This window comes from Etheostoma cragini, chromosome 1 (assembly GCF_013103735.1).
Source record: "Etheostoma cragini isolate CJK2018 chromosome 1, CSU_Ecrag_1.0, whole genome shotgun sequence".
Taxonomy (NCBI): domain Eukaryota; kingdom Metazoa; phylum Chordata; class Actinopteri; order Perciformes; family Percidae; genus Etheostoma; species Etheostoma cragini.
In genome coordinates, this window is record NC_048407.1 from 12,467,514 (window position 1) to 12,539,255 (window position 71,742).

At 40.1% G+C, this 71,742-nt stretch overlaps 4 protein-coding genes across 7 annotated transcripts in view; 2 read left to right on the forward strand and 2 right to left on the reverse strand.

The window, feature by feature from the left end:
• scg3 (secretogranin III) overlaps positions 1-12,254 on the forward strand; it is a 14,541-nt gene extending 2,287 nt beyond the window's left edge. Inside the window, exons 5-13 of one of the 3 annotated variants that reach the window (XR_004656469.1) lie at positions 903-1,046; positions 1,393-1,551; positions 1,639-1,873; positions 2,216-2,332; positions 6,111-6,194; positions 6,839-6,949; positions 7,997-8,086; positions 10,472-10,647; positions 11,537-12,254. Coding sequence is in view for 2 of the 3 variants with exons in the window: in XM_034870523.1 (XP_034726414.1) it covers positions 903-1,046; positions 1,393-1,551; positions 1,639-1,873; positions 2,216-2,332; positions 6,111-6,194; positions 6,839-6,949; positions 7,997-8,086; positions 10,472-10,590 (1,059 nt within the window). In the remaining variant the exon portion in view is untranslated. Of the gene's footprint in view, positions 1-902; positions 1,047-1,392; positions 1,552-1,638; positions 1,874-2,215; positions 2,333-6,110; positions 6,195-6,838; positions 6,950-7,996; positions 8,087-10,471; positions 10,654-11,536 lie in introns of those variants that run through there. The other 2 variants (XM_034870598.1, XM_034870523.1) reach the window with 2 other exon arrangements.
• A 113-nt stretch (positions 12,255-12,367) lies between these two features.
• lysmd2 (LysM, putative peptidoglycan-binding, domain containing 2) lies at positions 12,368-18,097 on the reverse strand. Of its 2 annotated transcripts, XM_034870913.1 has the most exons (4): positions 17,621-18,094; positions 16,794-17,012; positions 16,666-16,763; positions 12,368-13,119 (listed from the first exon to the last, which is right to left on the reverse strand). In XM_034870913.1, exons 1-4 carry the CDS (start codon positions 17,864-17,866, stop codon positions 13,071-13,073), a joined length of 612 nt encoding a protein of 203 aa, XP_034726804.1. In that variant the 5' UTR covers positions 17,867-18,094; the 3' UTR covers positions 12,368-13,070. The 2 variants fall into 2 exon arrangements, with proteins under 2 accessions (XP_034726804.1, XP_034726715.1); XM_034870824.1 differs by having other exon boundaries at positions 16,666-17,012; positions 17,621-18,097.
• A 9,111-nt stretch (positions 18,098-27,208) lies between these two features.
• tmod2 (tropomodulin 2) lies at positions 27,209-45,681 on the reverse strand. The gene is made up of 10 exons (XM_034870722.1): positions 45,515-45,681; positions 37,725-37,945; positions 36,562-36,718; positions 31,472-31,594; positions 30,368-30,442; positions 30,152-30,282; positions 29,961-30,068; positions 29,724-29,867; positions 29,163-29,307; positions 27,209-28,135 (listed from the first exon to the last, which is right to left on the reverse strand). Exons 2-10 carry the CDS (start codon positions 37,848-37,850, stop codon positions 28,104-28,106), a joined length of 1,041 nt encoding a protein of 346 aa, XP_034726613.1. The 5' UTR covers positions 37,851-37,945; positions 45,515-45,681; the 3' UTR covers positions 27,209-28,103.
• A 1,396-nt stretch (positions 45,682-47,077) lies between these two features.
• Positions 47,078-57,479, forward strand: leo1 (LEO1 homolog, Paf1/RNA polymerase II complex component). Its single transcript, XM_034875779.1, has 14 exons — positions 47,078-47,283; positions 48,485-48,639; positions 50,738-51,027; positions 51,296-51,498; positions 51,856-51,960; positions 52,131-52,225; positions 52,509-52,657; positions 52,900-52,984; positions 53,129-53,223; positions 53,331-53,465; positions 55,782-55,917; positions 56,419-56,611; positions 56,743-56,840; positions 57,135-57,479. Exons 1-14 carry the CDS (start codon positions 47,226-47,228, stop codon positions 57,279-57,281), a joined length of 1,944 nt encoding a protein of 647 aa, XP_034731670.1. The 5' UTR covers positions 47,078-47,225; the 3' UTR covers positions 57,282-57,479.
• The last annotated feature ends 14,263 nt before the right edge of the window (positions 57,480-71,742 follow it).

The window sequence follows — 71,742 nt, forward strand, 5'->3', positions numbered from 1 at the left end:
TCACTGGCAGGCTACCTGGCAGACATTTTAAGAAAGAGTAGGCAGAGAAAAGAAGTGCATGTGATGGGGATAAGCAGAGTCAGATAGAACGAGTCAAAGACAGAACACGTGCATGCAAGACAGAAATATGATCCTCTCCCTTTTAGACACTGCCGTAGTCAAAGCTCATACTGGACTACTGTACCAGCTTCTTCTCTTCCCATGACACCTTTTCCCAGATACACCAGTGATATCTACATAGATTCTGAGTCTCAATAGATTTCATCGGCTCAGCACACATTTTGCTGTATACGCATGCAATTTGATATCCAGTCCAATTATCAGCATAAAAGCAAAGTCTCGGAGGTGAGGTGACTCAGACACAAAGCGCTGAGTGTTACACTTTCATACAATTCATGTGGTCGGCCCAGCAATGACAAGCAGCTCGTCAGGTTACGCTACATCTAAATTTGGCAAGCGCTGTCTGTATTTCATCTTCTTATTTGGTGGAGTGAGACAGAAATAGGCCCTGTGTTTGAAGTTAAAATACATCACTGATGATTCAATCCACCACTATGGACAAAAGTATTCTGCCACTGTGTATTTTTATTGTGCGTGGTTGTTGGTAAGTAGCAGGGTTACTGTTATGTAAGAGTTAAGCTCTAACAATTGCACGTGTCTTACTCAGTAATGGGGATATAGATACAGTATGTTGAATAAAAGGACAAGAGAGGGAAAATAATGTATTACTGATTTTAGTTTTCCACCTAATGAGAGAGAGAGACTTAACATCTAGGTCAAGGTTTAACATTGCAGAGAAATAGATGAAGAATTAAAGCAGAAACACCTGCTTCATATCTGCACACAGCTATTAGGCTTGTTTAGTAAGTTACAAATGATAACATATGTGTTGTCTCCTCTCAGATGACACAGAAAGTTTCCGTCAGGTCGACGGGACTTCACTGACAGCAGAAGACATCGTCCAGAAGATCGCAAACAAGATCTACGAGGAGGATGACAGAGGGGTGTTCGACAGGATTGTCTCCAAACTGCTGAAACTGGGGCTGGTAGGTTGTGAGATTGTATGCCATTCGATGTGACACAGCGTGCAGCATGACATTTACTCAACAGGAAATTTCTCTCTCTGTGCTCCCTGTTCCCCCGAGGGAGGAAGAGATGTGTAAATTGTCTTTGGTTTTGCTTGGCTGTAAATTACTTTTTTGACACTAACTGAGTAGTTTGGTGGTCTCCAAATTTCTCCCTGAGATGGTTCTCTCAGTGATAGTGATCAATATGTGATACAAATGGGTTTCTAACCCGTACAGGACATGCTGTTCTTTTCTCTTCCACATCTTATGACACATTTGTTGTTGCACACAATTGTTCTCAGTCTTTCTCTTAATCCATCTGTAGATCACAGACAGTCAGGCAGACACTCTGGAGTACCAGGTGGCCGAGGCTCTCCAGGATCTCATCACCAAAAACGCCAAGAACAATGAGATTGACGACGTTGAGAGTAACGACGAAGAAACCAGGGGAGAGCAGGAAGACCAGGGCTCAGACACAAACAAGGTAAAAACTTGTAAAGAAGTGGTATTGATGATAATGATAACAATAAGGGTGAGAACACTGACAACAAAAAAACTCTGGGTTTTCCAGGACACATGGGAGCCACCCAGTCGTCGCTACAACAAAGATGAGGACGACGATGAAGAAAATGATGATGAGATTGAGGATGAGGTGGATAGGGATGCAGAGGAAGAAGGAGGTGACAAAGCCACCAAGACTTGGGACAAAGATGCTGAGGAGGGCAACGAGGTGAGACCCGAAGACGGGCTCCAGGACCTGCAATACTTCCCCAACTTCTACCGTCTGCTCAGCAGCCTCGACTCGGGTAAAAACACAAACACACCGCGGGGTCGCTGTGCCACTTTAGATCACAATCACAAAAATCATTTCTTCACAGCATCCTTCATTTAAAGATAGAAGTTCCCTGGACCAGAGCTGTTGTTGTCATGGTGACAATGTTCTCAATGAGTCAATTTTTGTTTTGTCCGCCTTTGTTTCCCCGCACATCTTCTTAGGAAATGCGGATGAAACACACACATCAATTATTTACAGACCCATCCTCATGACCCCCACTGCCAAACACCATGTGGTAACATTTACATCACGGTAACCAATTGCCATTAACAGGACATTGATGTTAGATTTGTTCTCTGGTTTGCTGTTGCAGATCAAGACACTCAGGAGAGAGAGACATTGATCACCATCATGAAGACGCTGATCGACTTTGTGAAGATGATGGTGAAGTACGGCACCATCACGCCTGAGGAGGGAGTGTCTTATCTGGGTAAGAAAAAACACAATGGGCCCAGATAGCTCAGATGGTAGCGCTGGCGCCCATATATAGAGGATTACTCCTTGATGCAGCGGGCCGGGGTTCGACTCCAACCTGTGGCCCTTTGCTGCATGTCCTTCCCCCTCTCTCTCGCATTCATGTCTTCTTCTGTCTTGTCAAATAAAGGCCTAAAATGCCCCAAAGAATAATCTAAATAACAGAAATAACACAATACCAGCATTGTTTATCCATCTAGTCTGGTACAGGCAGTGCCAGAATTTGAGGCATAGAATCATATAAGAAGGGCCCCAGACATTGAAGATCTCACTCGCTTTTGTTAAATAATATTGTATTTACGTAAGGCTGGGTGATAATTTGATTATATTGCATCGTTCATTGCCCTTGGATATAGCAGTTTAAGATCCAAGGAAAATGTCCCATTAAGGCTACTACTGTTATTTCTTTAAATATAATATTTTCTTCAAATTATTGTACATCCAACCATGTCGTGATCATATGATCACATAATGTTATTGTTTTGTAAAATGGTGTTATGTAATAACTCCTAGCAAATGTTAAAGCCATAGCGCTTTAGTTTCTGTCTCCTCCAAGAAGAATTCTAAGTAATGACAACAAAACTGATGATGAAACGAGCTTTCAATGATCACGCTTCACCCCCACCCCTCCTTCACACAGGTGCTAGTAGCCAAGGAGCACTAAAAAAACATGATGGACTCTTCAGAAGAGGAAATTATCTTCGCTCAATTTTCTGTGCGCAAATGTTGCCGGATGATACCAGACGGGTTTTGTGGAGCTGATGGTCGTAATTAGATTTGTATCAACTAATTTCTCATTTTGTATTGGCTTGAATATAATGAGCATTCATTAATATAAAAAAAGTTACGCACTAAAGTTTTAACTAAACTAACAAAAAGCGTTTTTTTGCAAAGTGTTTTTTCTGATGTAATGCATAACAGCACAACACAGTTGATTGCTTTCACCAGTCTTATTTTGTTTGATTTTGCATTTATTTGCTGTATTGCGTCATGTATTATTAGGCCTACTTAATAATATTCATAATAATGTGTTATCGATTCAAACCATGTTGAAAAGCTGTTTGTAGGCTTATATGTGGCTTAAATGTGGATGGAAGGTTTAACATCTAAGTATCCATATATTGCTCAGCTGACTAATGCACATGCATTTCTCTGTCTCTGTGTGTCATATACTGGATGTGTGTTTTTCCTTGTGGTCTATGTGTGTTCAGCCGAGCTAATGTTCCCTATCAGCCGGTGTAGTGGAGTGTGAAACCTACACAGGAAGATTAATGTCAGGGGCGCCCTATGTAACCAGGCTAGCGTTTCTGGCTGGCCATCACATCAGTAGCCAGTGGAAAGGTCAGCCACCTGTAAGGGACAGCTGTCATCACTCTGCGTGAGCCTCAGGAAACCCAAAACCCAACATCTCTCTCTCTCTCTCTCTCTCTCTCTGTCTCTCTCTCTCTCTCTCTCTCTCCCTTTCCCCTGCTTAGATCAAATGATATAAAACAGAAAAGATGATGGGCTATTTCAAACATGGGAGAGGGTTTAGTTGTACTTTAAAATCAGCTCGGCAGATTATTGTCATCATGGCTTAATGTGTCAATAACTTTCCAAAATGATGTTTAAATTGTGAAAAATGCCCATCAAATGTTTCCAGAAGCCCTATGTGATGACTTCAAATTGCTTGTTTTTTAATCCAACAAACCAAAACGGAAAGAAATTCAATTTACAGTGTTATAACACATTAAAAAGAAGCCAATCCTCACATTTGAGAAGCTTACAACAAATAATGTTTGGTATTTTTGGTTCATAAATGACTTTAACAATCAATCAAAAACTATTGAAAAATCAATTTCTTAACTAGTGTTTTATCACTAGTCTTAACACAGATTGTACATGTAATTTGTAGCTAACCAGAAAAGGTTTACAATGTGATAATCTTACTATAAGACCCACGATCAAGTATTCTAACTGAGGCTGACCCTATGTGGGGTGTAGAAGGATGAATCAGTACTCTTTCAGATGAACCTTGTACAGCTTGGTGTCTCTTACAGCGGGAGAACAAATGACCACTGTTGACGTCAAACACCAGAACAAAACAAGCATATACCATTGCAAAAGATGTGGGTTTCCTAGGCAACCCCCCTGGCTTCATGTGGTTGTGAAGAGATAATAGGATGGAATTCCGCCATTACCTAGCAACGAGTTAATTTCCCCCTTCCCTACTTCCACCCCCAACTGGCTGTGATACTCCGATGAGTCACCCAGGTACAACTGAATACACACAGGGCTGTCAATCAACGCTAATCGGCTGAAACAGGCCCCATGATAGATAGAGAAAGAGGGGGGGAGGAAGGGAGGTGGTTTGTGTGTGTGTGTGTGTGTGTGTGTTTTTTTGAGTGTGGGCAGAGGAAGAGGATGAAATAATGGGCTTCCACTGTGCTACAGGTGGGAGGAAGCAGCTTGAATACATAGAAAGTGCAAGTGAGATGCTTAGATAATAAGAAATAAAAGGAGGCTGCAGTGAACACAGTTGAGAAAGGAAATTGCGGAGCTCCTTGATGCTTAGTTACGGTGCTGAAATCAAGCCTTTCAGTTTCTCTTATCTCTTTATTGTCCTTTTGTCCTAACATCCAGATATCTAATATCCTGTCACAATGCAAAAGTTCCTTAATATCTAGACCCAATGCAGAAAAGCGTTCCTCTTCTCTAATTTGTAATCAAGTGTTCTCTTTTTTGACTTTGCACAGAAGTCAGATCTAAATTTCCAGTTTCCAAAGATATGTTATAATGCCGATTGTTAACACCCACCAGTTGAAGACGTGCTCCTTAGAAACTTTACTTCAAGTCCCCATATTTAGCATTTATAAGCCCTAGTGTTCAAATTTAATAAATTGCTTCAAACAAACAATAATGTAGTTGTAACCAAATGTAAGTGTCCTTTAAGAAGTGTATGAACAGATAATCAATAATAAAAGTTGCATTTATATAAAATATGTCTTTATAGGAGAATTTACTGAAATACATTCAACATTAATGAACACTTATCCTTATAGCTGCCTACAACTACATTGTAGTGTGCGATTATTCATGTGTTAAATGTTGAAATACTGCTTACAAATGCTAAATAGGGGCAATTAAAGTAAAGTGTTTCAAGGAATATGAAATAGCAGATGGAATTTCAGCTGAACATTGGGATATGTGTATCTACAGAACATCTGCTTTCTCTAATTTTAACCTAATGTTAATCCAGAGAGGATCAGTTAACACTTAACTTCAGTATCATATGATCTGTTTGGGTCATTCCCTGGCTGGTTTGGGGTCTTTTATATTTTCTTATTATGTTGTGAAAGCGTAACCCACTGTTATATTAGGGGTAACACAAAGATTACAATTTCACTAACTCCCAAATTAAATGTGGTTTTTGGATTGATTCTGGATAAGTCATCCCTGTGACGTCTGTTCTTAAATTGTATTTTCCTTTCCAATATTTAGTCTACTGCAGAACTAAATCCTTGAATATCACAGTGAAAAAGAACAAGGACATCACTGCCGTCATACTCCTGAACTTACTTTTCATTAATTAGATGAAACCCTTTTCTAATCATAATCACTTGCTGAGTCACACAGGAACAGCGTGGGACTTTCATACAGTTAGGAGGTATTCAATTGTTGTCCTTAGAGTGAACAGATATCACAATGCTGATCAAATCTAAAGTAAATGTTTGGCCTGTGTCATCCACCTGCAGAGAACCTGGATGCCATGATAGCCATGCAGACCAAGAACAAGCTGGGCAAGGCTCTCGGGCCTCCTGACTTCACTGGACCCAACGGTAAAAAAACTCAAAAGTTATTCTCCAGTACGTCACATCAGGGAAATCACATCATTTTATCTGACATGGTCAAAGTTAATTAGTAGCTTACGTTGTCTGTGGAGCTACATAGACCTACAAAAGTATGAGACAAAACCAGGATGAAACTTAGATATAGGTTTTGGGGGTTTACATTTACCTTTAGTGGAATAGTTTGGCATTTGGGGAAATACGCTTATTTGCTTTCTTGTGAAGAGTTAAATGAGAAGGTCAATAGCACTTTTGAATCTGTCTGTTAAATATAAAACCAATTACCTTTGCTTGATGATTGAAAAGGGGGAGAAACTACCAGCCTTATTTAGTCCAAAGATAACAAAATCTCAACAAAAAACCTTATTTTATCTTGTATGTTTAATTTTTTCAGTAACGTAAATGTACGGGGGGTCTCCAGGAAGTCACTCCCCATATCCCTCCTTATTACAGCAGTTTGTTGCTTTTACATTTCAGTTTTCAGTAACAAACAATAATCAACATGTTAATTAGTCTCTGCCAGATCAACATTCCCTGAACAATATTATAATATAAAAATAATAACATGTTTGCGTTAAGAGCCTTTATCAGCAACTGAGCCACACCAAGCTTCATGTACTGATTCTTTGCTGTAGGAAAAAACTTGGATGAGGATGACAACACGAAGGCTGAGGCCGCAAAGATGCAGAAGGAGTATGAGAACCTGAAAGACTCAACCAAGGAGGAGCAGCCATCAAGTGAAACCAGTCAGTCCACCGACCAATCCCGATGACCAGAGGAAACACGAATAGCTTTTTGTTTAGTGATTTGATGATTTGCTAAAATAATTTGATAACCTTTTGCCATTTTGCCCCTCTACAATTATGAACTAAGATGTTTAATTTGCATTATGATAAATATTGTTTTGTGCCAAATAAATGCAGAATTCTCAAATATAGCAGATTCCCATCACATACGTTCAATGAAGCAAAACACTGTCTTTACTCTACCTTAGTGAAAGGTCTGCAAAATGAGTTTGAATGCAATGGCCGAGACCATTTCCGACTATTGGTTTTTTAAGCCAGCGGGGCTGACAGGAAGTAAACAGCACCGTGTAGTCCAGGCCAATCGTTAAGTCCCTGCTTTTCCCTGAACTAGGCCAGTCCGATAACACTCACAGGAAAGCTGGTCCCAGCTGCCGTTATTATCTGTTCCTGTACACTTTAGCCTACTGTACCCACTCATCAGTCTAATCTACATGAACACACAGGCGGACATGCATAAAAAAAAGAAAAGCAAACAAAACATGGAGCAGGATCACCACCAGGAAATTTGTTTCAGAAACAAAAGGACATAAATTCTGAGCAATGTCAACTAAACGCTGTGTTATCTCTATGTAAACAGTACCGAGTGGCATTTTATGATATTCATGGAAAAACTAGAGGCATGGGTTATAATCCAACTTTAATTTGTGGTTAGGTAATAGTCTGATCTTGATTGGTGGTAAATATCAATTTAAATCTCAAACTGTAGATATTATGCACTTGCTCTAGCAATAACACAATAAAAAAAGGAAAAAGAGTCGGTTTTACTGCTAATTTATTATGAAAGAAAAATCCTGACTGTCATCCTGCTCCCATTGCCACAGAAATTTCAAAGTTAAAGCGTAAAGTCTTGCTTCAAGTTAAATAATTGATAAGTTAGTACTATCTTACACTTTGGTGTCCTAAGGGAAATTCACTAATTTTTTTATTTTTTTATAGATTAAAGAGAAAGATTTTCATGTCCCATTTTCTTTATTTTCTCCTTACCAGATCAGCCCGGCAAGTCAGAGACCTATCTGGAGGCCATCAGGAAGAACATTGAGTGGTTGAAGAAACACAACAAAGAAGAAGGCAAAGAGGGTGAGACACACTCCCTTACTAGAAGATTTCTGTTTTTTAACCAGTTGGTCTAAACTGGTCGATCTTGTCCAATCTATGCTGAGTTTTAAGAGCCACAAGAAAACATCCTCATTTGCCAGCTCTCATCTCCACACTAAACTATGGTGGGTCACTAAGACAGGTCTGAGGCGACGCACTGAAGAACAGACACTTTGAGGCATCTTTTGTTAGCCTCAATTTGCAATTAAAATGAGTGTGGGATACCAAGATAGATGCTTCCCTCCAGTCCAGATCTCATGAATATGGATCATTCTTGATGAGTCTGTCCTAATTACTCGTAATGCAGCCTTCTTGTTGAGAGACAAAGGTCTATTAATTTATTCCCTCCTATCTGATCCTCTGAACTTGTATGGTGTGTGTGTGTGTGTGTGTGCGTGTGTGTGTGTGTGTGTGTGTGTGTGTGTTTGTGTGAGTGTGTGTGTGTGTGTGTGGGTGAAAAGATGTAGTTGTAGATATTGAACCAGCACTTTAATCCCAACACAAAAAAGCCATGAAAAGGCAGTCACGTCTTAGTCATCAATGCCTCATGTCTCTGGATTTATAGTGCTGGTGAGTGTGCCTTTATATTTACTGCCTCACTCTGTCAGTGTACATAAAGTGCCAGCATGTGACCAAAAAACTGAACGAATCTGCAGGAGAAGCCTGCTGTTGAGCTCCCCACAGTGTAAAATCAATGCCCAGTGATGCTTAATTAAGCAGCAGAGAATGAAAAGTTAATGAGTTTTCACTATTCAGGCCATCCGTCCACTGTTGATCATATCAGCAGGACATCTCAGACATGAAAAAAAAAATCTTGTTTAGTGGCCTGGTCTAATCTGCGCCAGTCAGTTTGGTTGTTTTTGAGCCACAAGTGAGTTAATGAAAAAAAATTAAAGCATGGCCTAGATTCTTGTGAGCATCTTAAAAAAAAATAGGGCTGACAATGAGCTCATAGTGCTGCAGAGTCCGGAGCAGAGAGGCCGAAGCAGCAGGGAAGTTTTGTCTGCTGCTCATCTCCAACGTGGCTTTATATAGGACACTTCATTAGTATTCTGGTGAGTGAAGTGGTTGTCGGGGGCAACCAGGGGCCTCCCCGCCTTCCTGTCAGTGATCTGGGCAGAGGACACAGACAGACAGATAATGGTGTCAGAACACACACAGCGTAACCCCATAATCACCCAATATTCTGCTAGTTGGCCTGGAATTCACAACTGCAGTACCACCTCATCCTTGTTCTCTCTGTATTTTTCCACCTTCTCTTTTCAGAGAACGTACAGCTGGAGAACAAAAGCCCTTTCAACCTAAAAGCAGTGTCAGAGTAATAGAGTAGGCGACAGGCCACTTAATATGTTTACTCTACCAGAAGCACCCATTTGGACAATCTCAGAGTACTCTCTGTGTGCGTTCAATTGCAGGCCTATGTGTGTGTGGGTGTGTGTGTGTGTGTGTGTGTGTCCTAACTACGACAGTGAAGCCACACAAAAAAATAAATTAGCTTTTAAAATCATAGTCAACTCTAGGACAATTAATTAATATTTGTGAGTGCGTGCGTTGTGTGCGTTGTGTGCGTTGTGTGCTTGGGAAACCTACACACTACACAGATTAGCCACAGGAGCAGATGGACGTGGTTTTGGCGGGGCGAGAAGCCGCGCGGTCCTTCGGCTAATCCTTCACACACGGCCATGTTTGTCATCTGCAAAGCAACTGTATCTTGAGGCTACGCAATCAAGTGCTGCTGTTAGAAATGCCATTAGGACGTTGTTGTGGGACTTCTTGGCTGTCCTCTGTCCTTCTGCCCATCCTCCCCCTTCATTCACAGTCAGTTAGAGCAGGGAGAAGCGGTACAGAAACAGCTGTTTGCTTGCTCCCTGAACCTCATTTGCTACCGTGATGGATGATGCAGAGTTAGGCTGTGTTTATCTCTAAATATAGCCCCATCCAGCGGAGGCCTTATGGTGCTTTGTTAAACACCAATGTCCCGTCAACAGCAAGGTGAATACAAATGGTGCTTCAAAAAAAGGAAATGTATTCTTTTTAAAGGTGTGTCAAGTTTTAGTTTAGTATTTGAGGGAACTTGTTTTGTTGGACTTACTACCTGAAACTGTTTTACAATGAATTTATTGAAAGAAGTATAATTTGGCAGTCATGTTTTTCTCAATTCCATCTCTGGGCCGTCTTATTATGTATGTGGTATCTTCTTAAACACCCAGACAAACATGCTAACTCTGACCTTAATCCTCATTGATAAGGAACCACAGTACCAGATTATGGCATGTTTGGGTGTGCTGTTTTAAGAGGTTTAATTGCTGATCTTTCTCTTGGAATCTCAGGTTATAACCCCATCCTGTGTTTTGCTTTTCTTTCCAGATTATGACCTGTCCAAGCTGAAGGACTTCATGGACCAGCAGGTTGACTCCTACATTGAGAAGGGCATCATTGCCAAGGATGAGGGAGACACCATCAAGAGGATCTACAGCAGCCTGTAACCCCATCACCCATCCTCCCACCAACCTCTGGCCTAAAACGCAGGACTGAATCCGACAACATCTTAGGGAGCCCCCCTGGGGTCAGCTGGGAAAAAAACTTAAATTGTGCGCACGGATTCATAATCTGTGCTCGAGTTTTATTAACATGAGCAAAGTTAGAAATATATTCACAGATACGAACTTCTGGCCTCAATTAGCAAAATGATATTAAATCACAAATGACTTTAATCTTTCCTAACGTTGTAAGGTCAACAATGAGCTACAAACTAATATTAGGAGCGTCAATAAACTACAACACTGACACAAAAATATCTATTAATTTAAAGATTAAATTAAATTATTAATTTAAATTAAATTAAACTTATTTTTTTAACAGTAAGTGCTGTAGTACAACTAGGAGGAGACAACTTTTAATTGAGGAGAATTAGTGTCCCAGAAGTTTGAATCTGTGAATATCTTTCCTACTTTGCTCACGTTTATAAAACAGAGAGCACGGATTATGAATCTGTGTGTAGTTTATTAACCCCTTGTGTTGTCCCCCCGGGTCAAAAACGGACAAAGATTTGACATTTTCGTCCCTTTTTCAGACTTTTTTTTTAGTTTTCACTAACACCACCTTCCTTTCAGTAGTTTTACACTACTTTTTGGAATTCATTGTCAATAACCCTCATTTATATGGAATTATACCTAATATTTTGAATTATTTTGACTAATAGTGAAGATCAGAGGAACATATGAGTTTAGTGAGAAATAAAAGTGATCAATTGTATTTGCAAAGAGCATTGTAAGGAATCTAATCCATTTTTTGTGGTTAAAAAGAAACCCATATTTCAGATAATTTTTTTAACGGATCAAATTTGACCCGAGGACAACAGGAGGGTTAAACCGAGGGAACTGATTTGTATTCTGTGCGCATGGTTTAGTTTTTTAGCCTCAGGGGGGCTCCGTAACATCTAAAACAAACCCTGACTACATAGTTATTTCCCATGGCATGGTAAAGTATGTACTGTGTATTCAAAATTACCTGCTCAGGGGAACTTGTTTACCCTCTCAGACATTCCTAAAATGTACCAAGAGAAGGATTTAATAATGCTATTAACAAAACAGTTTAACAATTCCTTACAGCTTTACCTAACTGATTATATTTGCACGCCAAGATCACAGAGTAATAATTACTAGAATATTATTGAAAGAGAAATCAAAGTATTTTATGTAACCAACTCACACATTCAAGGAAATGCTACCATTTACTCCAACCTGACTCCTGTGGGAAATGAATGAATGAGTATGATGCTGTAGCTTTGGCAGTAACTACTGTTTCCAATACATTTTTTGCAACAAAATGCACATTTATCAAATCATATTCATTCTATGTAACATGTCTTAGTCTATGTGTAAGATCTTTAAGTATTCTTGCTTTTTATTTTACCAAAAATATATTGTATTGTGTATCGTGTCAGTACCCTCCGTACTCATGTTATGTTCTGCTGTAATTTTTCTGGGGCCCACTAGGGGGACACGGTTGTATAGTCAATTCTCTCTGCATGTCTGAGTTCAACATTTCCATCTACATATGTAGAGACTCAAGATAAGTATTTTTAAATGTAAATATTTGTGATTTTTTCCTAAAGTTCAAACGCAATTAAAACATTGCCTTTTCTTTATATTTGGACTTAAATGTGACAATGAAGCGGCACTGGGAGAAAAAACACCAATAACTGACATCCACATGTTCACAAGAACCTGTCTGGTCATGTAAACACCTGAGAGCTTCACGTCTGGTTAAAGGACATATTTATTCTCCTCAAATAAAACCAATAGAATTTAAAAGCACATAACACAGCTGTTACAGACACTTCACACACATAAATAAAACATTCACACTTCAAAAATAGAACAGTCCCTTCTTTTTCCAGAAGAAAAAGCTTCTAATAGGCAAATGGAACTTGTTCAAAGGCTTGAGTCCATCCACCACTTCTGTTTGGGGTGTGCTGAAACAAGGTAAACACTGATGAGGAACGCCTGAATATACTTCCCAATGATACTATTCTAGGTGGCAAGTCTAACAAGCTTATCCTTCTGGAACTGCTTAGCGCTGTTTGTGTTTGTGTGTGTGTGTGTGTGTGTGTGTGTGTGTGTGTGCGTGTAAATGTGCAGCAGGTGGGTTCTTCACAGCAGCTTTAGAAGCATATGATGAGTTGAGCCGTGTGCTCAGATGCTATGTAACAGTATCAGACGCGCCTCCAAGTAGAACAAAACAAAAACAATCATACATCTTAATAATTGCATATCAATAAATAAAAAGGCAAACATGACAGTTTGGTTCAACATGGTTTGGTAAAAGGTAAAGAGGAAATAAAAGCATTGTGTGTGTGTGTGTGTGTGTGTGTGTGTGTGTGTGTGTGTGTGTGTGTGTGTGTGTGTGTGTGTGTGTGTGTGTGTGTGTGTGTGTGTGCGCGTGCAGTAAACGAACTGGTCCTTTATATCTCCTGATATGACGTTGTTGGGGTTGTGTAGTCCTCATTGTTCCTGCGAATGAGAAAAAGATAGATAACTTTTAATGACTGGAAGTTTTCCAAGGTGGAAAAACACTTTTGAATATAATTGCACACACACGTCTTCCTTAATTCCCTTCCTGTGCTAAACTGGTCACAGTGTCTAGGCGAGCGCCAGGTGTGTGAATAATGGATGAGGGGAACCAAACAGCCGTATTGTTCTCCGTCAACGCTGAAGGGTCATTTGGCCTCCCAGTACTACACGCCGATATCTAGAGCCCAGTGGTGAAGTTTAACTTTAGCTGGTAACTGGCCACTCTTACAAAAGCTACTTCAGAAATGCAAGCTGTCCCAAATTCCTTAATTTAAAAGAAGTTGTTTTTTCTTTAGGCTACTGTATATGTATAAACTATTGACAAGGTTGAGGAAAACAGTTGCAAGTGATCACAGTGTATCAGGGAAAGAAATCCAGAACGATCAATCAATAGAAGATGGAGAGAAAGGTTTGACTTTGCAGGAGGACACTGAAGAGAGGAGATAGCACAGTAAGTGTAGGAGGCTAACAGAATCGTGCTTCATCCTGCTGGATAACAGCATTAAGGCCCTGATTACATGTACATGGTTATTTTGACAAACTGAGACATTTACACGCAAACGGAGAATTTGCCTCTGAAAATGAGCCTTTCTAAAAAACTCTGGCCAGAGTGAAGATTTTGGAAAAGTTTGCATGTAAACGGAGACGAGCGGAGATTTAGGCAGCCGAGGAAGTGAGGAAGAGAAGAGAGAGGGAGTTTTTTTTTGCAGTTGGTGCTATTTTTAGGATTCTGATTGGCTAACGTGGGCTTGAGCTTCTCGTTACACTGCCACCTACAGGTTTGCAATGCTTTTGACGGCATATATATATATATATATATATATATGAGAATGAGTAAATTAATTTTTAAAACCGGAGAGGTTAAAATGTCTGTTTATGAAAATACGTGGCATGTGACCGTAGTCTAAGGGCCCATTGATGTTTGTTCTTGAAAACAGATTATAATAGATTCATTTCTTGTAGGGATCTGGTGGTGAGAAACCTGTCTAATTCCATCTAATTTATACAAAAATTATGCAATTGACCTCGTCTTTCAGCTAGTGTGTCTCTCAACAGGATATCTCTTGAGTTGAATTCTGGGTGCAGTTTGGATCTGGAAATTCTGGCGTCTCAAAATGACCCGCTTGAGATGAAGCTGGCAAACTCAAAGTCTTGTTTTAATTACTTTTAATTCATTTTATTGCACGGATCTGTCTAATATATTGGGTCTTCTTTGGTGACATACTGTATGTTATATAATATATTACATACATTTCATTTACACAACTTACCAGTAACTTTCTTTTAAAACATATTTCACTATATTATTCTACTATAAACGTGTTGTGACTCCTAACATGTTTTCTAACTTGCATATTAACAGTTACTAGGTGTACGGTGTGTTTGTGTTTTACACACCTTCCTTTCTTTTTTATCCTTTATAATCCTGGTGTAACTCCTGGTTTTTTTTTTAAAGTGATAGGCCTATACTTTTAAGAAATAAAGTTATAAAATGTTTACCACAAATATAAGTGACAAGAAGGATGTCTGATTGTATATGCATGCCAATATCACAGAGTAATAATTACTAAAATATTTTTTAAAGAGAAGTTAAAGTATTTGAAACACGTTGCAGGACTGCCCGGTATTGACCGAGATTATGGAGTAATGTGGCCACATTTTCAGGGTAAAAAGATCTTCATATTGTCAATCCATATAGTGATATAGTTACGGTTTAAACTATGTAGAAAGAAAGATTTTTTTTTAATTAGAATTAGGTTTTGGGCATTTTTAGGAATTTATTTATATGGGACAGCTGAAGACATGAAAGTAGAGAGAGGGGGAATGACATGCAGCAAAGGGCCGCAGGTCGGAGTCGAACCCGCGGCCACTGCATCGAGGACTAAACCTCTGAATGTGGACGCACGCTCTAACAAGTGAGCTACCCTGATGCCCAGATACAAGGTCTTCTAAAGGAACTGTTGCGACCAGGCATTTACTCCCTTTAGCCTGAGAGGTTTGTGGTTTGAAGCCCAACAGGCATGCGGTCTGTGTTTGCTCCTGGATTGTGTGTGTCTCTGTTTGTCCAAACACACAACAGTCCCGCAGCCAACCTTTGATGTTGCTGGAGTCAGAGACAGGCCTTTAACACAAAGCTCGGCTTCGCCTCAGCTGGTAGGTAAACATTTAAAGAGAAATTAAATACGTGCAGATTTACTCAAGGCTCGTGCCTTCGTGAGCACAAACCACATGTGTAGAGCTACTGGCACATCGTGACTAAATAGGTTAGGAAATGTGTTGGGTCACATGATAAAAAATACTTGCTACAATATTATCTCACACGGACAGATAGTATGTACAAAATTCAGTTGAAGTTCACATTACAGTCGTAGTTAAAAGTTTAAGTTAGTTATTACATTTTTACGTAGAAATAAGAAAATATTATAATGTAAAATATATTGCCTTGACAATATCTTCAGGCTCTTTCACATCATTATCATAATGGACACCCCAATTAAGAAAAATCTATTTGACAGGATGTAGGAAAACATTGAACACCCTAATTGATTCTGTGGTTGAATGATATGGGTGTGATAGGGTACGAACTGTTTAGTAGATGAATGGGTTTGGACCCTCCTTATTCTTTCAGGATAAATTAGAGATCTATAAGAGTTCGAAAACATGGTTTCATACTTGCAGTGATAACAGAAATCAGAGCTAAGTGACAGTTAATGCCAGTGCAACCGCCAAACCGGTCTGGTAAGGTTAACCTGAAGCCAACCGGAAGGAAATGAACATAATGGCTGCTACAGGAGCACCTGCATCCACTGTAGTATGAACAAAGCACTTTTACAGAGCCTGAAGTGGAAAAACTATTTGTCTGTAGAAGACACTAGCTGCAGCAGTGTGACTCAGTCCAGACTAAAGCGACAGTCCCGACAACTGTCTATGAATGGGGGTGTGACAGGCATCCCCTACTACCTCACTTACTACTGAACAGACGTGTGAGCGCTCTCTAGACACGCTCAGGCCTGATTCAGCAAGCCCAAACTTCTGCTGATTATTTCACTGTTGCATAACGTGGCACCTGACTAGTACAGCAGGTCGGCAAAACCCTGATTCATATCTTTGATCCTCATTCTGTGAGAAGATTGGCACTTCCCAGTCTCTGTTCCTGCTGACTAGGACTTCTGACAATCACCTCCAGAAGTATTTCTGTACACTGGGACTAAAGATGATCTTTAGACCCAGTGTAAGTCCAGGGGGTGTGAAACAACCGTCAGCCACTCACACCCACAATAAACATCCTCTGATTGGACGTCTGACTGGACCATTAGGGAAGAACAGGTCCAGGTCACATTTGGACATATTCATATTTTAATTTAGTCGAATTGTGAAAGTGAATTAGTGGCAATGAGCGTTCACAGCCTGGTCTGAATTTAAAAGAGTGTACTTGACAATAGGCAGAAAGAAGCTGGGGTTTGGTTGGGGGGGTTACCATCTCACCTTACTTCCTCTTCTTTCAGCCTGCGTGCTGCCTGTTTTGATTGTTTAATTTGCAAGTCCAGTCTGTGTAAGAAGTCTTTGGCTGACAGCTCCTCTGGCTGGGGGCGTTTGGAGTTCTCCGGGGGCGGGGGCGGGGATGGGGCTGGCGAGGGTCCCTCGATATCCTGCAACATAACACAAGGTGTATCTGCCTCCTGGCAAGCTGCTTCACTGTCCCCATCAGGAGACTCCAGAGACAGTCCGTTAAATATGTAGCGCTTCTCCGACAACACGGGGATGTTGAGGCTATTCTTCAGAAAGATGCAGTCATTGCTGAACAGCTTGTTGGCTCTCTTGATTTGCTCCATCTGTCATATCAGGGTCACAGCAAAAAATACAGTGTTAAAATAGTATAATTTCTATAACTAAGTTACCAACTAACTTGTTTTGATGAGAACCAAATCATCGTATAACAACCAATCTGTAGATATGTGGTGTCACTGATGTAAATATATGGGTTAACTTGTCCACATGACAGAATAGGTCCAATAGACGAACAGGTGTAGTCAATAAAACGTGTTATAGACATGAACAGAAAGAGCAACGCTGTCTTTCTACTTCCTTAACAGACTAGACTCCAAAGCCAGATCAAAGAGAGAACGCACACGTCGTTATGTTTTTACATTTTAGTTAAAACTTAACAAAAAGGCATTCACGCGGACAGCTACGTATTCTCTTCCCATTTTTAACCGCTGTCATCACTACGGCAACAACAGACGCAATTAATGGTCGCCAGTTAACATGGTCTCTCGTTAATTTAAGTCCTAAAACTCCTCCGGTAGCCCCCCTTAAATAGAAAAACGAGCAGTCCCTTAAGTTAGTACGGACACAGATTTTATATTCCATCAGATGTTCTTGTTAAGGTGAACATTAGAGCAAGTAAACTAACATTGCAGTGGTTGTGTGGCAACCTTACCGTAACACCATATTTGAGAGCAATCCCTTGTAGGGTATCACTGTCTGTAACCCGATGCTCTATGTATTTCTCCCCCAGAGAAGCCGTGACGCTAGCTGTGCTCCCGTACGAGCGGATCTTGGTCCGGGCCAGGCTCTGGGACAGTTCGCTTTCTGACTCGGACCCGGACCTGGACCGAGGGAAAATGGGTTGGCCAAACCGTCCTCCTCCATCCCGAATCGGCAGGACGGGCGAAAACTCCGCCATCTTCTCTTGAATAAATAAAGAACCCGCCTGTCGCCTCTGTTTGTCTTAACGCTCTAGCTAGTTGACTCGCTGCAGTACAGTAAACCGCTGGTTCAGGCGGCTGGGAGATTCCCATCCCCGGTCATATTCCGCATGTTAACCCAGGAGATACGAGACATGTTTGGGGACCACTTCCTCACGGGTAGCTTTTGTCATAGACCCGTTTACGTTGTCGTAAAAACGTCAAGGAGGAAGAACCAGAAAAGAGGTTTCCGTTTACACTTTCAAAATAATACATACATTTAATAATACACACCTTTGTTGAAATGTTTTCGAGTATGTAAATAGCTCTAAAGGACAAGTATTTTGAGTGAAATTGAGTAAATTAAAATGTAAGTCTTCCTTTACCTGAATAAATAAAAACGTTAATGCTAGTTAATTGTCGAGTTTTCCAATAGAGTTTTTGATAAAATAATAAAAGACCAGTTGCTGACCTCCGGCAACTTCCTGTTAACGTTAGTGAACTGTCGTCAACAAAAAGATTTTTTTTCAGTTCATTCAGATTACAAATATACAAACAAACAAGGCAGTAGAAAAACAAAACCAATTTCAAAAAATAGACTTTTGCCCCTCGGGTCGAACAAGTCATAACATAAAAGCATATATATAGCAAATTAACATTCGTCGTCAACAAAATAGTAGTTGTCACTTAGTAACATTAGCTCAACAAAAAGGAAAAAGGAGACGTTAAAATGGATCACGATTAATGATAATATATAGGCATTTCCTGGCATAACGTTAGCATGCTCCAGACCCGAGTTATATAAGCCAAGATAGCTAATGCTTATCTCCTTTCAGCCATTGTCTACCCATGTCCTGAAGTTGGCAACTAACGTGAGATACACCTTTTAAGAATTTAGTCATAAAAAAACTGAAATTACACAAACTATAATCTAATAGTCTGCCATTCCTGAGAAAGCAGACATTCATCAGACTGCAATGCTATGTCAAAATGCAGCTCATGTGCAGAGTAGGGACACAAAAAGTTGCTGTTGTAGTCACCTTTAAATGCATTTAGTGATACCTATTTAACTAATTTTAAATTTAATCTAAGTCACAATGTACACTGAAATGTGACATTAGGGCAACATCAGCATTATTACCTTATATTAATGCTGCATATTGTAGATGAGCCCTAAGTTTAAATCTGATAAGAGTTTTATTGTTTCAGTTTATATTGTGCTTGTATTGTGTATTTAACTAAATTAAGTTAACACAAATCAATTATTGCTCACTAAGACAAAGCTGGTCCAGGAGTAAGGACTTAGAGTTATGACTTTTATCAGATAGCTAGGCCTTGCTGTTTATTGCATTGACATGGTAAAACAGCAATAAAATAGTGCGTCATTAGATGGCTTTAATATAAGGTCTTAAGATCCAAGACCGAGCTGGTTATTATTTTACCTCACCTTTCCTTGTGCGCCACATAATGAAGTAAGACTGGAGAGTTGTTTCACGTTGTGTGGAAACATTCAGCAAGTCTCTGTGACCTTTACATGTGACATCTGGAGCTAATGCTGTTAAGTGCAGGATCACTTTGGATGGCCTCTGTGAGAGGAACCTCGTTAACTGTCCCATGAACAGCCCTGCAAAAAAAATCATGTGTTTATGATTATTACCACATATTGAAGTTTTACAAAAATATAAAGGATTTTCCCAAGATGGGGTATCAGTTTCATAAAGTTAAATGAAGAACTCACTGTGTATACACTAAACAGAATTGTTTGGATTCCTTGCAATCATATAAGATTAGTTGCACAACCAAAACATTCACCTTTGTTATTAGAATGAACAGGAAAATTTAACTGATGTAGTTACATTAAAATCAACATCAATTATGTACAAAATATATTGTACTATTCCAATCTACAGTGTACTAAATGAGGGTTTTGATTTCATTTCTTGGAAAAATGTTTCTTTTGCTTTCATTTGAAGTCCATACATCCTTTAAAATCATGTTTTGACCCTAATGATGCTTGGAGTACATATGTACAAGTTTATTTTTTCTTTATTGTGAAATGAGAAACCCAATAAATTGGAATATTCCCACACAATCGGTAGTTTAACCTATCTTAACCTGGAATATCATGCATGCATTATGAAAGACATTATATTCAGTAAGCCTCAATGAACTAGGACAACAAAATAGAGGACAAGTGTGGGTATTGGCTTTTTCTGTGAAATCTGTAGTTTTTTCAAGTGGCTGTGAAAAGTGTTAGCCCATATTGCATTACAATATTTTAAATGGGGCTCAAACAAAATTTTATATAAGGTAAGAAGTGCTAAGTGTGGGAGAAAATGTCTTACTTTAAAAAATAGTCCAACATATTTAGATAATTTTAAGTTATGTGATCAATATGGCATTTGAAATTCAAACATTCATCAACATAGACTCCAAGGAATTTAGTGGTGTCTACTCTTTCAGTAATTTGTTTATTTAAGTCAAACATGCTTATTTTCCATTTGACTTTTGTTGGAATGACACTCAATGTAATTTGTCTTATTGATGTTAAAATATCAAAATGTCTTCATTTCTGCATATATATTTATTGTTTCTTGCTGTCCAATTGGACTCTTATTTGACATAAATAAATTAGTATTGTCAGTAAATAAAACTTTGTGTAAAACCATGGTGGAATTTTCAAGGTCATTAATATAATATAAAGAGAAGAGGGCCCAAAATGGATCCCTGGGGGACTATAAATTTGATGGGTTTACTTATGGAAATTTGTTCATTAATATTTACATATTGCTGTCTGGCAAATAAATAACTTGTGATCCATGAGTGCTAGTCCTCTGATTCCATAATAATGTAATTTATTCAATATGATGTTGAAATCAATAGTATCAATGCCTTGGAATATGTTGTGTTGTGTTCAAGAATACAAAGTTGCATTATGTTTTTCCATTACGTCTTCTTCAACTGGCTGTACTGTTGTTTCAATTGTCAAATTTTAATTTTATTTGATTGGTTACACCAATAACCACCTTGTGGATGTCAGGTTTTCAGTACATTGTTTGTACAATGGTACTACACTGACGATAGCAGCATAAATTTGATTGTCATGAATTAAAATCTCCATTATTATGTAATCTTTTATTTCTATGGTGTGATAAAAGCCTGAGTATGTTTTAGCATTTTGAGTCTCAACTTGCACTCTGCAACAGGTCAGTTAATCAACGTATAATGGCAAATGAAAGATATGAACAACAAGATCATTCCCAGTTAAATAACCAAGTTAAATGATGGCCAACATGTCAACTTTGTTACTCCTCTAATTATGTATTCATTAATAGCCAGTGGATGGTGAACATTTGCATTTCCCCCTGTCCCTGTCGTCTGTGCAGTCGGTATGGTTCATGAGTATTCAAAACCCAGAATGGTGTTGAATTCCCTGAGGTTGTTTTCTGTTTTGAATTGCAGTGTTAGCAAGTTCAAGCCATGTGATGACTCATTCATGTAAACAGTGCTGGCGGTGAAAAGTAATGCAAATATTAACATAATAAATGTTATGTTGGTGAAAGGGAGTAATATGTAATTTAACAGGAAAAAACAAAGACCGCAGGTGCTTCTTTGGGATGCACAGGATGTACCCCTATGAAATCTAACCCGCTGAGGAACAAATACTGGGACACAACAAGTGGATTCATAATGTCTGAATGATTAATTTATTCAATTAGTCCCTCTTGGTTATAGATGAGCTTACTGTCTGGCATTTTCTAATGGAAATCAGGTAATTAAACTTATGTGAAAGTACAAAGAGAGACCTAGAGGAGGGAGCTCAATGCATTAATTATACATGGTGTTCTCTGTGAGATGTCACTTTTTAGATTGAACTGTAAATCAGTTAATTGTTCATGTTGTATATGCTGGAGGAGAAGCAAAAATAACTGTTTTTGTGAGGGTAAAAAAAACATTGAAATATCTCATGATTTTCTTTTCCTTTTTTGTTTAAAAAGTGAATAATCTACAGTGGACACACATCAGGGGTATAAACAACAACAACAACAACAACAGGAGATTGCATTGGCAGAGTGACCTACAGTAGGAAACGGATTATGTCACTTGAATAAACAAAGGCTAGATGATAAAACTGAAGCTAGAAATGTAATCCACATAACTGTAAAAATAGCATTGAGGAGAAGCAACAAAGCTGTGAGTTATATTTCACAACATTACCATAACAACAATCTCTCAAACTGCCTCCTGATCCAACTTAGTCACAGGTCTTGGGAGAGGAGAGAGTGAAATTAGTGCACTCACGCCATCAGTTCTTCAGAGGGAAGTAAGCCATATCTGGTTACACCTGTAGGTCATTTCAGGTGTTGTGCTTTTGTGAGGACTGAAGTTAATGTCAGTCCTCACAATTGCATCAATTGTTGAAGGAGAACAAACTAGGTTGAACGAGCGAATCAGATGGGAGCATTTTTGTCCTACTCAAACATAAATAGATTAAAAGTTCACCATTGTTAAATGCTGTTAAGTGATGTACTGCTGTCTGTGGACTACAATAAAATGAAATATATGCTTCCACATGAGGTTAATGTTAGGATGATGAGGTTGCATGGAGGTTATCCATCAGCACACGGTCCTAGAAAACATGGGCAACAATAGACACTTGCAGGATCTCTTTCATTTCTGTTAACAAAACGCATGAGTCAGATGTTGTCTGACCCCTACTGGACCTGTTTTGATATTGCACCTGTGTCAAGTCCCTTATATTTCCAACCACCAGGGGAAGCCATTTTATCACCAGTCAATCCTGCAACTTTTTGAAAAACGTAAATGAAGGGAAACATGTTTGTCTTTGATAATTCATTGCTTTAGAAATTAGTCCATATATATCTACATTATCATATTCCTGCATTTAAGAGTGTCCACGCACGTTTTAGAAGAATAGGAGTGTCTTTGTTGAAGGGGACTGTTTGGTTTAGTTTCATTTGATTACATACAAACTCTGTTTTGGAGGATAGCTTTTATAAAAATATTCAATAACCTGAGCAATTATGAAAGTTGAATGACAATGATCCATCCACGGAAAGTACTTGGTTTGGTCATAGTTCCTTAAATTGTGAACCTTTTATTACAATGAATCCCACAGCAAAGATTTCACTGCCGATAATTATTTTTCCACTACGAACAGATATTTAACCAGAAGGGTCCTCTGGCAGAATGTGTTTGACATTATGAGGATGAGATAAGTTACTATTTTTAACACATATAAGGGAAATGTAACACTACAGTGTTGCTTTGGCTACCTTGTAATAGAGATGTCTGTTACACATCTTTAGATCCACCATCACTTCTTATATAAACAGTGATCTGTCTGCTTTTCCTAATACTTAGATCAACTATACACATAGCCAAACAGCTGCATGGGTTCAGGATAAGAGGATTAGATCAAACACACACTCACAGATGCTGCTTATTTTTTCTTAAAGGTCTTTTCAGTTAGGGCGATTACATATCCCAGTCAGGTATGGGGCGGTGTTTGGTGGACACCATCATTGGTCTCTTGGTCCTAATAACTTGTCAGAAATCTGATAGGAGCACACTCAGGTTAGCTGATTTATTGCTGCTGATTTTTATTACTTTCGTACCTAAAATAAGGGTTATTTTCTCTGAAATAATCATGTCACCAGCTGTATTGACCCACACCTTTTTGCTTGGCTGTTGTATATACGGTACAATACGAGTGCCCTTCTCATTCTCTCCTCTCTCTGTAATCTGTGAGCCTTTGTATACCAAGCGCATGATGTCATGATAGAGAGGGACTGCTGAGAGCTTTGTTCATGGCTGACTCACTGCAGCACTCATTCTGATGGAAAATCAACTGTAGGACTGCAGGTAAACATACCTGTTTAAGAACAAAGCCCCTGTGTGAACGCTGGCAGAGGTAGGGAATGGGAAGGTCAACATCTGGGGGTAAAAACAAATATAACATAGATAAATATGTCAGCAAAACAATTTAGGAGAGTATGAGATGACACAAGTTCATACAAAGCAAATGCACAACATCTACTGCCTTTTTGCATCACTCAAAAGTCGGCCCAGTCCATTGATGTTTAAGCCCCGTCGGCACCACTGCCTGGGCTACATCTAATCCAACCTCCTGACCAGCAGTGGCATTAATATCACATCTAATCAGTCCCCCCATGCCAGCAATGGCATGCAAGTTCTAAAGAGAATATCATGAATTCTGCAATTAGCAAGGCTCTACAGTCAGCATGCAAGATTGTTTTTGGATGACAAATGAATATCTCCTTTAAGGCTTCATCTTCATGGATTACCAGAGACTCTCCCTTTTGCTTAAAACTAAACATATCATCCAATTTATGACTGATGTGCTCTCTGGACATCAACCTGCAATGAAGACATGGGCTAGAAACTGTTAAGTTATTTTTTCCACAAGCAGAAGAGCAGTGCTTATAAATAGTACTGGCCTGAGGAAAAAGTTGTACTGTACTTATAGGCACACAACTGTATATTTCACTGGCTTTTTCCTTTGAAATTGTGCCTTGTGGTGTGATTAACAGCAGGGCATAAACCTTCTGTTCTCGTCCTCTCTATTCTCACAGAGTGGAAATTCTTGAGTCATTCACTTCCCCCCTCCAGCCCCAGTTAACTACCAGCAGTGCAGTTTTCTCTGACAGCAGCTCAACGCAGAACTCTGCCACAGGAAACCCAGAGAGGCATGGAGTCATATACATGACATCATCTCTCAGGCATGTGCAAACAATCTGAAAAACTGGATCTGATTAAAGGATGCACGCACACACAACCTAGAGTATACCTTCCAAACCAAAAGGCCTGTGTATAAGCCACAAATCTGCACTTCAGTAGTTACACGGTATATAGGCAGTGTATTACTCTTTCTGGCGTCTGACTTTGGTCCAGAAGGAAATATCTCAGTGTTTTAGTACAGACCATCACGATCATTGTTTGCCAGATGAGGGAGCGGATCTGCAGCTCAAATGACAAATTACAACAGCTGTAATGGGCAACTCCGCTTCTAACCTGTAGGGGGACCAAGCGGGAAAGGTGTTTTAGTGCTGCTTTAAAGATAAATTTAAAACAAATGGCAGAGAGTATGTAAAAACATTTATTGTTGACAATGTCTTATATTCAGCAGTGCATTTTACCATTACATATTCCTTATATCGAGTCTAAACCTGGGTTATAAGGTACAAAACAAAACTGTGACGATTGATGTGGGATACACATAAAAGTGTGTGTTCGTGTGCACTTTGAATCTGAGATGGCATTTTACAATTAATGTATATATTGTATCACATTTTTTTAACAAGCCCAGGCAAAGAAACAGTTTTCCACTTAAGCTGACTGTCCACCAGCAAAGCACAGTAATGTAAAAACAAAAGGTCCAAATAAAAAGAAAAATAGTAGCAGATATGAAGAAGCACACAGAATACTGAACTCAGCCATACAGCTCTTGTCCAAGGAACATGAGACTGTAAGGATAAAAGAACATTTTTGGTGGATAGACCCATGATGTTCATGAGTGATGTTCACGCCAGCATATTGTTCCTATTACACATAAACAGTATATACAATGTTTCAAGTAATCCTGAATTAGTCCTGTTATACCCATCTCAAGCAGGTTAGTGTACCTCAGGAAGTTCAGTTTGAGGCACGCATAGCATGTAGTTTTCAGTTACTTAATGAATGACATGCTACTGCTGAGAGACAAGTGAAAGTGTGAAAGTGAGGGGGTAGGAAAAGTAAAATTCAAGATCTTTACAAGACTTTCTATCTGGGAGACAAAGTTCACAGAAAACATGTCCTAACCGTCACAGTCCCAACCTGAGAAGTAAAACACACCAAGTGTTTGCCAACTCCTCCTCGTATCTTAGTGAACTAAACATTTAGCTATAAATGGCCCACAAAATAGAAATAAAACCAAAAGTAATGGCATGATGACATCTAAAGAAATGTATGGATCATTTCTGTTAACCCACAGACTCCTTTCCTGGATGTGTACTGCAAGGAAGGGACTGTGGCTGACAAAGCCAAACCCTAATCCAATAACCCTCACATTACATATTGAAACTTTAAGCACTGCATGTGTTAGTCTTTGGCATGGTTAAGCATCAGAGGAACCCAGTGTGTTGAACAGACATTTACGGCATCGTTTGTAAGAGCAGGTCAAATTCTGAGTTAATATCTTCTTCCTTTAATGGTACAATCCCCCTTTTACTTAATACAAAATATCCAAAGCTAGTTATATTTTATTGTAAAAGGACAATTCCAGCTCAAAATAAATCTGGGGATAATAACACGTGCACAGAGTTGACCGTTCTCTGGGATATGTTTTCATGCTAAACAAATGTGTCTCTAGCTTGAAACAAGCTAGCGCAAACCGTTGATTAGCTAATAACGCTGGGGCACTGGTACAGTAAAAATAAATCACTATTTTATACCAGTAACAAGGCGTAAAACAGCACCACCACAAATGGAATCTATACAGCATAGTATCGCAATATTTTCCGTAGCAATACTGTATCGATGCATGGGCGCCAGGTATCGATCTTTTATTAAATATGTGCTGTCAGTTTGTCGGCTTAACAATCCCATTTTGCAGCAATAAAATTGAAGTGATATGAACAAACAGAAATGCATCTTTTTAGATGAAACAGATGCTGACAACATTTCCTTTTGGGGACATCATTTGAATTTGGAAAAAAATTTGAAGGTGGAAAAAAGGTTATAAATTGCAATACATTGCAGAATATTGCAATATGTTTAAAATTGCAACTATATTGTATCGTGAGGATAACGTATTGTGATAACGTATAAGGTGGCGTCTGGTCATTCCCACCCATATGGCGTACGTGGTTCAACTGGTCATGACTGTTTTCCCAAGATGGCACCAGCCTGTATACTCCAACGGTAATGTCTTCCTAAACTATCTTTTTAATAAACTGGCCGTACACTAACAAAGTTCTCAATGCTTCGGTTTGCATGTTGAAACCATTATGCCACCATGGAAGTGTGGGGTTATTTTGAGCCTTGTTAGTGGTATAGAAATAACGATTTATTTTTAAATGCTCCGAAGACTAGCGTTATAAGCTAATCAGCGGTTTGGAGAGACACATTTGATTAGCATGAAAACATATCCCAGAGAACGGCTGACTCTGTAAACGTTATTAAACCCTAGGTTCATTTTGCGCCGGAATTGTCCTTCAATATAAATAATCAGCTATAAATTATCAGAATTACCAACATCAGAATTAAACCATATAAAAAACAAGCTCTTTAATTAGAATAAAACAGTAAAGTACTGTAAAACATTATGCATCGATACGTACAGAATTAAATTCATTTAAGTTGCGGAGCCAGCATCTGTTCTGAGGCTAGCACAAATTTAACCGTTACATAACCAGCCAGTCAAGCTGGCTTTACAAGGCAACTCCAATAAACATCTGCAAACCCCCATGCATATGGAATGGATAACAGTGATCTGACCACATGATGACTTATGTTACCTTAGGATAACTTCTAGTATCTAAAGCTGTACAGTCAGAAAAGGTTTGCAGTAGTCATGGCTATGCTATATTATAACCATTCTGCTAGTGAGGTTCTAACAGAATGGTCTACCTTTGCTTCACGTCACTTTCTGATGCTTAAGCCTAGATCGACTTTAGAGCTGTCCCTATTGTTCTAATGACAAATTCTGCTGATTCAATACAGGTATTCCACTGGGAGCTTAGGCCTCAAACTATCATGGTTGGATAAAGGGCTCTGTCAATGTGAGTTTTTGTTTTTCCATGAGATTGTTGTTTCTGTTACTTGGTAATGTTCATGTTTATTCCATATGATGTAACCGCAGTATAAAAAAAGGGTTGAAAGCAAGTAGAAAGTCTGGATAGATCACATAAAGGCTAACAAAAAAAAAAAAAAAAAATGAGCAGCTGAAATCAAAAGACTAATAACAAATCAGATTTACACCTTCAATAACAACATAATAATAACCATAAGTATGAACATGTAAATGGGAGAGGGCAATTCCAGTTATTTCCCTTCTTCTCAGATGTATGTTCTGGTTGAGCGCGCCTTGCCCCGTAGTTTGGCACAAGACTAAAGTTTCCACACAGTGAGATGAGACCAGGGCATTGGCTGAAATTATTCCACGTGGTGAGATGAAATAGGATTGGCTGGGAGACAGGTTGGGCTTCGTCCCTACAGGTCCCCTTCCACTCGCTTCTTGCGTACTAGAGAGTAAAATGAAAAAGAGCAAAAATCAGGAATTATTCCACAAAATTAATGACTGGACAGAGTGAAGGATATAAGAATTAACTGCAAACATGCTACACAACCTTGAACCCACACAGGAATGTTAGTCTATCCATCTATATATCTCTGAATCCATCTATCTATCCATATCTAACTCAATCCATCTATCTATCTATCTGAATCCATCTATCCATATCTATCTGAATCCATCTATCCATATCTATCTGAATCCATCTATCTATCCATATCTATCTATCCGTATCTATCTATCTATTATCTGTCTGTCTGTATCTATCTATTATCTGTCTGTATCTATTTATTATCTGTCTGTATCTATCCATATCTGTCTGTATCTATCCATATCTGTCTGTATCTATCCATATCTGTCTGTATCTATCCATATCTGTCTGTATCTATCCATATCTGCCTGTATCTGTATCTATCCATATCTGTCTGTATCTGTCTGTATCTATCTATATCTGTCTGTATCTATCTATCTATATCTGTCTGTATCTATCCATGTCTGTCTGTACCTGTATCTATCCATATCTGTCTGTATCTATCTCTATCTGTATATATCTATCTATCATCATGAGCTAAGCTGTCAAAGTTAAGACTCATTTCAACAGCATGTGTCAGTGTGTGCAGAAAACAGGAAGTGAGATTTCATCACTCAAAGCTGTGGGATCACGCTGTGTCAATCTCCATACTGTTAATTCATTCAAACACTGACACACTTCGGAGTCACATCCATGCATCAGACCTGTGCTACCGCAACTCTGACAGGATGAGGAGCTAAAAAGAGAGCAGAGGTCGTCACTGCGGACTGACGTCTTACGGAAAAAAACACATTGTAGATACAGATGCGGACAAACTGCAGACATGTTGGAATTGTTACGACTCGTTCTCCCACAGAAAGAGATACCAGGTGGATGAAAACGTAATGGGAAACTAGCTTTAGCAAGTTTAAACAAATCTCAGTAAACTTGTGTGCGTGTGTCATACCCAGATCATTGTTCTTGGTGATAGCTGCTGCAGCTCTGGAGCGAGGTCCTTGCTGGGTGAAGTGGTAGCCAAACTTCACTATGTTGTTGTTCTCTTCCAACATCTTAGCTATCTCCATCTCTACAGTAGTACCCAGCTGCTGCCTCTGAAACACACACCGATACAGAGAGGTCACGACCTGAACATCAGAGTCTGAATTTCACTTTGGTTTAAAGACTAAAGACTTGGTTCAACTTGTTTTGCACTACTGGACACTCTCAACCGGTGTTTTGGGTTTAAATCAGGCAGTGGTTTGTGTTGGTTGGTATTTTTATCAACTGCACACCACATAACAGACATTTTCTTCTAATTAAAAGGTTTTGTGAAACCACTTTATTTAAAAGAGTGCAAAAACATCCTCTGTCATACGTTCCCTGTAATCACCTACAGTGACCCTGAATGATGACAGCAATAAAAAATAAAAAGGAGAAATACAAAAAACAAAAAAACTCTGGTCACTTCAGATGCTGGTGTGCTAATGCATTCAATGTATGTTTGTGTGTGTCACGAAGGATCCAGTACCTGGTTGTCTATCTTGATTTCTGTGAGGGTGTCGTTGTCTCGCAACGCATCAACCAAAGCCTGCACCCCTACCCCGGTGATGAAGTTGGACTCCAAGTTCAAAGCTCGCAACGTCTTGTTCTCTCGCAGCATGTCACTGAACGCCTGGAAGAAGCAGGAAAGAGAGCAAAGATGTAAATATGGTCACGTCTGCTGTCAACAAAGCCATTAAAAGGCCCACAAGCCACTCGCGCTCACCACAGCAATAGGGTCATTACTCCTTGTTGCTGCCAGGCTGAACTTCTTGACGGTTGTGTTCTTCTCCATGGCTTTGGCAAAGTCTTTCAGTGTTGGAATTGGAATGTTCTTAATAAACAAAAAAAACAAAAAAAGTCAGTCTAGTAGCTTATACACACTCTGACACTTTGAAAGCTTGTATTTCTGTGTACCTTAATGTTGTTAAGGTTGACCTCTGTTAAGGAGCTGTCATTGCTTTTTATCCTCTGCAGAGTTTCTTCTACATTAGTGGGATTGGGAGGCTCATCAAACACCGGGTTCATCTTCTCCCCTTTGATCACATCTAGAAAAGACACGCGGGCAGAGGTCAAGACATTCATCCTTTTGGGACTTTTGAATTAACAGTTCAATTCTATGATTGTACTCACTGTTGTAACCCTCTTTGGATGCAGTCCCATCATATGTCTGACTACTGGTGACCAGCGTGTGAACACCTAGGATCGCTGCAAAACAAAGGCAAACCATAGACTCAGCAGCTTTAGTAAGGAATCAGTGTGTAAGCCTATATTCTCCTGGGTAACCAAATCTAGAGGCCATGTAAGAGAAGTAGTGTTATTTTGCTCAGTAAGCCCTTTTATACCCCCATCAACACACACAGGACGGAACCCTGGGAAGGACAGTCATAGGCCGCTTTCTAAACTGCATACTATACTAGCAGTGTGACTTGGCCAAAATGTAGCATGTAGTATGTAAAGAAAAGCAAAAAGCTAAGCAAAAATACCTGTCTGTCGTACTGATTCAGAGAAAATCTACAGTATGCCTCGGACCAGTCTATCTCGCCTACTGTATCCCAAAATGCAAAGCGCCGCAACCGCAGTCATCTGCATTACGCAGAAGGCAATTTCAAAAACGGCCACAGTGTAACTCCCATTTTCCACCAGTTGCGTAATGGCGTTGGAGTCATTAGGTTTCCATTAAAGTCAATGTGTGAATTTCCACTGACTGCAGAACGGCTGCGTTCCGACTCCGTCCCCCCTGGAGCAGATACCCAGAGCTTCTAGCGCTCCGCAGCAAGTCAGCACACGGCAGATGTACAGAAACAATATAAAAATTCTGGTTACTTTTTTCATTAAAATCAAATTAACTCATGGTGGATAACATTTCCGTCCACTACACCATGAAATCACAGCACAGAGTTGTTTCCTCTCTACTCCCCTGGATGGAAACAAACTGTTGTTGTTTTTGTGGTTCTATTCCTCATAAATTTGCAAGATCTCGTGGTTCCTCGTGACTTCAGCTGTCAGTCATGGCCGCAGCCTTTCCGCAACAAATCTGGACCTGGTGGGTATTGACGGCGGAGCCAACACGCAGCCGTTGACTGCAATCGGTGGAAATCAAGTGTAAGGTGCTTGTGTTTTACTGTCCTAGCACACTGGGCTCTTTTTAAATAAAGCCTCATACAGATTTAGGTTTTCGAAACCTTTTAACAATGACTTTATTAGCTTTCTCAAAAGGTATTTATAGATCCTTACCTGCTAGATCACACAGTTCTGTATCTGTGGCACTCGACAGGGCTTCCTCTAATTCTGGATCGAGGGTTGTGACTTCCTCCTGGCGGGTTTCCATTGGCTTCTGCTTAGGAACAAATGCTTTACCTGTGGAGAAAGAGAAAAAGGACAGTGAGTAAAGAAGAACTTCTAAACTCCAAGGTGATTCAGCCCTCATAAAAACGAGGCAGGCAATACATTACTTAAACGTCATTACAGACAGAAGAAACGGGTACATGCAGGCCAGGGGTGAGTTTTATGGGATTTTACACAACCTCCGATATCTATAAAGAAAAAGTCCAACAGTTACCTGTCCATTAGTGTGCCTCGTTATTCTCCTAACCATTCCTATCCTTGTGCCACAGTCTAAAACTGCATGACTACCAAGTGCTGTGAGTCTTTAAGGGCCTTGAAATGGTCATTGCTCTCCTTTGCTGTTGGGCTTCTCCCATTTCTAGTTATTTTTACACTGTAAGTTTCTTGGCTTGTTTACTTCAATACATTAAATATTTTATGCTTCTTTGCAATCAGATGCAGAGAATTAGCACAGATCTTCATACATATTTCACTTTGGCAGCTTCTGTAGTTATTTTTGTTGGTAAGTTTTGCAAAATCCGATTACATTTGCTTTGATTGACTGAAAGAAATCCTTGTTTAGGCCAGCTTAAAATAATGGTGATGTTTCTGACAAGGAAGTGAAGTCTGAACAACAGAACTGGGCTGTTTAAATTAAGTCTGGGCCTCCTGCAGTTTTACACAACATTCCCCAACCATCAGTGGTTCATGACTGTCTGACAACTCTGGTATTGCCATAGTAACCTATCTGGAGAAAGCAACGGAAAGAGTGCAGGAAGTCATGGAACAATGACTGGACTGGAGCCTAATCTAAACTGCACTGTTGGGGCAACAAACACTTGTACTGGATGAAGGCAGCCTCCAGTGGGTGGCATTCACTTCTATATGCCTGTCTCCTTAAACAAAAACACCCCAAGAACAGGCCCTCCCTCTTTCCCTCCTAAGTCAAGCCAGTCAAATTGTTGAAACTGGTCCCAAGTGGGGGCTCTGGCACTTCCTGAAAGCCAGTAAACAGTAAAATAGAGTCATCAGGCAGTATCCTGTGCCAGTCCCTCTGGAGCGACATTTAGCCATTCAGCAAAAAGAAAGACTGAGCCAAGAGGCCGACAGCCCCAGAGTCTTGTGATCTGTATGATCCCGCAGGAGATCTCCTCATGGACTAAAAGAGGAAAACACATTATGGTACAACATTGTACAAACGGGAAAATAGGCATGACATCAATTACACAGTGTCTGCCTGTAACTACAGTATCGGGGCTATTGAGGTTCTTTCCAGTCAAAGAAATGCACCATTGCCTTAATTTAATTCCATGTGACAAGTCATTCATCAATGCCATTAAGTCTGGTGCAAATACTAAGACACGTAATACATGACCCTGGTGCGTGGCATGCTGATAGCGGTACTGTACAGCTGGTTGTTGTTGTTTTTTTAAACAGAAGATAACAGTTTACAACGACACACTTAAAGGTGTGGTGTGTAGGATTTTGTGGCATCTAGCCATGAGGTTTAGGATTTTAATCAACTGAATACCGCTCCCATCAGCCCTCCCTTCTCGAGCTTGAGGCTGAATATACGATGACCTTGAGGTACCGTAAAAACAAAAAGGGCCCTCTCTGCAGCCAGTCTTTGCTCTAGGGTTTGTGGTTGGCCACATAGAAATGAGGAAAATATGATGTCATCAACCAGTAAACTGAACTATTATTGCATCTTGCACCGCAAATTTGCCGCACCTGATTTATTGCCTTTGCAGTGCTAGTTCCCTGTTACACATGGCTGCTTAATGGCAAATGCTTCAACTGTGAAAGCAGTTTAAAACAAGTGAACACTTGTGGCGTTTTGGTACAGAGCTGCTGTGTGTTTGTGTTGTTTCTGGTCCAACAGCCACACCCTCCACTGTAACCTCATGATATTTATCAGACTTGAACAGAAGCATGTCTTGAATGCTCCAATTAGTGTAACAAGTAATACATATTTAATTGTGGCAACACATATTAAACCTCAACTGAACCCCACTGTTATGTCAATAATGTTCCCAAACTCCAAAGGAAATCAAGGATGACAGAAGGAATGGACAATGGATTATAGATTATATTAAGAGAACTGATCCAATATAAAGGCTGTAGTGGTTGCCATGGCATTTAAGTAGGCTGTTTTCCGCTGAATTATGTGTGTTATTGTGACACGCACACACACACGCACCCACACACCCACCAGGGGGTGAGTTTAACAAGGGGACGAGAATCAGCTACATTCCACAGAACCACCACAGTGATTTGAGTTTTCCATGCTGTCAGAGGGTGTGCACACGCACGCAGAGAATAATTTCTAACAGGCTAGGGTTGGGTCAGATCCATGTTTCCTCTCCAGTGAGGGAATAGCGCTTAGGTCTCTGGAGGTCCCAACAAAAGGAATTCCTCTAGACAAGATTGTCACCCAGATTTGTTTCTATTCCCGTCTTTTCTGTCATGATATCACATAAAGCATCTCCTTTCTCACTCTTTCAGAAGGTGACTTAGATTACCACAGTCTTAAAACCTGTTTGAACCGTACTGGTTTCCCTTGAGAAGATCAGGTTATTTCAGTTACAGCAACATTAATCCCACCTGGTTCAGGCACTGGGTGCTCCTTTTGCCTTTCTGTATTGTATTTCCTGCCCCAAACATCTGTGTTGTGACAAAACTCAGGGGTCTTCTGACAATTGTGTTCCCCTTTAGGTAGACATCACAGACTGTTGCCATGATGATGCATCCCACATTTAAATCCTATTTTCACTCCTTTAATGCCAATACCAAGGCCTGTGAAAAGGCCTGATAATATAAATGTGTGAGCATCACATACAACTGATCAGAAGTAACAGGAAGTGGGAAGTAACAAAGTACAAATACTTACTGTACTAAAGTAGATTTTTCTGATGTTTTTACTTTGCCATTTTTCTGTTGCAACTTTTTACTTTTACATTTGAACACAAATATCGGTTCTGTCTGCTCCTTACATTTTACAAAACTGGCTCGTTACGTTAGTTTTGTACAAGAAGTTGTCATGTCAGAGAATAGAGCGGACACACGTCTCCCACCGCGAGCGGGTGCGTGCACCAACCGGAGAAAAAGTGAGAGAAAAGAGAAAAAAGACTAGCTGTCCGGAGGATAAGATGTGTGTGCATCTTTGAGACTGTAAGTCTAATAACTTATGTTGTCAGTTCAATTAAGCTTGTTGTTGTGTTGGTCTATAGTTCTTGCACATTTAAAGTAAGTTAGCTAGTGATTTTGTTGTGTGTGTTCTTCACCTGCTAGGTTGCACGTTGCTTGATCTTAATGAAGCATCAACAGTTTCATCAGCTTTATTCGCATGAGGTTTTTTACCGAACTTCAGGTGATTCGATTGACAAGTGGATGGAAACTTAGCTAGTGAGAAGTTGTCTAAGTCCGTGTTTTGGGCCAAAGTTGGAAACCAGAATCAGTTTAAAATACAGTCTTAATCTCGTCCTCACTAACAAGTTTCAAATCATTTCACTGGAGTTACCATTTTTATTGTTTGCGTCATCAACACCGTATTCAATCTAATTGGATGGGAATGTACTGTACGTTGCATTTGACGCACCACTAAGCCGACTCGACAGATTCGGTGGCATTCTGCATTCATTTGCAGCAAATCAATGCGGCTTGATGCTGCTAAAGTTAGCACATAGTAGTACGGATGGCGACATGATTGAAAATGAAGAAAACTGATTTTCAGTTGATCTGTTTCTACTGAACATCAGCAACAGATCACATGTAGAGATTTTTGACAGCTACTCTGCTATAATAAAACAACTGGAGACTTGTGTACAAGCTGATATGTGGGTCTGATTTATTTTATTAAATCGGAATCGGTCCAAAGTGTTTCTGTCACTTCCACTAGGAAATGGCTGTAATCTGTCCAGTTTGTGAGCGGATTTATGTCATTGCCCCTGGCTGCGGCCGCCCGCTCTCGTCCACTTTACAGGCGAGGCACAGTTTATCTCAAACTGTTTGTGTATGCTTCGTGGTGCAGGTGGGGACATTTTGTTTTTGTTGCCGTTTGTACACCCTGGGCTGTCGACAGACACCGTATTTTGTTTAGCTTCAGCTCGCGGATAGCGAGGAGATGTTTGCTGTATATGAAAATAAAATAGCCTAAAACACGTGCGACATTGCTTAGGGCACCTTTAAGTGCTTTGAGGTCCTTCTGTAAGTAATTCTGAGGTACGATAGTTCTGGAGAAAGCTACAAGCAGCAATATCACAGGCCAAGTAATCAAACACATCCATTTTCAACAGGCACTGTACTAGTTTTTATCAATAAACAAAATCAAACATAGAAATCTGTCTCATTTAAATCAGCTTTTAGGCTAAGAGCTGCATACTTTTGTTAAAGAAAAACCTCAGCTTGAGCACAGTGAGTCAAGGTTTACTAATCTCTAAAAACTAAACTTAACATAAATAAACAGATGGATTCAAGACATTTAATCATAACCCTGCCTCCCCTTTGGGACTGCCTACCTCCTATCTGCCTCATATCCACTGGTACAAACACACACCTCTCCCACAGGGCTGTATGTTGCATAAGAGCTGACACTCATTAATAATACCTGCTAAGACAGCAGAACAGTAATGTACTGCTGATACAGACACACACACAGACGCACGCCTTGGTTTTACGTCCCCTGAGAAACACATTACTGACATGTGATAACAACACAATAATGATGTTCTTAATGAGAGCTAGGAATTGTACAATACTGAATAGCTCACCTATTGGAATTTGTTTTCTGGTGTTTTTTCTGTTTGTAATATTATCTTAACTGTAAGAATTAAGTTTCATTTTTAAAGTACAACAAATTAAAAAACAAACATACAACAAGTGTTATCACACAACCAAGGACGGTTATTCTGCAACTTTCTCCGTTTGGACTTTTAGTCATGGAGGGTTTGAAATAGTAAATATTCATGCTGGAAAAATTCTCTGTAGACAAACACACACACCTTTTCTTTCCCCAGTGAAGGGCACTACATCATCTCTATCCTTGTACTCCATGGCTTCCTTCTCCAGGTATTTGAGAAGGTTTTCCCTGTTGAATGTTCCTGTTGCTGTCTTAGTTGTATGGTCCTTCTGACGTAAGCCCGCTGGGAGAAGAGCATTCTGAGGAGAAGAGACAAGGAGACACATTAGACCTGTCGACTGATGAAGACTTTAATACACTCACTCTAGATGTGGGTAAAAAGGTAAATAATAAATGTATCTTGTTTTTATATATATATATATTCCTCAAAATAAGAAGTATACATACTATGAACTTGTCAAATATGATGCTTGTAAACCAAACCTCATGGCTAAAAATGCAACCATCCCTGAACCGTTTGTTGGAGGTGAGTCAAAACCTGGAGGAGGTGAACAAGGATGTGTGGAAATTCAGAAAGGTCTGTCTAGCCAGCCTGGGTTTATTGAAACTAAATGCAGTGCTGCTTTTTGTGAACACACTAAATTCTACTTTGCCTATTTAATGACATGGGATCCAGAAATTATTATTTTTCCACTCTTGCTGACTGTTTCCTGGTGGCCTCGTGGGGTCAAGTAGGGTGATTTACCTTGCTCGGTTTAGATGGAATTTAAAGAAAACGGCCAGACTCCTGGGGCGGGGTGGGGGAAGATATCATTTTGTTCTCTCTAGCTCTACCCACAAATAAACAAACAAAACACTTCGGCGGTCTGCTGACAGAGCTGCTGCAGCGGAGACTTAATTGATTTTAGCCAACAATGGAGACTGGGAGATAAAAATCCACCATTGGATTTTGTTCAATGCATCCCAGGAATTTCAACTGTTATGAGGTGGTAGAATATATATTTTAGTGGATTCCATTTCCCTAATCTGCTTCAATGTCCACTTTCTACTTCAATTCACTAGACGTACTACAACACCGACAAAAGGTAAATATTTTTCGATAACAGGTAAATCTAGGTGTATTTTTCGTGAAAACTGTGACAAAACTGTAGTTATGTAATTATGACTGAAAAGATTTTTTTGTGCAAAAAGATGTCTAAAGTTAGTATTTTTTTTTTGGGGCCATTCCCAAATAAATCCCTTTGCCACAGAACTTCCTCCCACTGAAGAGCCCTGGAGCTCCTCCAATCCTCACTGAGTCCTGACCTCAGGGTCTATCTCCTCGAGGGCAGTCTCCAGCTGTTTGAGCTCCTCCGCAGTCAGCTTGTTGAGGATTTCATCTTCGTCGAGATCCTTGTACTTTTCCAGGTCCTTCTTGAATGACAGCGCCATGGTGCCGGCTATAACTTGCTAAGCAACACGGAACAGCAGACCACAGCCACAATGTTCCCTCTCAGGCTAACTGCTCCAGAACAGGAAGAGGCTACCTGGAGACACACAGACACATATACATACAGTCACACACACCCAATTATACATTCATGATGGGGCAAAACATATATTTGGATTTGTCAGACTAAAACATGTCTAAATTAAAATAAACATTGTATATCTCATCCCCGTGAAACAATAGTCGATCACAGCTGGGCAATGAGGCCTGCAATGACACACACACACACACACACACACACACACACACACACACAGCTGAACAAAGGAAGTACTTTCTCAGGCTCAAACAAATCATCTCCCACCACTCCCATTAGGATCATCAACAACTCTTTGAGAAACCCAAATCTGTGCTACTTTGGAATACATGAACGACTTAAAAAATGACTCAAAATGAGTTTATTCCACTGGATATGAAATGTATGTTTATATTTTACCTTCTAGGGACTAAGGGCCTGAAAATCAAGCAAACCGTCACAGTGGCAGGAAATGCAGGACTAACCTCTCTAAGTACTGTAGATGTTTAAGAACATAACACTACAGTTAAGATTAAATAAAGCTTAGAGAAGTGAATGAGTTAGGGAGTGAGTGTTCACCCTGTCAAACAAAATGAAGAGCCTTCACTTCCCTCTCCCACGCCACGGTCCGAACAGTAAATGACCTCATGATTTCCCAGATTCCCTGCAGGACTCCACAGATGGTCTTAGTTGTAATCAGTCTCACACACACACACTTAACTGTATACACACTTAAAACTCTACTTTCCCAAATGATTTGCTCATGCCACTGTTGAACAACAAGCAAGCACAAAAAGTAGTTACTGGCAGAAAATATTGCAACAGCCTCACCGATGCATGTCAATTGGGAAATACAGCACCACCATCATTGAAAAGCACTAAACCTGTTTACAGCAGCAACATCGCTCTGGTTTAGTCAAGAATTCTTTAAACTTTTAGTGCCATTTCCCTGGAGCTGTCTGAGCCTGACACAGTCTGTGTCTCTTGTAGCGTTCCCCTCGCGTCCTCCATTAGACCACTACAACTACACACATTTCTTATTTATTATGGAAGGGTCATACAGAGGCAGGGGCATTTGCAAACCAGAGAGCCAGAGATGTAGCTGGGCTCAAATGTCAGCAATGATGACAATAATGACAGCGTATGAATATAATGGGCTACAATACTAATGTCACCCTGATTAGATTAGAGTCAACTTTATTGTCATTACACAAGTACAAGGCAAAGAAATGCAGTTCAGGTCTAACCAGAAGTGCAATAGCAGTAAGTACAGGACATACAATGTATTCATAAGTGCAGGACATGGATATGTACTGAATAAATATAGAAATGAATACTGTACGGTACTTTTATCCAAGTTTGGAAAACAGAGTCAGTACAGTGCATGACTAGTGCACAGCTACTGCAGGATATAATCACAGCTACCTGGGGGGAAGGAGATTAGCCTTTTAAGCTGTAATGAAGCTAAGCTAAAGCTAGTGCTGGACAAGCAAGGTGGGGAAAAGAAACTAACTACCCAATGTGAGTCGAGTGCAGATGTGAGTTGTGAACGCATCACTTTGCGACAAGTAGCCTACAATAACTAGCTAACTGCTAATGAGAGACTTCTGTAATGACAACACAGTAAAAATGGACCTACATGACGAAGTTTGTTTACTGCTGGCTACAAGTTAGCAATCAAACACAACAAAGGCCGTCAGTTAAATGGCGTTTTGAGCTAACGTTAGCAATCAAACAATCATAGTTTTTGAAATGATTTCCATTCTTCTGTTGTTTGTAATGGCATAAGTTTATTATTTTATGGATTCCACAAATTTCAGTATGACATGTTATGTTGTAAACCACTTACACAAATGACGTTTTATATAAGCATTATATAGGACAGACTCTAAATATCCCATGAATCCAAATCGTATGAAAATTGTGTGTATGGATGCGTGTGTGTGTGAGTGCTGCGCCCACAACAGCAGTCTTCTGTGCTATGATTTTGGAACAGAGCCAGGATTTGTTTCTCATGACGTCATAACAAGCCTTTGTTTGCATGTTTTGGAAAGGGGAGTTTTGTTCATCTTTCATAATCAACACCGAGATGTCCAGGGACACGAAAAACACATAAAGAGGCTTTACTGCCATTATGTGAAAATGAAGACTTTGATGTGTATATATACATCCATACCTAACTTTTCATTTCCCTTCACACCATTCAAATCTTTTCTAGCCAGTGAGAACATGTGAAAACATTTGTCTTTGTGTCTCATGTGGAGTTTAGCTTATCGCTTTCTTGGTTCTAATTTTGGTTAAATTACCCAGACTAATTCTAATAATGTGCCGAAGGCAATGATGAGATGACATTTCTGGCCAAGGTCTGGAAAAAGAAAAGACGTCAGCCTGGGATAAGCGTTAGGTCATGCGCACAGACACAGACACACAAACGCACACACACACACACACACAATGCTCTTATGACAAGGTCAGCTCAAAATAATACCATTTACCATATTATCCTACTTTTCACTTTGCTTACAAACAATTCAACACATCTAAAACAACCACCATTGTTTACAGTGAGGTCCAGAAAGGGATAATGATGTCGATGGGTGGACTCAGGCTGAGGTGGAGACACAGAGGATCTATTAGTCCAGTCTTATTGATTCCTTTCTCCTTCTCCCTGCTAATCCCTCGAGATAACAACAGAAGGCTCGGAGCCAGTAATAACACTGCAAATCTGTCTCCACTGTAAGGTCACCCTAGACACACCTGTACAACTTAGGCTATTTTTGGTCACATATTATTGAGGATTGCACAAGAACAAAGTCAAAAATATTTAAACCACTTAAGTTCATCCGACAGGCTAAATGTTTAGTGATAAAGCCCGGCTGAATTAACAAATGCTGTAAGATGTACGATCACAAGCGCCAGACAGATGTGGGCTTTTTGAAATGGATACGAATTCTGATTTTGGAGGGGAATATTCAGTGATTACCAAAATGGCAGCCAATATAGTGATTTTATGAGCTGGAATGAAAATAGGCCTTTTTATGTGGATTATGTAGCGATTTTGCACAGATACAACAATGCAAAGGTATGCAGTAGGCTGCTTTTTCAAAGCAAATTCTATTATATTTCTTTATTTACAGACTCAAGGTCCAGATATAAAAAAGTACACTCAACACATTACAAAAGGGGTTCAGACCAAACACAAACATAAATACATATAGACAAACTGATCCCCAAAAATATCACAAAAGAAACACACATACATACAAATCTACAAATTGCAATGTGCAATAATTAAATCAGGTACAGGTGCGTGTTCTAGTGATTCCATAATTTTGACAAATATCTGATATCACTAAGTGGAGAATTGATTATAGCATTTAAAATTGTATTATTTGACTCAGTTAATCGACATAACCTTGATAAAGAATATTTTACAATAATATACAATGTAAGGGAGGGAATGTCTTGACACCTCACGATTCAATTCCAACAATTTAGTTCTAAAACAATTGTCGATGCAACAATTCTTTTTAATGTGCTGTACATTTCCATTTGGGATTCTAAAAAAATATACATATAAAACTGACTGATTTGACATATGCAGTATTTGTGAAACACAAGTTTTAATGAATTGTTTTGTCTCCTGAGGTTTTTATTTTGTAGTCATATCATGCTTAAGCCTTAAACGTGCTTGTGAAAGTCCCCTTCTCTCAGTGATCTTGCATGTCAGAGGCTCAGTCATGTTTAAAGGTGGACAATTGGCTTCTTAGAACATGAAACATGGGCTGACCAGACGTAATGTGATAAAGTAGATGGTCAGCCTGTATTGCCTTGTTATTTTATGTACTATATGTCTTATTAGATCATGTGTATATACAAAACATACTCTAAGTTGTTGTCCATTATCCCATCCTATTTCAGGCATTATGTTTTTTGATTTGTCTGGAGACAACACCATTTTTCAAATAAAATGTTGCACACGCACACACACTATATATATATATATATATATATATATATATATGATTATTAACTTAGAATAGAGCTCAGAATAGAGCATTGAATCGAATCTAGAGAGAATGGCGATGCATCTAAGGATCTTAATAAACATCATGCAACAATCAAGCGTTTTCTACATTATACGTTCTGTAAAAAAGGTTTTCATATTGGTGTATATCGGACACAGGACGACGATACCAATTCCAATTCCTGAACTAGCGTATCGGCAGATACCGGGTACAAATCTGATAACGGTGCATTTTTTTTTTTTTTATAATAATAATGATAAGTGCCTACCATCCTTCCTTCAACTCACTTGACATTAATGGTTACTCCCCAATGTCAATCGGGACGTAAGACAGCTGTATATTACTAACCCTGTCTCAGGTTAAACCCTTTGAAAACATACAGAGTATGAATAGAACGGTCTTTATTATCTAGTTTGACAGTCGGTCTTAAAAGAAAAAGAACATAAATTAATTATATGAAGTGTATTTTTGGACAAAGATATGTTGTATTGGATCGGTGCATAGACTTGTGTGCTACCGATAGCAATACCATCATTTTAGGCAGTATCAAAGGTAGAGCTGGGCGCTATGGAGAAAATCCAATATCAACATTTTTGACCAAATACCTCAATATTGATACCTCAACCATGTTGTAGTGTTGAGTATTGGTGCTTTCATAAAATATTTACACAATAAGATTTTAGATAAATCATCATCAGTCACCCAGTTCTTTTAAAAATTAATAGAAGATAGGGTTGGGACGAGACACCCAACTCACGATACGAGACACAAAATTTGGTTCACAAGATTGAGACCAGATTTTAACACTATTTTACAGAAACATTCAGTGAAGAAATAAGACTGGAAAAGTAGTCCTTAATTCAATCAAAAGTAATAAAAATGAAAAACTAGCACTGAGTGCTTTTGCCACCAACTCTCATGTATAACTAACAGTTACACCGTTCCTTATTGCAAGCTTGTACAGAGCCCGTTGATAATGTGCATGTTTGGAACGGGCCGATTGCTTGGCCTGTGGTATTGCTGCTTGTAGAATTCTTCAAAACCAAATTGTACCCCAAAATTACTCGCAAAAGTAACGTTAGCTACATTATTTGGCTTGACCTACACTCGGATTTATTTTGCAATAAACCACTAAACATCCATGGCTTTCACAGAGAGATTTTTCCTTCTGCTAACGCTCTATAAAAGTAAACTCAAAGTCAACTTTGGAGAATAGGTGGGGGATTTTCAATGCTAATTTAGAGGCTGCAGCTCTGAACTTGTGTATGGATATTGCATGACACTTTTTACCTAGACGCCAAATCCTGTCACATTTTAATCTCTAATAATAGAAGAGGAGAAAGTGAAATGTCCGTTTCACCACCTCAAACAAAGCTTAGCCATGTTTTTACGTGAAATGTCTGAACATGTTTGAGGTCAAATGGTGGTGCTGCATCTTTAAAAAAAGTGATGTTGACAGACTACTAGATTATTTGGCCATTAAGTATGTGATATGATATCAGACGCCATCCCAGATATCTCTGATTATATTACCCTTAGCAGCTAAAACGTTCATCTCTGTGAAGTATTACATAAGCAATAAATATCCAGGTTGCCAGCACTGTTTTAGATCTCAGAGGCAGAAGGAGGAATAGTAACTTGCAGCGCAGAGATGAACAGGAAGTACTGACTAGTTATTACAGTATTATAGAGCACCGCCCCATCAACGCACAAAAAGACTATAGTTAGTATGACCCAGCTCTGCTACCCATGGGACAAGAGTCTGCACCTCCTCCCACCTACAATTTTTATTCTCTACCTTTCTGTCTCTCCACCCTGTTGTTTCTCAGTTCTCCTTCATCCTTTTTATCTTCCACCTCCAAAAGGTGCCTTAAAGTGTCAGAAATGATAGGAAACAGATGGAAATAGACCAAGATAGAAACAGAGGGTCTGATTATGCAGTCACTAAAGTACTGTATGTTCACTGCAACACATGAACTAGTAGAACCAGTAAGGCAATATAGGTGTTGGGAGAAAAAATGTGATTAAATAGTTATATTGCAGAGATATATATATATATAAATTAGACCCAGTCCATGTTATGTCATCAGTCAATGTGACTGGAAAATAAAACAAGCAACATGTATGTTGTTCATCCACTCAAGCCTGTTCTGTCCCTCCAGATCTTGTACAGACCTGGCAAGGGCCCGACAGGAAGTGGTGTGACCTCAAAAAAACACACATGATTTGCATACTCCCCTGTTAAGGCCACACACTAACTTAGTATATAATGACAACAGATTTCAAGTTGTGCCTTGACTTTCAGTTCAACAAGGACCGGCATGGGCTGTAGTAATGATACAGGTTCAAGAAAGGTTGCCACTTTCACGACTTTGTAAAAACTAATGGCAGTTGCTATTGCCTAGTCTGGTTGCATTACAACAAGGGTGTAACTGAACACTGACAGCCAGGTTTCACTCTCAAGTGAAAGGTATGGTTAAACCAATACTATCTGAGGAGTGTGTTTATCTGCAATGCAGAGCATGGTAAGGTATGGTATGGTAGGCAGTATCACCAAAATGCCATGTCAGCGGTCACCACAACATCCCACTCAGTTACCTGCTGCACACCTTCAGGAGGGTCGCCTTGCTTTAGGCTTTAATGAAAAAGGGAGAAAACCCCACTTTACTAAGCAGACTTCCTACTTAAGACTTGGACCACACCCTTCATTTACCATTGAGCCCTTCTGCTGGTCGAGCTAACTTTGTGAACACACATGTAAACCCTCACATTACCTCTTGAACAAGGAGTGTCAGTAGTGACACAATAACCTATCGAACAAGTAGAACTGAAGCTAAAGTCACAGCCTTCCCCATACCGTGCACACTGACACCGTGTGAGTCATCCCACTAAGAGTACGTCGTTGAAAACACAAACTTCTGGGATCAACAGACAATCACGGTATTGATGGCCGGTCAGTAAAATGCCTTGTCAGGCTGAAAGGGAGGGGCAGCTAAGATTAAATTCAGCCTATATACAAATAGCAAGTCAAAGGCTACACAATGAAAGAACTATGAACCGAACAGATACCACAACCGTTACATGAAATCAGTATTGCCGTACAATGGTATCATATCGCACTACCAATGAGTATGTTATGTTCCTTTGGTCTTAAGTTATCTGCCCTATCTGAAATAGTTGCATCCATCTCTTGTGGACATAGCGGGTTATGAAACAGCGTTAGCTAACTCGCTCATGACATGTTTATGATTATCACGCTGACAGTCAACACTTTTGATAGTGATAATCATCGCCTTGCAAAAGATACCACACATTAGCTGAGAAATAGTTAAAGCCTGACCAAGCAGTTTATGGGACATTTACTTTGGAAACGTAGCTAGCTAGCGTTACATTACTTGGATACAGCTTAGCAGCTAACACGCTAACGTTAACAGTTGACTCAAGTTGCTAGCCTAGTAGCTAAACCAGCACATATGCAAGTGACAGTGTATAAACAATACAGCTAGCAAGTTCACTGAATTGACAAAGCAATTCCAATAAACCGAGCTATTTATGTCCTTACCTGAGGCTATTGGGACCAAACTAAGGAATCTCCAAGTTACGCCCGTCTTCCCACTGAATGCGATGTCTACAGTGCTTGATTTCTCACTCAGTCCAAGGGCGGTAACCATAGGTAGGAAGACCCAGAGATTTCTCTGAGTGATGTCTAGCTGAACCAATAGACAGAGAGTATGTCAGGTGTGAACCAATGGTGTAAATTTATCCGCCTTTTTCAGCTAGAAGAACCAATCAGATGATATATATGGAAGGAAAATAAGAAACAATAAAATAAAAATAAATTAACGGCATAGGCTACTGTTAACTAATTCATACATTTTTTTCCTAACTAAAAACAGGTATCTATATCTTGTTAACCAAAACTGAAAATTGAAAAAAAGAACAGCTGTATCACTGTAGGGCAATTAATTAGATTTGGATGATTGCATTGACTTGTAATGACATCTCCATGAAAACTGTGCAAACTCCATCTGCTGTTTGAAACCAGAAAAGCACTAGACAACTGTGGCAGATGTGGAATTACAACATGAGAATTACAAACATTTAAGATGCAGAATTAAAAATAAGGTAGTTAAGTAAAAAATAGAATTGGGATTAATACAGAGAATATTGAAGTGTTTCAGTCAATACGTAAAAGTGTTTGGAATGAAGTAGATAAAAGAAGATGTCAATCAACTCTCTAGATCCAGCCAAGAAACTGGAAAGACAAACTAAATACACATACAAGTGTGAAACTAAAATCTCTCTCTCTCTCTCTCTCTCTCTCTCTCTCTCTCTCTCTCTCTCTCTCTCTCTCTCTCTCTCTCTCTTTCTCTTTCCCTTTCTCACACATGCACATTCCGACACATAAAGAAAACACACATTGTGTGTGGGGAGCTCCTCTTTTTACACTGTGTTACACAACAGCGAAGATAGAATTTCAAGTACCCTCTCGTTTCACACAATGCACTGTATGTAACAGGATGCCTTTCGGGAGATGTGGGCGCTGAAATCAGATGAAAGATAGGAGGCTAATCAGCGAAAAGCACCGAGAGGAAGACTTCTTGACTGCCATTTTAAACCAGTTATACTCCAGAGTGAACATACATTAGGTCTCATTGCATTTTGCAAGTCTATCGTTGATTACTCATTTAATGTTTTCTTACAATCCCATCATCACAATAACTTCCTATTATGTGTCACCACACATAAAGATCATTCACGTGCAAACAACTACCTTATATAAATAATTACAAGCATAGAGATTTTTCTTAATATATACTGTATATAATTTGTTGTAAAAAGAGATACAAGTGTGAAAAAAGTGATGGACACCGGATGGGAAGGGTTTTTTGTTTCTTTGTTGTTGTTTTTTTGCCACAATCTGATTTTTAGCCAATATGCTCTTCAAAAACATATGATGGAAAAAAAGGCATTTAAACTAGAATAAAATATTTGTCAAACATGACATTTTCCATTTATTTTGTGTTGAGACAGTCTACAGTATAGTAGACAGTATACAGTCTACATATGAGACAAACACAGACCCTGAGTTTACCGCGGTGTGCTCTGTCCATCAATATTTACGGTATATGGTTGTGTACCGCCACCTTGTGGCCGTGCTTGCTCAGTACACCAACATGTCCGTCTCAGCTTGAACTCGGAAACAAAACCTTTCCTCAAAGCCGGGCGATCATTTCCTGTAGGTCACATTTTTTTACAACAGTTTAGAAGAAATGGCGGACATGGATGAATTGTTCGGGAGTGATGGAGATAGCGACAATGAGCAGCGAGGTAACGGTGAAAGTCGTTAATTGTTGAAGTCGCTAAGCTTATTAGCTAGGGATATCAAGTATTTCCTGATGCTTAGTTGAAATTAGCTTTGCCCGAAGTATGATCCTGGAAAGTGGAACCTGAATGTTACGTTACAGTGATATATCAAAACGTTACAAATTATGCATTAACGGGATGTTTGCTACAAGCTAGATTTGTTAAAACCGATTACACGTTTTTTTATCCTCCATTAAGTTAACTTTTTACGTTAGTTAGCGTTCACAAACTAGCTATTTGCATAGAGATAGTACACAGCTACATATTTAGCCATGGCTATTTGTGTTAGCTAGCAGAGCTGGACGTTGTTCAAACTTACGTTACCTACATTAATGTTACATTGTTTGTAAAGCACATGTTCTCATCTGCCAAATGTGCTGCACAACAACTCAACTCAGTAAACTCCCAGTTTCACATGAAAACAACGCTCAAAATGCTTGAATCTTGTAGCTCGTATACATGTGAGTTATTCACCAACTTGTTAGTGTCATGAACATTTTTTGCACAGTTAAATTAGACAGTTTCATAAGAGAATACGGCTTCACGATACATCGTTTTTTTTTTATCGTGATCGCGATATTAACTTTAAAAAACACATCGGGAAAGGCTGCTTCGACAATACAGGTTTTTGGTGTTTTTTTATATTCAACTTAGTGTACAATTAAACTGTTGGAAATGATTTAATTGTAAGTATTTTGAATTCAACAAGCAATTGTTGCATTTTGGCAGCAGAAATGCAGAACTGAGGACATAATATGCAACTAGTATCGTTATCGCAATATTCAACAACTATCGCATGTCATATTTTTTCCTCATATCGTGCAGCCCTATTTGAGCACTCATTGTCCCGGTAAATAGTTTTACATTTGCAATTATGTGTTTTCCTTCACATATATAAAGACATTTTCACCATCAATGCGTAAAAATTGATCATAATGCAAGAAACAAAATCTTTGACGCTCAATATTTTATGCAAAGAAACCCCCAGACCCACCGATTATTTCGTGTCCCCCCAATGGCCTGTTCCTAGCCAGGAAAAAACCTGAGATTGTAAATAGAACTGTGCAAGAGTAATTAAGAAATATTTTTTTGTTAAAATCTGTCACCAAACCACCACAACACTAACCAGCTGTAAAGTGATCAACTCTGCTTTATTGTGTTTCAGAGTCAGGCTCTGGTTCCGGTTCAGACTCGGAGCCCGAGAGACCCCGATCTGCCAGCAACGCTTCAGGCAGTGGCAGCAACAGTGAGAGAGAACGAGATGATGATGATGATGATGACGACGAAGGCCATGAGGCTGGGAAACCCAGTATTAATAAGGTGTGTGCCTGATTGACTGATGACACCAAGCACCAAAAATGAGGATTTAGTCTTACGCCGATCCAATAGTCACTCAAACATTTAATTCAATAATGTGTTTTTTTGCATGGCTGCTACTAATCCTTCAGTCCAACAACATGTACAATAAGTCCGGTGTTAGTGTCGCAAATCCTACAATGAGCTCTGAGGAGCAATAGGGGCAAATAGGCAAGGCCATTCTTATTTTATTATTCTCAGGTTTTATACATCTGTAACATTAAACGCTACGCTTTTTATTACACCAAGAGGAGAGAAAGAAGTCTCCACCAAGACATAATTTTGCCAAAAGACATTGGCTGACCTACTCCGATCCATGTCTTCTCACTGAAGACATTATTGATTAGATGATGGATCACTTACAGCTTAGGTTTGATACTGTAAAGTGTGTAAAAATTTAAATGTAAGTTTAGAAATCAACATGTTGCATTTATTGCAAAATAATACGGGGAAATGTAAAAAAAAAAAGAATAACCTCAGGGCAGACTGCAACCAAATGGTCCCATTTTGGCACCAGAATTTGAGTGTGTGTGACTGAATTTTACATCCAGTACGACCAGTACATTTCCCCCTTTATTAAGTGTGTGAGAAGGATAGGGAATGGCCACTGTAAGTGGCTAGTGTGTGAAGGGGGAGAGTACTAGAGGTAATTGAGTGTCTATGGGAAGGAGACAGATATCACAACAATGAGCAAGCGAACTATTGACATGTTCTTCCGACCTACTACTATCACTATTCTACTACCTTTTTTTTTTAACTGTTCCATTTTCTTTATTGTGACTCTTTTTGCCAAAGTCACATTCCCAAACGGCATCGTCAGACACCGGCTACCAAGAGCCTGGGTCTGGCAGAGGTTTTTTCCTTAAAGGGAGTTTTTCCTTGCCACTGTCGCATCACACTATGCTTGCTCTTAGGCAAATTACTAGAAGTATTGGGACTTTATAAATTATAGAGTGTGGCCTAGACCTACTCTATCAGCAAAGTGTCTCGAGATAACTCTTGTTATAATTTGATACTATGCTGCAGTGCATTCACTGACTTATTTGCATTTATAAACGTCAACTCCGAAATTTGCCACACGCTGTAGTACTGCTCCCTCACTTGGGTGAGAGAGGTATAAATGAAGACGGCTGCTACAAAAAAAATACACATAGGATGCTAAATATATAATTATTTACCTTGTAAAAAAAATTGTGAGTGTTGTAAGCTCCTCTTTTTCTTGCTACCTCATCACTCAATATTTCCCACACTGGGTATTAGCTAGCCCTAGACACTCCCTGTTCCATGGACGTTTAAACACCTTAGATACCATTATTTCAGTGTAAAAAAAAAAAATGAGTGCAGGAGAGCCTGTATGAGATGCAGTTCATTGACAATAATACTTTGTTTACGTTTCTGAATGCATTTGTTAAGCGCTATTCAAATCAAATGTGTCCATCCATCCATCTCCACCCGCTTTTCCGGTAATGGGTCGCGGGGGCAGCAGCTCCAGCAGGGAACCCCAAACTTCCCTTTCTCGAGCCACATCAACCAGCTCCAACTGGGGGATCCCGAGGCGTTCCCAGGCCAGTTTGGAGATATAATCTCTCCACCTAGTCCTGGTCTTCCTCGAGGCCTCCTCCCAGCTGGGGATCAAATGTGTCTGTGAATTTAAATAAAACAGCACATTGTAGTTTCCTTTTTTTATTATCAAAGCATTTATCAGTAAAACAGTCAACATGGGGGCAAAATGTGAAAAATTCCATTGCAAGTAGATTAATATTGTGCACCCCTTCATTTTTCTGCTTGTGCCCCTAATTTGTTTTTGATAGGGGCTTCAGTGATCCTATTAAAAAAAGTTAGTCTGGAGCCCTGTAACCTTATTGAAAGTTAGCTTTTGAATGTTTTGCAGCCAGTATATGCTATGGCCTATATTTTCCCCAGCAGCATGTTAACCCTACCTGTTTAAACTAGGGGTCTGCCACCATGAATACATTGTCAACCTGCTAGAAACACGGAGTAATTGACGAACATTGTGTGCGCCTCTCTTACAAACGTACTCCCCTTTCCCTCTACCGCATAGGAGCTGTTTGGAGACGACAGTGAGGATGAGCAACACAGTCAGCACAGCGGCAGCGACAACCAGTCGGACCGTTCAGGGAACCAATCGGACGCCAGCATGCACTCAGACCAGCAGGACAACGATCACTCTGAGGCAGAGCAGCACAGCGGCTCAGACCACGGACATCAAGACGAGGATGAAGACGGGGAGGACGGGGGCCACCGGTCAGATGCGGGAAGCCCAGCTGGCAGCGGGATGTCAAGAGCAGGGAGCCCTCGCTCTGAGAGGGGCAGTGTCCGTTCAGACAGAAGGTACGCCAGCACACACTGGGTGTGCATCGATGTTAAACTGAGATAACATTGGTCATGCCCGAGAAGACCCCCAACAAATACACTTATTTTATTTTGTTAATATCTGTACTTTATTTGTTATAATTTATAAAGAAAATGTGTACTTCTTCATCTTGGAAGACATAAAACAAAAAAACTACCAGTAAGGTTATGAGACACTTTTCTTTGTAGTAGGAAGACCAGATTTTAATCAATTAATTTATTAATTCATGATATATTTCTTCAACAGCATGCACAGTGATCCTGCGACTCCGCAGTCAGGGCCGGGCACGCCTCACTCTGAAGCTTCTGGGAGGGAGAACCAGTCCGATGATGAGAAGTGGGAAGGAAGGGCTAAGAGCGACCAGTCAGAGGATGAGGAGGAGAAACGGCATTACTCTGAAGAAGAAAGGGAGAACTCCGATGACGAGGCGCCAAGGAACAGGAAGTCAGGTACTCCCAGGGTCCAGGTGGAGCAAATATTGTACATGGACTGGATCCTGAGCCATCCATCTGTGCTAATCTTGGCATGTTGGATTTTGTGGAAGAGGATTAGGGCCCAATCGGAAATTTGAATCCTGAGCTCTGAGGTATTCAGAGCGGCTGTCCTATTAATCTCAGGACTCTGAGAATAAATTCACAGGACTCTGACATTAATAGGAGATTTGTTTTCTTTTAGACTTTTTGTATGTGGTATTGAGCCTTTTTTTCAATAACTGTAAGATCTGTTCATGTGTGCTGCACCTTCAGTTTATACCGTCTTGTGGAAATTAGACTGCTTCATCACCTGTTGTGATTTTATTTTTTCAGAGTCTGCAAAGGGCAGTGATAGTGAAGACGATTTCCTCAGACAGAAAACCAAAGCCATTGCCGCGTCTGACTCCGATTCAGACAGCGATATCGGAACAAAGAAAGGTAAGAAACCGCTTGAAAAAGAAAGATTTGTGCTCCAAGCCTAACTTTGTTGGTTCACAGTATCATCTACTATTCACATCTGGGTTTTAACTGTATTAGTTGCTGCTGAAGTTGACATTTGAAGTGCTCTTGTGTGCTTTAAAGCAGTCCCTCTTCCATTCTGTTCACAGTAAAGAAGACGGCAGCAGACGATCTGTTTGGGGAGGCCGACGACATCTCTTCAGACAGCGATGCAGAGAAGCCTCCGACCCCGGGACAGCCCTTGGTATGTGTCTGTCCTCTCCATCTCTGTCTCCTTCTTCCTCTGATCATCAAGTGTCTGTAATTGTGCCCAGTTCTTATTTTATAAGAGTTCCCAAATGTCTTTTTCTCAGAGCCTCTCGCTAAGCCTTTCTGAGCTGATCCCTATTACCATGGCTCATTGAATCGTACAGTAGTTTTTTTTTTTTTAATGTTCCCTCTCTCACTCTTTCTCTCTCTCTCTCTCTCTCTCTCTCTCTCTCTCTCTCTCTCTCTCGCTCTCTCTCTCTCTCTCTGTGTGTGTGTAGGACATGGAGGATGGAATGGAGGGGGAGCAGGCAGAAGAGGAGCCTGCGCCCGAAACTCGTATTGAAGTAGAGATCCCAAAAGTCAGCACAGACCTGGGATCTGACCTTTACTTTGTCAAGCTGCCCAACTTTCTGTCTGTAGAGCCCAGGTCAGAACCTTAACACTTTCAATAAATGTAATATAAACCCATAAAAAAGAAGAAGGAAAGGAGATGATGAACGGTGTTTTCAGACAGCCTATGACAATTTTACTCTGCTGCTAGTGAGGAAGAGAATTGGGGGTGCTTTGCTTACTGTGTTCAAATAACTTTGTTGATCTTGATGAGCATAAAAGCCTCTTCGTAACTTAAAGGTATACTCATTTCGATTTTCATTCAATCGCACTTTACAGACCCTTTGATCCTCAGTACTATGAGGATGAATTTGAGGATGAAGAAATGCTGGATGAAGAGGGACGCACCAGGCTCAAGCTGAAGGTATTTAGTCCACATCGTGTGTGTTTATAGTTGTTTGTGTGGTACTAAATATAAAGCAAAATAAGCTTCTAAAAAGAAATCTTGTTTAAAAGGCTGGTTATCTTATCAAGAAAGTGACCAGAGTTTTTTCTTTCTCTCCCACAGGTGGAGAATACAATTCGTTGGAGAGCCAAGAGAGACGAGGACGGAAATGAAGCGCGAGAGAGCAACGCGCGCATTGTCAAATGGTCTGACGGCAGGTGTGTGTTATGTCGAGCTGAATCCGGGCGCTTACCACACTGTGAGCAAGACAGGCTCTGTAATATCATTGCGGGGTTTTTTTTATTTATTTTTTTCCCTGCCACAGCATGTCTCTCCACCTTGGGAATGAAGTGTTTGATGTTTACAAGGCTCCACTCCAGGGAGACCACAACCACCTGTTCATCCGACAGGGCACCGGACTGCAGGGACAGGCCGTGTTCAAAACCAAGCTCACATTCAGGTAACACCGTAACGTGCACTCTTGTATAACGTACTTGGAAATGTTCAAGTCTCTTACCAGAAGAGGACCTTGGTAGAAGTTAAAGTCACCTTTTTTAGAAGATTACTTAATATTACTTACAAAAACAACAACTTTGACTTTTGATGAAGTTTATTGTGGCTTCTTTATAGTGAAGCATAATAGTCAGGGTGTCTGTTAAACATCAAGTCTGACATCAACAAAGAGAAAAACAGAAACAGAATTGAATTAATTTGATGACAAAGAATCTTTCACTTCAGTGTACAAAAACATTTCTGACGAGTAACGAAGATGCTTAGGGGAAATGTAGTGGAGGATAAGTAAAAAAATGTTTGAATATGTATTGGAGTAGAAATTTCCAGGAATGTAAATAACAGTAAAGTACAAATACGCGAAAATTCTAATTAAGTTCAGTTAGGGCTTGGTGCTATGGAGAAAATGAAATATCACAATATTTTTGACCAAATATCTTGATATCGATACCGCAACAATATTGTAGTGTGACTGTTGGTGTTTTCACAAAATATTTACACAATGAGATTTTTGATAAATAATCATCAGTAATGTGAATATAATGACTAAGTGGGTAAAGCAAATAATAGAACAGTTACAACAGTCTGGTAAGTTCAGAAAATGACATCACTTTACTGTAATGCAGCCTTTTAAACCAGGAAATGACAACATGTATGCCATATAAGGATATTACGATATCCAAAATCTAAGACTTTATCTATTCTCATATCACAATATCGATATAATATCAATATATTGCCCAGCTCTAAGTTTAGTAACAAACTATTTGCATTACAACACTGGTAACATGCCATTGTTGTCAGTGGTGACATGCTGCTATTAAGATACGAGTCTCACACACAGACATGTTTTCACTTGAGGGAAAAACTATGAGTTGTTGGAGATACTCCTCCTCTGTCTCGCTCACTGACAGCCGTACATGCACTAAATAAGCCCCAGGCTGTCTCTTATTCCTAACAACAACAACAATATCAGCCTACATCCAAGCTCCATTCAGAACTGTGCTCTGTGCTGTAAATCCTGGATCACCTTATGGAAGCTGCCCAGGTTTCTCCCAAGAAGTAGTATGTAAGCCTCTTACCACACTCAAGTCCACCTGGATGTTCTGTCTCCTAAGACCACATGGGGCTAGTGGGACACTGGCCAAAGCTGATTTAATGCACAACAGTCAGAACATGTATGTAGTATGAACGTGTATTATCATCAAAAAAATCATTCCCGTGCTTCCGATAGCTTTCTAGTGGTCTCAGAGCAAAATCATGATAGCAGTAGGTTCAACCAGAATTCTTTTAAAAATTATCTCTAATGTGACATGAGAGCTGATTATTTAGGACATCTTTTAAGTTCTTTCATGTTGAGTAAAATTGAAGCAGTCTATGCAGGCAGAAAAAAAATGCGGATAACACTGAAACCACTGAAGTGCCAAAATAATTAAAAAAAACAAGTGTGAGGTTGAGGATATTCTGGTTTGGGCAAAGTGTGGAAAACCGCAGCAACAGTTGTTTTCTATGAGGTCTGCTGCCGGTTTCAAACCATAGGCATGAAGTCTGAGGTATATGACGCTTAAAGGTGCCCTGTGGCGTTTCCCTGCAATGAAACACATTTATATTTGCATTGCAGTATTGCTTATTCTTATCATTATAATGAATGAATTGACTTTGCAAATCTGAGTTTTTGAATATAAACCTCCACTGTTTTTATTCCACGTTTGCTTGCTAGCAGTTGTCCTTTTCTTTCTTTTCTGGCTTGTTCCTATGTTTCTTGTGGCGTCCACCAACTGTCAATCAGTTTAAGAGCATGAAGCCATTGGCAGAAATATGCATCATATGGCCCGTGTGCATACGTTCAAGATGAACCTTTACCTTTAGTGATTGGAAAATTTGGTTGATACATCATCAGCGTAAAGACAGCAATAGTACAGATAAATAAAGACAGTAAAAGAATAAATAATCAGTTGTATTTCTAGATAGAAACGTAAACGGGGGCCCTCGCATAAAATCATTGTTCCATGGCACTACTAGTGGTCACCAATGGTAATGCCACGTTACCTTTTTTATCGAGTGTGTACTTAAACTGGTTTGGCAGTGTTGATTGATGTTTTCTGACCGTGCAATGCAAATGTATGTATGTTGTTAAGCTTTTCTTGCAAATTACCAAAGAAGTGAAGGTGAAAATAAAAGAAAGTGGTAACACTATAATACCATATCAACATTTTTTTTAAGTCTCCTTAAATTGATTGGGGGTGTGTTTCTTCTGTATCTCCAGACCTCACTCCACAGACAGCGCCACCCACAGGAAGATGACCCTGTCTCTGGCTGACCGCTGCTCCAAGACACAGAAGATCAGAATCCTTCCCATGGCTGGACGAGATCCCGAGTCGCATCGCAACGAAATGATCAAGGTTTGTGCTGTTCTGCTTCTCTTTACCACAGCCCTGTTTGAGAATGATTTTGTTACCAACGGGACCAAAAAATGTGGCACAAGGCCAGTTGTTGACAAGCATCACGGCCAGTTACATAAAGACATAAGCGGATGTGCTTACGTAATGGGGTCGCAGTAGTCAGTAAAATGAAAATAGCGTCAGCCATTCTGGAAGGGTGCTGGTTATTTTTGTATTTGTATTGTTATGGTTCTATTGTCAGTGTTAACCTAACAAGTAGTGCTGATTAGTAGTCTCACTGTGCTTAGCACTCACCGGGGGGGTGTTAGGTTGCTGTGGTTGTTGAACGTAGGAACAGTGTTCGCACTCCCCCCCCCCCCCTTACTCTCACCCACATAGAAGTACCATAGAGTGAATGTCCTCTTACATACAGTAAATTCTGCACTGAGATTAACCAGCTCTAAACGAAATATCGAACCTAAAGCCAGTAAAAGAAATTCCCACCGTTGTCTCTCCTGGCAGAAAGAGGAGGAGCGGCTGCGAGCTTCCATCCGCAGAGAGTCCCAGCAGAGGAGGATGAGGGAGAAGCAGCACCAGAGAGGCCTGAGCAGCAGTTACCTGGAGCCCGACCGCTACGACGACGAGGAAGAGGGCGAGGAAGCCATCAGCCTGGCGGCCATCAAGAGCACATACAAGGGAGGAGGAGGCCTGAGAGGTGAGGACAATTACACGGTCACACTCTCCTTTTTATTATTTCTCACAGGGTTTTTACGAAGTCACTGAGATCTAATGACTATTCCTCCTTTTATTTGAATTTTCTTTTTGCCCCGTCTTGACCCAATCCAGAGGAGCGAGCAAGGATCTACTCGTCAGATAGTGATGAAGGCTCTGATGATGACAAGGCCCAGAGGCTGATGAAGGCCAAGAAGCTAGACAGCGATGAGGTAGGTGTAATTCCCAGCTGGACAGAGAGGGGGCAGTGTAACTCAGTTCACTGAGGAGCTTAAAAAAAGCCTACTTGTGGCCTGTCATGTGACCTGAACAAGACAAGAAATACTAGTCCTTCTATAGAACTTGCACGTAATTTTGCACAGAGTGTTTCTGCCAAACCAAAGTTGTGGTACTGCCAAAATCAAAGTGCAACTGTAACATGACAGACTGAATGTACTGAGAAGCTGTACAGAATGTCTGCTGCTGTCAGCATCAGAGCGTCATCTCTCCTGTCCTGTTTTGTGCAGGAAGGCGAAGGTTCGGGCAAGAGAAAGGCAGAGGACGATGAGGAAACTGCCACCAAGAAGCCCAAGAAATATGTCATCAGTGATGAAGAAGAGGAAGACGAGGAGGAAGTGGAGGAGGAAGTGGAGGAGGAAGAGGATGACGAATAATTCACTTTTTTTTTTTTTTATCATTCCACTGTATTATCAGTGCTCAGCCCACATGGCATATAAACAGCCATGTTTTGTTTTGTATATTTTCTTAAGACCTGTGTGTGGGTGAGTGTGTCTGTCGGTGTGATTGTGTGTTTGCTTGTTTATGTTGTGTACAGCAGAGGTGAGAAATAAAGAAGTGGTTGTCTTATGTAACCAATGTTTCCACAGGTCCCTTGTATCTTTTTTACCATAACGATTCAAACGTATGAATCATACTGTTGTGAGTTAACTAAAAGCTGCCTAGTCCGGTATCCAAACAAAAAGGTCAATCAGATAAGTGCTGTATATTGATTTGGAATTAAATTGGGTAAATAGCGGAACCGCATCGCCTGCCACTCACTCGCACAACAAAACATCATTGACCAGTGTTTTACCAGTGTGCCAGTTTAGCTTTGATGTTCAGGTGAATGATAATGTGCCCTTGAGGAAAGAACTGCAATCTGAACTTCTCAAGGAACCAACCAAGGCCACCTGACAGGAAGGACTAGAGACCAGGCGATCCGGGAATTGAGCTGCCGCCCAGGCAGTGAGCAGAGGCCTATCTAGGAATTATGGGTTTCATAAAAACAAGTTGACATTGATACTCACTACCATGTCCAACTGATCTCCTCACCATCACCCCATCTTCATATCTACAACTTGGAGACACTGCTACATGATAAATTGGTAAATCTTTGTAATTAAAGGCTTTATGACCTGTTGTTTAGCTCAATAGCTTTCCAACAAGGACTACTGTAGATATAACTATTTAGTTTTATTGTGTTTTTATTACAATTAACACATCAAGATCATTATTTAGTTATATTTCTGGATGGGTGTATCAATCTTAATTGTTAACAAATACATCTATCTAGCACTAATTGGCTGTCATACCTACCAGGATACAAAGACAGTTTTAGACACTGAATTCGTATAGAAAAATGGTTTATTTTAAATGCTGACATTAAAAATTGTAAATGTCTATAATATTAAATCCAAATGTAAAATGCAAAATGTGCTCAAACCGGACGTCAAACGCCACACTATCAGCTCTGAGGCTGTGGGTAATGTTACAAGCCCACTCAACTAGTAATCAAGTAGTTGCTAATGTTAGCATGCTAACATGTTGAAGTTAAGCAGGTAACCTGTAACGTTCACCTTATTTGCCTTCTTTGCTTTAGCGTGTTAGAGTGCTAACATGAGCTAATTTGCGCTGCATGATCTTCTGGGAACAATACATATCAAAACAAAATTCCATGGCAATATATCCAATGAGATATTTCAAACTGTACCATGTTGGTGGACTGACAACAGATCAACATTGCCAATTACAGAGCCATGTATCGTGAGCATATTGATGACTTGGAGAGAAAAAAATAACATTTGTTTTTCGTATGCCAAATGCCAATTCCCATGGCCAAAAGTATAATACACAACATAGCTACGGTGGAATATTTTTAAAATAGAAATTGGAAGACGCTCAAAAAGCATTTCAGTCTGTTTAGGTGCGTCAATGCTCCAGCTGTTATGAAGCAAGTGAGGTTGGTTGAGGTGATTAGATCCCTTTTGAGCCACAGAGTGACAGGGGAATGTAGAGAACAACAGTCCATGTTACTAATTCAAGTTCATCAGCCAGAGTGACGCACAGTGTGTGTCACACACACACACACACACACAAACACAAACAACCCTAGGGTCTGACCTCTCCCTCAGCCCTGTCCAGACAGAACTACCTGTAGCGACCCAGAATGTGAGTACGTAAGAGTACTCACAGTGTGTAAGTAAGAGTTACATAAATTGGCTGCATTTTCTCTTTTCGCAACAGCCTATCTGGGGCCACACACACACACACACACACTGCATTGACGTGGCCACAGACTACTGTCAGTATGGGGTAAAATCTCAAAGACCCCTTGAGTAGTGTTCACACGGCTTGTTTATGAGAGAGGTTCTGATGTTTAAAAGAGCTTTTTCTGAGTGTTTGGAATCTGTAACCAGTTCCCAGAAAAGTAATAATGAAGCTGCTGGCTTTTTTTGTTTGTTTTTTGTTGCTTGTTTGGAGTGAGGTTATTGTGCGACCAAACCACTCATTCCTTAGCCCGAGTTGTACCATGCAGCATTAGCTGTTCTAACATTTACTCAGGCCAGGCCTGTGTGTGTGTGTACATGCGTGTACAGAACATGCATGTTTATGCTATCAGTAGACCCCCCCCTCCCCAGTATAGCGAATGCTAAGTGCATACTGTGAATGTTTAATGCCGCTCCAAGCCAATGTTGTGTTTGTTGCCATGAAAGAGAAAGTGTAGTACTGTGTGCTGCATTATCTCAGACTGCAGTGGGTTATGTAAACCCAATTCCACACAGCAAGGAGTGGGAAAGGGAGGGGAAGGGAGGAGAAGAGAGGAGAGGAGAGGGGGAGGCACTGCTATGCACTGACAGACGGGGGATATGGTAGAGGGGAGGGCTGCAGCATTTTACCCTCTTTTTTTGTTTTTCCTCCCCTTCATCTAATTTTTCTCTCTGTATCACTTCTTTCTACCAGCTACCCGGTTTTCCCACAGTCCAGCCTGAACCTACACTCCGTAACATTGCATTCTCTGTAAAAGAAAGGACATACAGTGGCAAAGCAGAGCTCTATTCCTAGAGCCTTGTAGGCACACACACCGAAACACGGCTGAGGGGTAAGTGGGCCACTGTTCTGGCAATTAGGCCCGAGGGGGGACGGGCGCCTGGGTCAGGTGCTTGTTGAAATAAACAGAGATGTGTTTTCATTAGTCTCAGCCTCCTCTTTGTATGCCTGCACTGATGCCCTGGTTGACCGGAGCGAGGGAGTGTGTATATGTGTGTGTGTGTGTGTGTGTGTGTGTGTGTGTGAGTGTGTGTGTGTGTGTGTGTGTGTGTGTGTGTGTGTGTGTGTGTTGGAACTTATTGTTCAGCTCTATGAGATGGTCAGATGAACACGTTAGTAACCATGCAATTAATATAAAGAGATACAAACAGTGGTGTGGCCATTGGTTTTTTTTCCTCGTCTGCAAACAGGTAGAAATAAAAACCTTTTTGCACTAAACCCACAATATATAAGTATTTTTTTGTTTTGTTTTCTGTGTAGTTCTCATTTCATTTCACAGACTTAGTCAAAACATTTCATTTTTTTCAGTCTGTTGTATCTCTTTTGTTCACTTAATTTAATTCTAACAGTCCAACTCTGTGTTCCCTGACTGTATTTCATAGCTCGGTGGCCTTTACCCCTGCCTCAGTATGTCTCTTCCCCCTGCTGCTGCTTGTATAAGAGGCAAATAAATAAAATAGAAACACAATACCCTCTCCACAGGATCCCTCACACATGACACTGGCCAAGAGACTGTAGTGAGGCTCTTAGCAGGAACATTTTTTCATTAAGCACAAGCTGCCGTGCATTATTCACATGCACTGACACACAAACATTACTGTAAAAATTCAGTATGATGTGGGGTCTTTTCCCGATTTGGGTCAGCCTGTTCCGCCGAAGAAACGGGGCTTAGTCTGTAAACAACGGGTTACCTTCAGCTGTGAGCTGCTCCGCACACAGATTACACTTGAGCCTTTCCAAAAACAGACAAAACAAATAAAGCATGGTGACCCTCTGTGGCACAGCTCCGGCAGAGCAGGGGCCGCTCGCTGCTTTTTGTGTTTTATTAAACACAAAAAGTAGCCCCTTATGCACTAATAATAACTCCATCAGTATCTGTTGTATCTATGACATCTATCTGCCCTTTTAATAAAATTAATCACAACGCATTAATGAATAAAACACTGTTTTGGGTTGTCACACTTTGAGCTCACATGAAAAGGATGGAACTTACTTTTGAAAGTTTTGACCTTTTTCTGTGCGGTCCATATGGAAAACAATATTAGTGGCCTTGACCAACTTTGCCACGTTGTTTGTTTGCAATCCACGATGTCTCTCTCTCATGGGTGGGTACAATTTTCTTGGCGGGCAAAGCAGAAAAAAGGGGAGGTAACCTTGCCCCTTATGACCTCATATTGAATTTGGTTGCACAGTATGAGTTTGATGTGTTTGTTCTCAGTTTACTAAGTGTGTCATTGGCCTGTCGGTGAGGTCTCTGGAATTAAAATGAGAAAGCAGAGGATACGCACCAACTGTAGGATGTATTTTTTTTACACAGGGAGAAGGGGTAATGGTTAACCCTGGAGAGAGGAGAAGAGTGTTGTGGAAGAGAGCGGAGGATGGGAAAAAAGGTGCTGAGGTCAGGCGTAGGCCGAGAGCTGGTCCAGTCCCCCTGGGCCTGTGGTATTTCAGAGCCCAGTGTGACTCACAGTACATTACACCCTAATTCTGACCTTCAGTTATCTAACCGGCCTGACAGCACCGAGCCAAGGAAACACTCTGTATCTGTCTGTCTTTCTCTCTTTTCCATCTTATTTGTCCATCGTCTAACCCCTGTCTCACCTTCCGAGTTAGATAAACCAAAGAATTTAGAGCAGGATTATTAGATGACTAATGCACCACAGACTTTGGTTGAGTGATCATTTTTGTTTAATTGATTCCTGACTGGTTGCCTGGATACCAGCTTCACATTACTGTCTAATTTGGGATAATTCTTTTAGTTTTTAAAAATAATTTTCTGAAGTTTCCGTTACTGTTAGAGACCTTGATGTCAGAGCCAGACTGAAACAAACCCAAAGAAATCTGAAATAGATACTCTATTTCACAGTGTGTAAAACGAAATAAGGCAAGACACTGTTAGTATTTGATGTGATAGCTTTGATTTGATGCAACGTTTGATGCTACATTGGCATAATGTCCTCAATCTTTTGGATCAAATGTGCAACTGTCTAGTATCAGAACAAACAGTGACGTTTTATTTCATCCCTGGTCACGTGACAGCACAGTGTAACAATTCTATGCCCTTCGGGACACTTTTCTCTAGACGTCCTTGCTTTGATTAGTTGATGATTGATGGTCCGGTCTGGTCTCTGTTGTCTTTATCATCTCTGGACTGCAGTTATGAAATCACTCTGCAGTGGACTGCTGAGAGGGCTGCTGCCGAGAGCGAGAGGAGCTTGTTTCTGCTGAAGCTAACGCCTTTTCATTTCTCAAAACAGGCCCTGACAGAGAGGGAATTCTAAAACATGGTAATGATTTTAAGTGTGTGTGTCTGTCTTTGTGTGTGCGTGCGTGTGTGTGTGTGTGTGTGTGTGTGTGTTTGTGTGTGTGTGTGTCCCTGTTTCATTCAGTTCTTTCTCTGTCTGGACTGTGCATAATGCACGATTAAAGCAGTCTTGCTTACTTGGACTTTACTGCATGTGTGCAGTCATCATCTCTCAACTCTCTGCCTAGGCAACATTATCTGAACTGGTCCGTGTGCGCGGTGTAACCTCTAAATCAGTCCCCCACATAACTGCTATCAATCCCCACTGTACTGTAAGTCGAGTGCAGATTTGAGTCGCACATGCGTCACTTTGTCACAAGTAGCATACAACATGCTAACAAGAGACTTCTATTGTGTAAACACAGTAAAAATGGACCTACTTAACCAAGTTCGTTCAGTGCCCAATCTGTGGTACAGTACACCTTTTCCTAAAACTTTGATGTGCACCATTCTCTTTTGTTCTCTTTTCTCATACTTTTCTGTTTACATAATGGCCAATACTGTAGAATAGCAAGAAAAACAGGAGGCACCAGCTTTAGCAGTGTTAGGAATGTACAGCGACTTGTCTCAATGCAAACATGAATTACCCCGTGGGGCCTGACTGGGGCTCCGTGTCCGGCCTTTGGTCTTGTCATTCTGTGGTTTTGTGGAACCTTTTCCCCATCCTTACCTTCGTAACATTTATCCCAGTTTTACCCACTCCCCCCACTCTTATTTGAATAGGGAAATAAATTGTCTGGGAGAGCAGAGATCTCACCCATGTGTGCCTCATAGACGCGTCTACTTGTCCGCTCGCCCCTTTTTCATGACTGCAAATCCTTGTCACCATGGATACTTCCACAAATAGAGCAACAGCTAAATGAGAACACCCAGTGCATTTGCGAAAAGACACACGCACGCGCGCACAAACACACACACACACAAACACACACCCACACACACACAAACAGAAACACACACGCACACACACACATACACACACCTGGAGTGATGATGTAGCTTCTTTTCAGGGTCCCTCACTTGCTTGGTCTGACCCACTTTTAGACTTCCTGTGACATAGCAGATAAGAACAAACACTGCGGCAAATAGTTGGATGATGGAAACTGTCCAAACTGGGTCACAAGACTGAGGTACAATTTGAAAAAAACAAAAATGTTCAAATTTCCTGTTAAAAGTGAACGGACCCCGGAAGTGACATCAAATTGTTGTTTCTTGCTGTCATTCTAATGTGTACGAATGGAAAATAATTATTTTGTTTAATTCCTTGGAGTATTGCACCTAAAGTGTACTCAAAAGAATCTACTGATTATACAATGCTTAATGTTACATTTTCTCTTAGCATCATACATCATTATTTTTTTAAAGACAACAACCGCTGTAATCACTCGAGCAGTGTTGACCCACAGTTTGTTCCGTAACGGCAGGCAGCTGACCTTTGGCTGGCTGTAGGGAGTGCAACCTCTGGTAAAGCTTTAATCAGTTAAGAGGATTGATCTGTGAGATTACATACCTTTATGAGGATTTTCTCTTTCAACATCATATTAACAATCACAGCTCAGCACAATCAGACAGACACACACACACTGCAGACATTTAACTGGGAACAAAATGCATATTGCACATAAGGAAAGGAGGGAGGGAGCCAGATAAATCCACGTCCAGATAGCCAGCGAGAGACTAAGTAAGGTTGTTAACACACTAACTTCAGCGAAAAGACTACCTTTAAAGTACTTAACCATATTCTAACTGTTTAAAAACTGGGAACTATCATCTCAGAAAGGTGAAGCAGTGCTACTTGGGTGGAGTGACAACATAGACAGTTAAAGAAAGAAAATGCCAAACAGACTGAGGTCAAGGGGAGAATCTGAACAAACACGGACTGGTGGTGTTTATGTGGAATCCAATTCATTAGCAAGGTAAAGGCTACGCGTAAGCTCTAGCACCGCTCATTTTATTCGGGGGGCGAAAAGTGCATTTGTGGCAACATAGTAACATTACAGAATAAGAATCAGAATCAGCTTTATTTGCCAGGTATGAGGACACATACGAGGAATTTTACTTTGGAGCATCGTTGCTCACAATGTGCTTACACATACATCACAAACAAACAATATATACACAATAATATGAACATACTCTAAACAGAAACAACATGGAGGCATGAGTGCAATGAAGAGTTCAATAAAAATTATTTAAATGTGGAACATAGTGTAAAGGGTACTGGGATAAGTAGTATGATGTTATAATGTGACAATCTGAACAGTATGAACCTTATGAACAGTTCGGAAATAGGACATGAGAATGATGAATGAATAACAAATAATAAGTGAGATATGAGAATGGGAATGATGAGTATTACAGAGGATACATGTAGCCCAAGAACAACTGCAATAGTAGTGACCACCCGATTCATGTAATGGTGTTACTAACGTTACCACTGTTACAGCAGTTAGTCCTCTGAAAACGTATCGGTACAGTTACGGGGGATCCACTTTGTCCGGTCTGTCTATCGATGACTATCGATGGGATGGCCATATCATTCAGCACACGTTTCATGGTTTGTGTGGCTAATTCAATTTTTTTATTATAATAATGCTCATTGAAATGTTCCGAGCATTGAAATGCTCATTGAAATGTTCCGAGCAAACACAATGTTTCTTGAAGCTTTATTTGGATCCATATCCAGAGCAAATAGCCAAACCTTGTTATTTACACCCTGTGACTATACAAATCACAACAGGTAAATGGGAACATGTTGGCCTTATTTTGTCACTTATTGGGAGCAGTAGGTAGTTGGTATCAGTTACCTGACAGACTGTCAGACAGAGTTACAACACACACGGAGCTGAGAAGGGTTTGTATCGACTTGTCTAACTCTGGTGGATACGGTGACGAAGCTAAAGTCCCAATAAGTTGGCGTATTCCTTTAAGGAAAGAAAGCATGGATAGCATGAAATCCCACAAATTATACACACACATATACATGTGTATACATATAATACTAGTTGTTTTATCCAACAGCAACAATAAACAATACAATGCATTGTTGTAGATTAATATAATAATGATGTAGTTAATTATTTAAATGGACTGTTCTTATACAGCGCTTTTCTAGTCTCAACAACTACTCAAAGCACTTTTGCGTAGTACAGAAACCATTCACCATTTACACACAGTGACTGGGGCTGCTGCACAAGTTGCCACCTGCTCATCAGATAATCACTTACACACATTTACACTCTCTATGGCACAGCACGGGGGGCAACCGCAGAGTCTTGCCTGCACACTTCGACACGGGACAGGGATCGAGCCCACAACCCTCCGAGTGGCAGGCAACCACTCTACCACTGAGCCACAGCTGCCCCCGTCATGTACTGTTACAGTGAGTACAGGACCTTTACTTGTAATTGAGTATTTCCTGGCACCTGTTTTTACATGTGCCACCACAGAAAAAGGCGAATGACTGAGTGACTGACTAAATTAAAAAATGTCAGCAGGCTCGGCTGCATGCTGGGAGAGGCTTTGTCTCTGTCTTAGTGAGGAATCCCCACAGCATGAAGGGATGGAGCAGCACATTCTGTTGAGGACTCTGATTCCTCCCCAGAGCTAAGGACTTCCTCACATGCTGCCTAAACTGAACCCACTGAACCTAATGCCTCCACCTTCCTCACTGCACAGTCGCAGTTTGAATGAAGAAAATAGATCACTCACACATTCATTCTTTCATTTACAGCTGGTGGAGCATTGGCAATGTGGATCAGTGACGCAGCAGTACTGCTGACATCATCCATGGTCCAATCTTTCTGACATTTACAGCTTTAAGTTCCTCTATGATTATTGATCCCTTCACAATGATGCAGACAACATGAAAAGCTGAAGAGCACGCATGCAACCCCACCCCTCTCATCTATGATGATGTATGTATGACACAGATGTCAAGCTGTTAAAAATAGATGGCTCCATATAGGTGGTTTTGTATCTCAGAAAAGATGTTAGAAAATAGACATCCCAGGCACCATAAAGCTTATCTTTTTCTTTTTTCCCCCCATCAATCTTATTCTCCAATCCTCCATGGGACAAACTTTTCCTCACTCAAAACCTGAAATACAAAACAATTGTTTTGTATTCGTTGTACAGCACAGACAGTGCCATGTCACTCGGAGTAGCAAAACACCTTGCATCTCCTTCCTTGGCCCCTTACCAGATTAATCGGATAGGTCGCATTCTTGTTGGCCATTACATGTCTCCTTGGCTAAAAAAAAAACCTCACCCCCATTAAAACCCCTCATTAGTTTCCTCAAGCATTTATTTCTTTTCTGTTTCACAACCTTACTGTCTGCATTTCCTTTGTTCCAACCTGTCTGACAGGCGGTTGGTAATTCTGCGTCACTTTATTTCCCAGAATAACTGCAGTTCTTTTGGTATGTAGGCTAAAGGTTCTCAAGCACTATGTCTGCCCAGAGAGTAAGCAGTGCGGTAGTAGACTATATAGGGGCTGGGGCTGAAGGGATGAAAGCGTCTGCTGTATCAGCATACGTGGGAATATATGCGAGCATGTGAGAGAGAGTGAGAGAGAGAGAGAGAGAGGGGGGGGGGATGAGTCTCAAGGATTTAGTCTATATTTAGCTGCCAAACTTACTGTATGTCTTGTTGCTTTATTGTTGGTCTAAGAAAAGTTGAGAGGATTAAAGCGGGTCTCCACTGAAAAATATTTAATCTACCACTAACCCTAACCCTATCAGAAGAACAGTGACTGTTATAAATTAATAACTTGCACACTATGTGTTAGGTGTGTTGTAGAGTGAATTTGTATATTTTTGCCTCTGTTCTAACATTGTATTGCTGTCCTGTGCAAACTACCTATCTCCAAATGGTTAACTTTTCATTAGATAAGAAAAACAAAATATGAGGATCATATGAGGATCATTGCAAGACCTAATTCCACAGCTCTGTGGAGTAAGGTCTGGCTACACCACAAATTCACTGGGAAATAAGAAAAAAATGCTCTAGGTTGTTTGCATATCTTTAAACCAATCAAATTTGTTTTGGGGAGTGGTAAGCTCTGGACCACAGATTGTATATTAATACACAGCGCATGTTTGACGTCACCCATTGGTTTATGGAGATCTTCTATGAGTTGTCGAGTTTGCCGTCCTGGTTGCGGATGTGACGATTTTAGACGAGATGGAGGAGTGAGGGAGGAGCTGCATACAGTCTACATTACGTTACACACTTTCACTGGCAATTACATCATAGCCACACCCTAAAACACCCCTGCTTTATTGCTGATCTTGAAATCAATGAGACCATATTTAAAAAATGATCATCATTCTGTGATGCACCAGACTTAAAACTATCAATTGAGACCATAAACTCATTATGGAAATGTTAACTGAAGTAATAAATCAGGTGAGAAGTGGGTGCCTTTCTCATGGACTTCTACAGAAACCAACCTCCTTTTGCAACTGTGTGTGTCGCTCCCTGCTGGAATTCAGATAGAACGCAGGTTTCAGGCACTTCCGCTTTTGCAGAACTTTGCCGCACCGGATGCGTTGTCCATTGATATCTACAGTGAATGCTCTGTATGCAGTTCACGCAATACAGTACATGTGATGTGAAGTAAAGGTGTATTTAAATTTGCTAAAAACACGTGATTTACTCTCACCGGTGCATCGCTATGTTTACTTCCTTCACAACGTACTCTTTGTAAATCTTCATAATCATTCACTGAGAGAACCAGGAAGGCCTGCCTTGTGGAACAATCTAAATGTGTTTCGCAAAACCTTGCAATTTTCAGTGTGTACTGTAGCTTACTAGCTCAAAGGTTGTTGATGTTTCCCAAAGCTGATTCGAAAGACCACTGTTTGCCCAGCAGCAGCAACAGCAGCAGCCATCTTCTTTGTTTTCAAGTAGCAGAGAAGTAACGCAGAACCTTCACAACTCTACCGTCTACTGTAATGTTAAGCCTGCCCACCGACTCTATACATGATGTGATGTATACCAGAATCTGGTTTTCCAGCTCGCAACCCAGCGGAGAGTTGCTAGACTCACCCTAGCTGCAAATTGCATTTACATCTAGGAATTGTCTAGATTTCTAGGCTCACTTTTAACTTCTATAAACTTAAACATGATCCAAATCACACTGGAAATCACTGACAGTTAATTCTGTGTACCACTGTACTGGCATGAAAAGTTAGTTGCGCTGGAGCAAAAGAAATGGAGAGGGTACGAGGTGGAATCAGGCAATGAGTAAACACACTTTGGTGCAAAAACAGTGTGTTCTGTTTATTTATCTGATTAGCGAATCAGCTAAGTTTTATTAATACCAATACACTTTTACAGCCACCAGCTCCTCGGGGCAGATTACGTGCATGTTTGGCGATAAGTGCCTCGCTCAAAGGCACTATTATAGTAGCTGTTTGCACTTTGCTGTTTTGCAATTTGACATATATTGCAAAACCATCAAATATAGTGTTGTTCCAATAAAACAAGAATTGTTCTAGGGAAAGTTGTTAACCTCTTGAGCGGAGGCGTAAATACCCCCTTGTTGAAGGGAAACAGTTACTTTAATTACAGTGCAATATACTGTAGATTAACCCAAGACACTCCTGCAGAGATAGAGATGTAGATTTGCAATGAGTTCTTGTGTCATTTTATGAGTTTACAAGCCGTTCCATAGCTGAGGTGAGAGGAGCGTTATGTCATATCTTGAACAAGGTAAAACAGTACAATAAACCATTACATTTTATGACTTTATCAAGATATGTCTCCAGTGTGTTAAAGATTTGGTACAGTAGGCCATGGGAAATGTGCCATAGAGTGAAACGTTAGGGGGCGACTTTTTTATGAAGGCTAATATTAGAGGACATGTCCCAACATATTCACCAGAGATCATCATATTCCCAAAAGCCATGGAAGTATGTGATATTGAACGATACACTTAAGCCATCTGTATATAAGGGTGTTCCACTACACTTTACTGTAATAGACCGAAACCAGCATTGCATAAGTGCATACTTAGACATTTTGCATCAAGAAATGCAAGGCTGTGCTGTCTCTTTTGATACTGTCGTGTTCTGTAAATGAACTCTGAGGCGTTTAGTACATCTTCAGCACGTCATCAGGTTCATTAGGTTTGTATTGCATTGCGTAAAGGCTGTGTGTGTGTGTGTGTGTGTGTGTGTGTGTGTTTGTGTGTGTGTGTGTGTGTGTGTGTGTGTGTTTGTGTGTGTGTGTGTATGTTTGTGTGTCTGTTTACTGTCTGATTGTGTTTAGAGCTTCTGTGTTGTGTTGGTCAGTGTGGAGGCATGTGTAGAGAGTATTTATCCTGTTGTGTCATGCGTGTAGCCCGTTTCAGTGTATGTCGATAACATGCGGGAGATGTTCAACTTGGTTGCACAAACAATCTCGATGGGCAGAAAGTATAGCGAGGGCTTAGCAGCAGATGCCAGACCACTGTTGCACACTTTGTGGCTCTGCTTTCTTATTAGTAAGTAGGATATATTCACTAACTCACTCCCAGTGTGTTAACCTGAAGAAGAAGAAAAACAACAGCTCTCAGACCCCTGTACACCCCAATCTACGTTGTCTGCTACTGGACCCTTAGGTCCTCATTATGTAACAAGCAACACCCTGAATATCAACACATTGATGCATGCTATTACATTGCAGGGTCTGCATTTGTATTATAGTTGAATGTAGTTTGTTGAAACACTGCTGCCTGGTCCTTCTTCCATGTCAAGTGGAAAGATTTTAGCAAACCTATTTCTAGAACTGAAGATGAACATACACAAAAGATTTGGGTTAAGCAGAGTTGACAGCAGCATTCCTCCACTAATAGATGTAGAAGATAACGTTTGGTGAACCTTATCCAAACACTTCTTCTGCAAAAGTATTTGAAGTGATGAGAAGTATATATTTAGATGTGTTTCCATTTAAGAGAACTAGTGCAGAGGCTGTTCAACATGAACCGGATTGTAAAGCAATGAAATACAATGAAAAGAAAGACTCTTTTAGTCTATTCTACATTTTAGTGTTGTCTTTTGTCAACGTTAATATTGCCACAGTCATTGTTTGATGCAAGGTGCTGTCTCATCATTCATTGTTAATAAATTTAAAGTGCTCTTTTATGCTTTTTGGCCCTTTATTGTGTCATATATCTTTTTTTGTGCACATTATAGGTTTTACAAAGTGAAAGGGACTTACCATCTCCATCAGAAAACACTGTTCACAAACTGCTCCAAACAGCTCTTTTGTACTACAGTGACAAACATGTGTCACTTTGTAACACACGTTATAATTCTCGCCAGTGTGCTAGCATGGCACGCCCTCATACTCTGCTTCTGACTGGCTAGTAGTCCTTACTGCGCATGTGCAACTCCCAACAAAAAAGAACAGAAGTGTGATGCCTCACTCTGTAGCTAAAACAGAGAGCTCAACACACAGGGTGAAAAGAGGATCTACAGCAACGTTCAGTACAACAAAAATATAGTGTTTTTGAAAATTAAACCATGTAAACATATTCTAATATAACCTGTAAATACAATTATGAACCCTGAAAATTAGGAGAAGTGCTCATATTGTGCACTAATTAGGAGCACTAATACTTCAGCTGAGGTGCTTATTTCCAGACAGGCTTAGTGGCTCAATGTATGGATTTGGTTCACTGGGATATTTTGCTGACGGTAATGTTATTAGTATTATAAGTTAGCAACACACTCAGACATTTGGACCCAGGGTGAGTCTCAGTGAGATGGAGGAATACTGCTCTCTGTGCCCAGTCAGATCCAAAATTACGTTATCATCTGCTGTGTGCATAAAAGTAGGGAATGTACAGCTCACAGCAACTTCTTTTAAAATGTAGTGTCATCAAAATGCCTTTTTATTGAGTTAACTCCAAGGGAAATGCTGAGTGAATTTAAAATGGGCTTTTATTATGAAGGGTAGACACGGAAAAGCCAGCGTTACTGCAGCGTTTTTTCCCCCAACTTTTTTATTGTTTGGTCATTTAGTTTCATTCACAGTTTATTAATATCCAATATCCAATGCTGGTCAAGCTGTTTCAAATTCCAATCCCTAACACTTTGGTGATAAGTGTGAAGTATATTGATTAAACGGTTTGTGAGCTATTTCAACGACACACAAACTAAAAAATGTACAGACGTATCATGATTTATTAGAGAGATACATGAGGAGAACTGTGAATTTGTGAGAGTCTGAGAGCGTGACAGTGGACAAAAACTGTAAAGATGCAGACTGGAAACCCAAACAATGAGCTGAAAGAC

Excerpts from the sequence above, each read along its gene's own strand:
- leo1 (XM_034875779.1), top strand. The coding sequence starts at position 47,226 with ATGGCGGACATGGATGAATTGTTCGGGAGTGATGGAGATAGCGACAAT. Across the intron at positions 48,640-50,737 it reads GGAAACCCAGTATTAATAAG|GAGCTGTTTGGAGACGACAG; the intron begins GTGTGTGCCTGA and ends TCTACCGCATAG. Across the intron at positions 55,918-56,418 it reads ATCGCAACGAAATGATCAAG|AAAGAGGAGGAGCGGCTGCG; the intron begins GTTTGTGCTGTT and ends CTCTCCTGGCAG.
- lysmd2 (XM_034870824.1), bottom strand. The coding sequence starts at position 17,866 with ATGGCGGAGTTTTCGCCCGTCCTGCCGATTCGGGATGGAGGAGGACGG. Across the intron at positions 17,013-17,620 it reads CTCTCAAATATGGTGTTACG|ATGGAGCAAATCAAGAGAGC; the intron begins GTAAGGTTGCCA and ends CTGATATGACAG. Across the intron at positions 13,120-16,665 it reads CTGAAAGAAGAGGAAGTAAG|GAACAATGAGGACTACACAA; the intron begins GTGAGATGGTAA and ends TCTCATTCGCAG.
- tmod2 (XM_034870722.1), bottom strand. The coding sequence starts at position 37,850 with ATGGCGCTGTCATTCAAGAAGGACCTGGAAAAGTACAAGGATCTCGAC. Across the intron at positions 31,595-36,561 it reads CTTCACTGGGGAAAGAAAAG|GTAAAGCATTTGTTCCTAAG; the intron begins GTGTGTGTGTTT and ends CTTTCTCCACAG. Across the intron at positions 28,136-29,162 it reads CACCAAGAACAATGATCTGG|TACGCAAGAAGCGAGTGGAA; the intron begins GTATGACACACG and ends TTTACTCTCTAG.